Genomic DNA, 72,089 nt, shown 5'->3' on the forward strand with positions numbered 1-72,089 from the left:
GATTCCAAGGCCTTTAATATAAAAAAGCTTAAACTTGAGAAATGGAACACTTTCTGCAGAGGACTGAGGGGACATTCAGCCAATATCACGTTGCTGCCTGTGGGATCTTACTGTGTGACCAATATTGCAGCCTCAGTTTGTACATTAAAACAAGAAATACACACACACAGAAAACAATCATAAACTTTGAACTGAATTTTGAAACTGCCTCAGTGCTTTGGATCTTCCTGTGCACAAGTTACATCAGAAATCTCTAAATTAACAGCAGTGAGGTCAGAATAACAATTAATCTCATCACTGTAAATAATTATTGATGGCCTGAAATGAAAGTTCTTTAACTAGAAGCGGGTGTAATTGTGGAATAAAAAATGTGCCTGAGGCAGAGCGATAAACGTGAGGGTGAAATGAAATGCACAGGATTCAATTTGAATGCAGTTTGCTGTGGTGGTGATTGTCGGCGCACTCGCTCAATCCCTGTTGTTGTGAAGCTCAGTTTGTGAAGTGTGATCCCTTTTAAAGCTGATTTTGTGTCCCTTTAAAGTTGGACTTATGTCAAGGCTTGGAGGCTTAAAATGTAGGTACAGACAGAGTACTAAGATTGCAAGATTTGTAGCAAAGACCAAGCATCAAAGTTGCCTCTGTAACAGGCTTTGCAGGCTTTTGAATTTTGAGTTCAGCCTATCAGTTCAAAGAAGGCACTCAGCTATCAGGAAGCGATCAAATGTTAATTTATTGTTGTGGACAAGATCAGATCAATCCTGGTGCAGGAAAATTCAGAGGTCATCACAGTTATAAAAACATGAGATCAACTGACTGCCTGCAGTTCAACTGAAGGGCTGCCGCCTCTCAAAGCCGAGAGAGGGAAATAGCAGCTCTCTCCAGCTTTGAATATCACTTAATAGACCTCTCCATCTATCTGTCTGAATCAGAAATAATTTGCAGACAGTGAAATAGAAAGATGAACGCCAAAACTTTTCCAAAGCCAGAAAAACAAGTTGCATACATTTTTGCGAGTGACTGAATTATGTTCTTTTGTTTCTGTTAATGAACGTCCTTGTATTTAGTTGAACAGCATTCCAGTAGAATCTTACTTTAATCACAATGCTACTTCATTAACTAAAGTTCCCTGTTGGTTAAATAATTAAATTGTTAATTGTTCACTGAAAGTGAGTGTCAGATATTTCTGCTCGTCAGAACATAGAACATAGAACAGTACCACAGTGAACAGACCCTTCGGCCCACGATGTTGTGCCGAGCTTTATCTGAAACCAAGATCAAGCTATTCCTCTCCCTATCATCCCAGTGTGCTCCATGTGCCTATCCAATATTCGCTTAAATGATCTTAAAGTGTCTGACTCCACCATTACTGCAGGCAGTCCACTCTACACCCCAACCACTCCCTGAGTAAAGAACCTACCTTGGACATCCTTCCTATATCTCCCACCTTGAACCCTATATTTATGCCCCCTTGTAATAGCTCCATCCACCCGAGGAAATAATCTTTGAACGTTCATTCTATCTATCCCCATCATCATTTTATAAACCTCTATTAAGTCACCCCTCAACCTCTTCCGCTCCAGAGAGAACAGCCCTAGCTCCCTCAACCTTTCCTCAGAAGACCTACCCTCCAAACCAGGCAACATCCTGGTAAATCTCCTCTGCACTCTTTCCAGCGCTTCCACATCCTTCTTATAGTGAGGTGACCAGAACTGCACACAATATTCCAAATGTGGTCTCACCAAGGTCCTGTACAGTTGCAGCATAACGCCACGGCTCTTAAACTCCAACCCCCTGTTAATAAAAGCTAACACACTATAGGCCTTCTTCACAGCTCTATCCACTTGAGTGGCAACCTTTAGAGATCTGTGGATATGGACCCCAAGATCTCTCTATTCCTCCACAGTCTTCAGAACCCTACCTTTGACCCTGTAATCCACATTTAAATTAGTCCTACCAAAATGAATCACCTCACATTTATCAGGGTTAAACTCCATTTGCCATTTTTCAGCCCAGCTTTGCATCCTATCTATGTCTCTTTGCAGCCTACAACAGCCCTCCACCTCATCCACTACTCCTCCAATCTTGGTGTCATCAGCAAATGTACTGATCCACCATTCAGCCCCCTCCTCCAAGTCATTTATAAAAATTAAAAATAGCAGAGGACCAAGCACTGATCCCTGTGGCACTCCACTAGCAACCTGCCTCCAGTCCGAAAATTTCCATCCACCACCACCCTCTGTCTTCGATCAGATAGCCAGTTACCTATCTAATCGGCCAACTTTCCCTCCATCCCACACCTCCTTACTTTCATCATAAGCCGACCATGGGGGACCTTATCAAACGCCTTACTAAAATCCATGTATATGACATCAACTGCCCTACCTTCATCAATACACTTAGTTACGTCCTCAAACCAATTCTATCAAATTTGTGAGGCACGACTTGCCCTTCACGAATCCTTGCTGACTATCCTCGATTAATCTGCATCTTTCTAAATGTTCATAAATCACATCCCGAAGGATCTTTTCCATCAACTTACCAACCACCGAAGTAAGATTAACCGGCAGATAATTACCAGGGTCATTTCTATTCCCTTTCTTAAACGGAGGAACAAAATTCGCCATTCTCCAGTCCTCTGGCACCATCCCCGTGGACAGTGAGGACCCAAAGATCAAAGCCAAAGGCTCTGCAATCTCATCCCTTGCCTCTCAAAGAATCCTAGGATATATTTCATCAGGCCCAGGGGACTTATCGAACTTCAGTTTATTCAAAACTGCCAAGACATCCTCCCTCCGAACATCTACTTCCTCCAGCCTATTAGCCTGTAACACCTTCTCTTCCTCAAAAACATGGCCCCTCTCCTTGGTGAACACTGAAGAAAAGTATTAATTCATCACCTCTCCTATCTCTACTGACTGCATACACAAGTTCCCACTACTGTCCTTGACTGGCCCTCACCTCATCCTGGTCATTCTTTTTTTCCTCACATAAGAGTAAAAAGCTTTGGGGTTTTCCTTGATCCGACCCGCCAACGGCTTCTCGTGTCCCCTCCTTGCTCTCATAAGCCCCTTTTTCAACTCATTCCTTGCTAACGTGTAACCCTCAATCGAGCCATCTGAACCTTGTTTCCTCATCAGTACATAAGCTTCCCTCTTCCTTTTTACAAGACATTACACCTCTTTTGTTAACCATGGTTCCCTCACTCGGCCATTTCCTCCCTGCCTGACAGGGACATACATTTCAAGGACACACAGTATTTGTTTCTTGGGTAGAAGAAGGACAGGAATGGTTGTTGGACGTTCCGGAGTATAGATGTTTTAGTAAGTGGAGGGAAGATGGTAAAAGAGGTGGAGGAGTAGCATTGTTAATCAAGGATAGTTTAACGGCTGCGGAAAGGCACTTCGAGGGGGATTTGCATACTGAGGTAATATGGGCAGAAGTTAGAAATAGGAAAGGAGCGGTCACGTTGTTAGGAGTTTACCATAGGGATAGGTAATTATGATGCGATTAGGCAAAAATTAAGGGGCATAAGATGGGAAGAGAAACTGTTAGGGAAAGGCACTCATGAAAAGTGGAACTAACGAGTCCCCATTAACTATTGCCCTCCTGCTCTCCCCCTAACCCTCCCGAGCCACAGGGACGGACTCAGTCATAGAATCATAGAAACCCTACAGTGCAGAAGGAGGCCATTCGGCCCATCGAGTCTGCACCGACCACAATCCCACCCAGGCCCCACCCCCACATTTTTACCCACTAATCCACGCATCTCAGGACTCTAAGGGGCAATTTTTAACCTGGCCAATCAACCTAACCCGCACATCTTTGGACTGTGGGAGGAAACCGGAGCACCCGGAGGAAACCCATGCAGACACGAGGAGAATGTGCAAACTCCACACAGACAGTGACCCGAGACGGGAATCGAACCCGGGACCCTGGAGCTGTGAAGCAGCAGTGCTAACCACTGTGCTACCGTGCCGCTGGAGATCCGCTCACTGCGGCTCACCACTGGTATGTCGTCCCCCTCAACTGTCTCCAAAGCGGAATACTTGTTGATAAGGGGAACGACCACAGGGGATCCCTGCACTGACTGCTTCCTCCCAGCCCCTCTCACTGTCACCCATTTAGTGAAAAAAGGGGGTGAGCTCAGAGTTTGGATCGATGCCTGGAAATGTGATGTGGTGGCCATTACGGAGACATGAATGTCTCAGGGACAGGGCTGGACACTCCAGGTGCCGGGATTCAGATGTTTCAGGAAGGACAGGGAGGGAGGCAAGAGAGGGGCTGGAGTGGAACTGCTGATCAGGGATAGTGTCTCAGCTGTAGAGAGGGTGCATGCTGTGGAGGGATTGTCCACAGAGTCTGTGTAGGAGGACGTTCGGAGTGGGAAGGGGTCGATCACTTTGCTGGGAGTTTGCTGTAGGCCGCCCAGTAGTAACAGGGAGGTGGAGGAGCAGATAGGGAAACAGATCCTGGAGAGATGCAATAATAGCAGAGTTGTTGTGATGGAAAACTTTAATTTCCCAAACATAGATTGGAATGTCCCTAGGGTAAGGGGATTGGATGGGGAGGAGTTCGTTAGGTGTGTTCAGGAGGGTTTCCTGACACACCATGTGGGCAAGCCTACGAGAGGACAGGAGAGGCTGTACTTGATCTGTTACTGCATGTGGGAAGCCTACGAGAGGAGAGGTTGTACTTGATCTGTTACTGACTAATGAACCTGGACAGGTGTCACATCTCTCAGTGGCAGAGCACCTTGGGGATAGCGATCATGACTCTATCTCCTTTATGCTTGCATTGGAAAAAGAGAGGATGAGGCAAGCTAGGAAAGCGTTTATATGGAGTAAGGTGAAATATGAAGACATAAGGCAGCAAATTAGAGGAGTAAATTGGAAGGAGGTATTCTCGGGGACATGTACTGAAGAGAGGTGGCAGTTTTTCATGGAATGTCTTTCTCGAGTTCTACAGGACAACGTTCCGAGCAGACAGGGAGGTGTTGTCGTGGTGCATGAAAGCTGTGCGGGACCTAGTCGAGAAGAAAAGGAAAACATACAAAAGTTTCAGAGAGCTTGGCGAAGATAGGAATCTAGATGAGTATACAGTTGTAGGAAGGCACGAAGGAAGGAATTTAGGAGAACTAGAAGGGGTCACGAGAAGGCCTTGGCAGGTAGGCTTAAGGAGAACCCTAAGGCGTTCTATAAATATGTGAAGAGTAAAAGGATGAGACGTGAAGGAATAGGGCCCATAACAGATGAAGGCGGGAAAGTCTGTACGGAACCAGTAGAAATGCCAGAGGTGCTTAATGAGTATTTTGCCTCGGTTTTCACAGAGGAGAAGGACCTGGGTGGATGTACTGCGGGCCTGCGGTGGACTGAAAAGTTTGAGTACGTGGACTTTAAGAAAGAGGTTGTGCTGGAATCTTTGAATGGCATCCAGATCGATAAGTCACCGGGTCCGGATGGGATGTACCCCAGGTTACTGTGGGAGGAGAGGGAAGAGATTTCAGAGCCTCTGGCGATAATCGTTGCGTCGTCGATCGAGACGGGAGAGGTGCCAGAGGATTGGAGGATTGCGGAATGGGACAGCCCAGGAAATTACCAAACGGTGAGTCTAACCTCAGTGGTTGGTAAGCTGATGGAGGAGATCATGAGGGACAAGATTTATGAGCATTTAGTGAGGTTTGGTATGCTCAAGAGTACTCAGCATGGCTTTGTCAAACGCACATCGTGCCTTACGAGCCTGGTGGAGTTCTTCGAAAATGCGACTAAACACATTGACGAAGGGAGAGTGGTAGATGTGGTTTATATGGATTTTAGCAAGGCATTCAAAAAGGTCGCCCATCCAAGGCTTCTAGCAAAAGTGAGAGGGCATGAGATCCAAGGGGCTGCTGCCCGGTGGATCCAGAACTGGCTTGCCCAAAGGAGGCAGAGAGTGGGTACAGATGGGTCTTTTTCTAAATGGAGGTCTGTCACCAAAGGTGTGCCGCAGGGATCTGTTCTGGGATCCTTGCTGTTTGTCATTTTCATAAATGACCTGGATGAGGAAGTGGAGGGATGGGTTGGTAAGTTTCCCGATGACATTAAGGTTGGTGGGGTTGTGGATAGTCTGGAGGGATGTCAGAAGTTTCAGAGGGACATGGATAGGATGCAAGACTGGGCGCAGAAGTGGCAGATGGACTTCAACCCAGATAAATGCGTAGGGAAAGACTGTTAGTACTGTAGAGGATCAGAAGGACCTTGGGGTCCAGGTCCATAGGATTCTAAAATCGGCCCCGCAGGTGGTGTTTTGGCCGTTACCAATCGAGGGATTGAGTTTAGGAGTCTGGGGATAATGATGCAGCTATATAAGACCCTCGTCAGACCCCACTTGGAGTAATGTGCTCAATTCTGGTCGCCTCATTACAGGAAGGATGTGGAAAAGATTGAAAGGGTGCAGAGAAGATTTACAATGATGTTGCCTGGATTGAGTGGCATGACTTATGAGGATAGGCTGAGGGAGCTGGGTCTTTTCTCCTTGGAGAGACGTAGGATGAGAAGAGACCTAATAGAGGTATATAATGTGTTGAGAGGCATAGATCGGGTGGACTCTCAGAGGCTTTTTCCCAGGGTGGAATTGGCTGCTGCGAGAGATCATAGGTTTAAGGTGCTGGGGGGTAGGTAGAGGGGAAATGTTGGGGGGAAGTATTTCACACAGAGTGTGGTGGGCGAGTGGAATCGGCTGCCATCAGTGGTGGTGGAGGCAAACATAATATGGTCTTTTAAGAGACTCCTGGATGAGTACATGGGACTTAATAGGATGGAGGGTTATAGGTAGGCCGAGAAGTTAGGGATATGTTCGCACAACTTGTGGCGCCGAAGGGCCTGTTTTGTGCTGTAGTTTTTCTATGTTTCTATGTTTCAATCTATTTTCCTTTCCTGGAGTAACTATATCCATGAAGCCTCTGTCTTTGGCCACCTCTGCCTCCCTAATGATCCTACGTTCATCCAACTCCAGCTCTAGTTCCCTAACACGGTTTTGGAGGAGCTGCAGATGGGCTCACTTCCCACAGGTGAAATCAGCAGTGACACTGACGGCGTCCCTCACCTCAAACATACTGCAAGAGGAACATTGCACTGCCTTCACACATATCCCCTCCAGATACCTTGCCAATACCACTCGCAGTTGACCTCTAAATGTTAATGAAGAACAGTTCACACCTTCCCACACACCTTTCACAGATGACAAAGCAAGGTATTCCTCTTTGGGGAATTTGAGATGGCTCTCGATCTGTGTCCCTGTTTCTCCATTGTGTGGCTTATGAGAGGGGACGTGAGAGATTTGGGAGACAGGCTGGGGAAGGGCTGATGTTACGGAGTGAGAGAGAAAAGGGAGGATAAGGTCAAACAGGGGGATAGACAGCTGAACATTGTGGAATTGGGGTGGAGGGAAAATGGCACATGATTTGGGGGTAGAGGTTTTCCTGTGTGCAGTCACTGCTGATGTCCCTGTCACATCTTTCCAGAAGTTGTGATGTTCAAACACTCCAATCCTGAGACAGCCTGTTTTGAAATGTAACCTGAACAGCGTCTTCCCGATTGAGGTTTTAGCCACTTGCCGACTCGGTTGGGCGGTGTGGAAACATTGCTGCACGTGGTATCCTGCTGTGCATCAATGACATGCAGCATATACAAAACTGCAAATGGTAACCTCACAACTTAAAAGGCAAATTAGCTCACTGACGATAAAGCACATGGGATGGAGGAGGGGATAAAAATCAAACCCCTGGCCTTGGTAAAGGCCTGTTCTCAATCCCTGTGTCCTGTTTGCGTTTTTAGACAGGGTGGTGCGATTTGGAGGGTTTATTATTTTTTGAGGAGGTTGGTTAGGGAAGGGGGTTCAATATCTTGGCCTCTGTCACCACAACGTTTCCTCTCTCCCTCCATCCATTTGCTTCAATGTTGCATCCTGTAATTAATGTAATTAATGCGTTTTGTTTTATTGTTGTGGGATGCATGAGGAGTTTGTGGACGGGACAGATGGTGGGGAACAGTGCTTCTCTGTTCCCTCTTGCCCCTTCCATCCGTGTGTGGGATGTTTTGGGGCTGGAACTGATAAATTTGTTTCACTGGGATGGGGAGAATCCTGTTCTTTGTCCCCAAGGTTTATTGCATCCTCTGTGGCTAGACCTCAATTCAAGATTTAATCTCAGGGGTCTCAGGGTGCTTTTTCCATTAGCTTCATTCCATACAGTTACTGTGTTTAATTTTATGACAGCAATCGTTAAATAAAACTGCAGCAGCCGCATCGATTCATTTCACTCAGGATGCAATTGTCGGTTTTCCAACTCTCTCACCCAACGTTCTCGTTAGATTGTGTTATCAGTGAGTGAGAGAGAGAGAAAGGAAGAGGAGGGTGTAAGGGAGAGAAAGAGAGAAGCCCGATAGGACGGGAGAGGTGAGGAGGTGAGATAATAAATTGTCGTAGGGCGAGGGGGGTGGGGGGGGGGGGGTGGGAGGGGCGGAGGGGACGTGGTTAGGTTTTGTCGGTTTTCCAACTCTCTCACCCAACGTTCTCGTTAGATTGTGTTATCAGTGAGGGAGAGAGAGAAAAAGAGGAAGATGCAAGAGAGAGAAAGAAAGAGTGAGAGAGAAGCCCGAGAGGAAGGGAGAGGTGAGAAGTTGAATTGTCGTAGGGGGTGGGGGGGGGGCGGCGTCAAAGAACAAAACAACAAAGAACAAAGAACAGTACAGCACAGGAAACAGGCCCTTCGGCCCTCCAAGCCTGTGCCGCTCCTTGGTCCAACTAGACCAATCGTTTGTATCCCTCCATTCCCAGGCTGCTCATGTGACTATCCAGGTCAGTCTTAAACGATGTCAGCGTGCCTGCCTCCACCACCCTACTTGGCAGCGCATTCCAGGCCCCCACCACCCTCTGTGTAAAAAACGTCCCTCTGATGTCTGAGTTATACTTCGCCCCTCTCAGCTTGAGCCCGTGACCCCTCGTGATCGTCACCTCCGACCTGGGAAAAAGCTTCCCACTGTTCACCCTATCTATACCCTTCATAATCTTGTACACCTCTATTAGATCTCCCCTCATTCTCCGTCTTTCCAAGGAGAACAACCCCAGTCTACCCAATCTCTCCTCATAGCTAAGACCCTCCATACCAGGCAACATCCTGGTAAACCTTCTCTGCACTCTCCAATGCCTCCACGTCCTTCTGGTAGTGCGGCGACCAGAACTGGACGCAGTACTCCAAATGCGGCCAAACCAGCGTTCTATACAGCTGCATCATCAGACTCCAGCTTTTATACTCTATACCCCGTCCTATAAAGGCAAGCATACCATATGCCTTCTTCACCACCTTCTCCACCTGTTTTGCCACCTTCAAGGATTTGTGGACTTGCACACCTAGGTCCCTCTGTGTTTCTATACTCCTGATGACTCTGCCATTTATTGCATAACTCCTCCCTACATTATTTCTTCCAAAATGCATCACTTCGCATTTATCCGGATTAAATTCCATCTGCCACCTCTCCGCCCAATTTTCCAGCCTATCTATATCCTGCTGTATTGCCCGACAATGCTCTTCGCTATCCGCAATTCCAGCCATCTTTGTGTCATCCGCAAACTTGCTGATTACACCAGTTACACCTTCTTCCAAATCATTTATATATATCACAAATAGCGTCGGGGGGGGGGGGGGGTGGGGGGAGAGAGGGGACGTGGTTAGTGCGTCCTCCACTGTTTTATTCCAGCCGAGCACCCCAGTCATTGAAACATGTAAACTAGAAGCATGAGTAGGAGTAGGTGCCGTCATTGATGTTTATTTTGGCTGATCATCAAATTTAAGATCTTGATTCACCCTTACCCCATATCCTTTGATCCCAATAGCCCCTGGAGCTATATCTAATTTATTTTTGAAATCACAGAACGCCTGTCAATTCCACACATTCAGCACCCTCTGACTGAAGAATTTTCTCCTCCCCTCAGTTCTAAAAAGGTTTTTCCTTATCATCAAACTAAGACAGCTAGTTGTGGACTCCCCCACCATTGGTAACATTCTTTCTGAATCGACCCTGTCTAATCCAGTTTGATGTTTATTAGTTTCTCTGAGATTCCCTCTCACTATTCTGAATGCATTTGCCTTAACAGCATTCGGTGGTAGTGAATTCCACACATTCACCACACTCTGAATAAATTTCTCCTCACCTCAGCTCCAAAAGGTTTGTCCCTAATCCTAAAACTATAACCCCTAGTTCTCGACTCCCCCACCATCGGTAACATTCTTTCCGAATCGACCCTGCCTCATTCTGTTAGAATTTAACATGTTTCTACGAGGTCCCCTCTCACTCTACAAGTTTCCTTTGAATATAATCCTAACCAATCTAATCTCTCCTCATATGACAGACCTGCCGTCCCAGGAATCAGCTCGGTAAACCGTCGCTGTACTTCCTCTATAGCAAGGACATACTACCTCAGATAAGTACACCGAAATTGTACAAAAATGTCCAGGTGTGGACTCACCAATGCTCTATAAATTGCAGCAAATCGTCCCTATCTCGAAATAGGAATCATCTCGCTATGAAAGCTTCCAGACCATTTGGCTCCATTACTGACTATTGTACCTGCCTGGTTCCTTGCAGTGAATGATGCACGAGGAGACCAAGGTTTTGATGAGTATCCACCTCCCTCAATTTACATCCATTCAAGTAATAACTTGTCCTCCTAATATTCCTCCCAGAGTCGATATCCTCACCTTGATCCACATTAAACTGCATCTGCCATGCGTATGACCACACCCTCAGCCTGTCCAAATCATGCTGAATATTCTCTGCATCCTCCTTACAGTTCACGCTCCCACCCAGCTTTGTACCATCTGCAAATTTGGAGATGATGCGTTCAGTAACCTTCTGGAAGACTAAATAAACCACATCCACTGGTTCCCCTTGGACAACTCTACTATTTCCACCCTCAAACAATTGCAAGATATTCCAATCATGATTTCCCTTTAGTAAATCCATGCTGACTTTGTCTGATTATGGCACTGCCTTCCAAATGCCGAGTTATGAAATCCTTGAAATTTGACTCTTGCAACTTCCCCAGCACCGACGTTAGACTCACTGGTCTATAGTTCACTATTTTTTTCTCTACGTCCATGTCTGAATACCGGGCTTGCATGAGCTACCCTCCAATCCGTGGGAACCAGCCCAGAGTACAATCAAATTGTAAAATAACCACCATTGGATATGCTATTCTCAGGAAGACTTCCTTAAGTACTCTGGGATGAAGATTATCAGGACCTCGAGATTGATCCACCTTCAAACCCATCATTTTCCCCAAAACCATTTCTCTACAAATTCAGATTTCCTCCAGCTTCTCTCTAAAACGTGTTCCTCTCAGAAGTTTTGCCACGTTATTCATGTCTTCCTTTCTGAAGATCGAAGCAATGTACAATTTAATTCCTCAGCTATTACTTTGTTCCCCCTTATGGGAGCTCCCATTTCTGACTGCAAAGTTCCTAGTTTGTCAATCTGTTTCTCTTTACATACCGATAGATATTTTTTTAAAAGTCAGTTGTCATGTTCCACGGTAGATTACTTTCCTCCTCTATTTTTCTGTCCTTAATCAATCCCTTGTTCCTCCCAAGAGGCTGGATTGTTAAACAGCGATTTTTGTGAGGGTGAATCTGTGATGACGTGTTTTAGCTTTTCACCAATTCACACCTATACTTGTGATTTAAACCTGGCTGCTCCCACATTGCAGTGCGATTGTGGGATCTTGCTGTGCATGATGACCAGCAGCATTTCTGAAATGACACAGGAACATTTTATTTTCCTCACAGCCCCGCTAACCCTCCTGCTGCTGACCTTAATCTACACACCTTGGACATTGAGACATCTGCTCAGGGGATAAAGTTTCTTCTCAACTATCCGATCTACGTTCCTCTTACTTTTGTACACGTCCGTGGCGACCACGCTCAGTGTTCACTGTGTTAAGGAAAGCAACCCTCACCTCACCAGACTGTCTTCACTGCAGAAAAACTACGGCCCAGGTAACATCCTGGTGAATCTCCTTTGCATTCCTTCCGGAGCAATCACATCCTCCGTCTAGTGAGGCTACCAGAACTCCTCACAGTATTCGCGCTGAAGACAACTGAGCCTTTCATACATCTCCATCATGACCTCCCTGCTTCTGCCTTCGACACATCGGCTAATAAAGAAAATTGTCATGTCTGCGTTCTTAAGCATGTGATCATCAGAAGTTACCAACTGGAATGGAAAACAATAGAAGGTTTATGCTTTTTCTTGAGTTTAAACAGAAACTAAATTTTAAAAAATCTAAAGAGCAGTTGTCCAGTCACAACCTCAACATTAAAAAAAATGAACTAACTCCCAAAGAGTAAAAAAATGCGTCAAGTAACACAGGCTGTGATAAAGGGCATTCAGCACATATTCCAAAATGAAGATCATTCTTGACAGATTTCGTTGAATAATTTTAGCAATTATCAGGAATGTTGATGTCCGACACATGACGTTTCTAGATGCCTTCAGTAAGTTAATACTGAACAGGCTCATGAGTAATCTCAGTGCAAGTGGAGTTAGAGGAACAGCAGCAGAATGACTCGAAGCTGGCTACAAAGACGCAACACAGGGAATTAAAGGGGTTTTCTCTGATTGCTGGAAGGTGGGAAGTGGTTTTCCACAAGGATCAGCGCTGGGATCACTGTCCTTCACCATTTACATCAACAATATGGAATCAGGAAGCAAAATTATAGATTCAAAATTTACAAACCAATCCAAAATGAGAATGAGAATGCGCAGAGTGGAAGAATACACCTAAATACAATAACATATTAATAATAAATTATTAACTTGCAAATTGGTTATTAGAATTGGAAATTAATTTCACCACAGCTCAGTGTCAGGATCTGCATTCTGATCAAAACAATATGTTTCCCAATCACTCTATATGAATCAAGTATCTGAATGCTTTCGAGGAGTTTAGGGCTTCAGGTGACCAGATTCACAAATCGCTTTCAGAAGCAACACAGTTTAGACAGAACCACAACAATCCAGAAAAAAAACATTGGACTTCATTTATAGATTAATGGAAATGTGAACAAACCACAAAATATTTGACAATCACTAAATACTGCACGGTTTGTAATTCGTTTGTTTAAATATCAGGAACCAGCTGAAACATCTTTCTTTTCAACACAAAGCCGAGGTATGAAGAAATTTCACATCACACACTGACCATCAATCAAAGCCAAACTCTTCCTGTTTTCAACATATTCCAAAGATAAAAGACTGAGGCAAGCTCCACAGAATGGACATCTCACTCACCAAATTAAAATAGTATGTATTTAAAATTGAACCAACTTATTTCATTCCAATTCTTTTCCTGAACGCAATACAATTCTACATGGACAGGTAGTGCCAGATAATAATGGAGACTTCGATCAGATATTCCACTCAGGTGAAAGAACCACAATCAGTACAAATTTATACTGACAAATATACCCTGCAATATTTGTTCACTGGTGTCAGGTATTCGATTCTGGTTCGTGACCCACATTCAAATTTATATGACATTCTTACTCCCACTAAACATTATTTCAGAGAGATCACCTTCACTGAGGTCCAATCTTACAATAGGTAGGATTGAGTAGTTCACTCCTCAATACATTAACTTCATTGAGTCGTGAGCCCGTGAATAACATACAGAGGCTCATTGCCAGTTGATGAAAAGGATTAAAAACACAGAGATATTTCAAGCCATTTGATTTCTGTAAATTACATCGTTGACCTGGTGTCTTTTTCACAGTGACCACGAGATCAGCATGGAGCATTTTCACTCAGAGTTTAGAATCAGAGAGCCGTTCACACACAGATTTACACAACCTCTATGGTTAGAGTCACTCACCAGGAACACCAATAATGGCAATGATTGGGTAGATTATTTTCTCAGCTCTCTCAACTGGATCCAGCATTTCCAGTGTGAAGTGATGTGTCCCTTCGAGCTGCTGCAGTCTCTCTCACTTTAGCATCTGAGGTTATATATTCCCAAAGCCTTTAATTTATACACTGTGAAGTCACCTTAGGGACATTGTGGCAGCAACCTGGTTTGAAGTTTTTAAAAAAAATATATGAACAAATAGATTACGACATTGAGTTCAGTGGTGGAAAATATTTATTTTTAGTATTGACTTACTTCTTTCCAGACACTGGATTCTGTTGATCATATTTATCAACTAATAACAAGTGGAAAGATGCTGTCCACTCAAACACCATCAGTCCCACCTCGAGATCTCAGATAGTTTCAGTGATATCTATCACTGGACTGTGACATTTCAGAAATTGAGTTTCAATTGTGACCGTGTCTCTCTGTGTGGTATTTAACTGTTGATATTCTGTGATGTGATTTAAGTGGGCGAGAGTTTAGCATAAATTGTACAATTCTGTTGATCAATAATTTGGAACTATTTAGCCTGCAAATAAATTTGTCTTTTATCCCGAAATCTAATGCAGCTTCTCAAACTGAGAAAATATTCAGAAACAATGGGACATCTCAGAAAATTCAGGCCCTGCAGCAGATACAAACACATCACCTCTTAGAGCAGTAAAATAACAGATTTAACTGTGACAAGCAATGCACAGGCTCCAAATGACACTGGACTCGCATCTGATACAGTGTTCAGAAACGTGCTCAGATGTGGAAGGAGAGAGATTGTTCCACTGGAGCAAGCTGAGAGGGAGTGATTGGAGGCAGCAGTGCTGGTGAGAGATTAATTGAATTGTTTATTTATTTAATTAGTCAGCTCGTGTATGTTTTATTTTGGCCTTTACTTTTGCAGTAGTATTTTAAGTTTAAAGTGAAAACTGGAAGTGGGCTGCTAAGGAGTCTGGGAAGGGTTTTTTAAGCGCGTGAAGTATAAAAGGTAGGCTGCAGTATACAGCGGGCAGCGTCGGGAGCGGGCAGGGGAGTGCTTGGGAAGCAGAGTGTGAGCTATAAGGCTTTGGCTCACAGGGCTTTGGTAGAAAGGGCGAGCAGAGGTGAGTTTAAATTCATTTCTGCACTTTCTACCTGGTACTGGCAAGGTATCTAGAGGGGATGGGTGTGCAGGCAGTGCTATGTTCCTCTTGCACTATGTTTGAGGTGAGGGACGACGACAGTGTCCCTGCTGATTACACCTGTGGGAAGTGCACCCATCTGCAGCTCCTCCAAAATCGTGTTAGGGAACTGGAGCTGGAGTTGGATGAACGTAGGATCTTTAGGGACGCAGAGGTGGCCATAGACAGAAGCTTTAGGGATACAGTTACTCCGAGGAATGAAAACAGATGGGTGACGGTGAAAGGGGCTGGGAGGAAGCAGTCCGTGCAGGGATCCCCGGTGGTCGTTCCCCTTAGCAACAAGTATTCCGCTTTGGATACGGTTGAGGGGGATGAAATACCAGTGATGAGCGGCAGTGAGAGGATCTCCAGCACTGTGTCCGTCTCTGTGGCTCGGGAGGGTAAGGGGCAGAGCGGGAGGGCAATAGTTATTGGGGACTCGTTAGTTAGAGGGATAGATAGGAGGTTCTGTGGCAGCAAAAGAGACTCACGGATGGAATGTTGCCTACCGGATGCGAAGGTCCGTGACGTCTCAGACCGTGTTTTCTGGATTCTGAAGGGGGAGGGGAAACAGTCACAAGTCGTGGTACACATTGGTACCAATGACATAGGTAAGAGAAGGGACGGGGATTTAAAGCAGGAATTTCTGGAGCTGGGCTGGAAGCTGAGAGCCAAGACAAAACATGTGGTCATCTCTGGTACGTTGCCGGTGCCACGTGATAGCGAGTTGTGGAACAGGGAGAGAGTGCAGTTAAACATGTGGTTGCAGGGATGGTGTAGGAGGGAGGGATTCAGATACGTGGATCATTGGAACACATTCTGGGGAAGGTGGGATCTGTACAAACAGGATGGGGTGCACCTGAACCAGAGGGGCACCAATATCCTAGGAGGGAAATTTGTTACGGCTCTTCAGGGGGGTTTAAACTAATTTGTCAGGGGAGTGGGAAAAGGAGTTGTAGTCCAGAAGTCAGTGAGGGTGGTGAGGTATTGGGGAAGGTATCAGGGTCAAGGGTCGGTACCGGTAGACAGGAAGGTGGGTTGAAGTGTGTCTACTTCAATGCAAGGAGCATCCGGAACAAGGTAGATGAACTTGGGGCGTGGATTGGTACTTGGGACTACGATGTTGTGGCCATTACGGCGACGTGGGTAGAACAAGGACAGGAATGGTTGTTGGACGTTCCGGGGTATAGATGTTTCACTAAGTGTAGGGAAGCTGATAAAAGAGGTGGAGGAGTGGCATTGTTAATCAAAGATAGTTTAACGGCTGCGGAAAGGCACTTCGAGGGGGATCTGCACACTGAGGTAATATGGGCTGAGGTTAGAAATAGGAAAGGAGCGGTCACGTTGTTAGGAGTTTACTATAGGCCCCCAAATAGTAATAGAGATGTGGAGGAAGAAATTGCTAAGCAGATTATGGATATGTGTGGGGGGCACAGGGTAGTTGTTTTTCAAGTTTAAAGTGAAAACTAGAAGTGGGCAGCAAAGGAGTCTGGGAAGGGTTTTTATTTTAACTTTAAAAGTCAGTTACCTGGGAGGTTCCCCCTCATTGATCCACTGGAGCAAGCTGAGAGGGGTGATTGAAGGCAGCAGTGCTGGTGAGAGATTAATTGAATTGTTTATTTATTTAATTAGTCAGCTAGTGTGTGTATTGTTTTGGCCTTTACTTGAACAGCAGTTTTTCAAGTTTAAAGTGAAAACTAGAAGTGGGCAGCAAAGGAGTCTGGGAAGGGATTTTTAAGCGCGTGAAGTATAAAAGGTAGGCTGCAGTATACAGCGGGCAGCGTCGGGAGCGGGCAGTGGAGTGTGTGGGAAGCAGAGTGTGAGCTATAAGACTTTGGCTCACAGGGCTTAGGCTGAAAGGGCGAGCAGGGGTGAGTTGAATTCATTTTTGCACTTTCTACCTGGTACTGGCAAGGTATCTAGAGGGGATGGGTGTGCAGGCAGTGCAATGTTCCTCTTGCACTATGTTTGAGGTGAGGGACGACGACAGTGTCCCTACTGATTACACCTGTGGGAAGTGCACCCATCTGCAGCTCCTCCAAAACCGTGTGAGGGAACTGGAGCTGGAGTTGGATGAACTTAGGATCATTAGGGACGCAGAGATGGCCATAGACACAAGCTTTAGGAATACAGTTACTCCGAGGATTGAAAACAGATGGGTGACGGTGAGAGGGGCTGGGAGGAAGCAGTCCGTGCAGGGATCCCCGGTGGTCGTTCCCCTTAGCAACAAGTATTCCGCTTTGGATACGGTTGAGGGGGATGACATACCAGTGGGGAGCCGCAGTGAGAGGATCTCCAGCACTGTGTCCGTCTCTGTGGCTCGGGAGGGTAAGGGGGAGAGCGGGAGGGCGATAGTTATTGGGGACTCGTTAGTTAGAGGGATAGATAGGAGGTTCTGTGGCAGCAAAAGAGACTCACGGATGGTATGTTGCCTACCGGATGCCAAGGTCCGTGATGTCTCAGACCGTGTTTTCCAGATTCTGAAGGGGGAGGGGAAACAGTCACAAGTCGTGGTGCACATTGGTACCAATGACATAGGTAAGAGAAGGGACGGGGATTTAAAGCAGGAATTTCTGGAGCTGGGCTGGAAGCTGAGAGCCAAGACGAAACATGTGGTCATCTCTGGTACGTTGCTGGTACCACGTGATAGCGAGTTGAGGAACAGGGAGAGAGTGCAGTTAAATATGTGGTTGCAGGGATGGTGTAGGAGGGAGGGTTTCAGATACATGGATAATTGGAACACGTTCTGGGGAAGGTGGGACCTGTACAAACAGGACGGGGTGCACCTGAACCAGAGGGGCACCAATATCCTCGGAGGGAAATTTGTTACGGCTCTTCAGGGGGGTTTAAACTAATTTGTCAGGGGAGTGGGAAAGGGAGTTGTAGTCCAGAAGTCAGTGAGGGTGGTGAGATATTGGGGAAGGTATCAGGGTCAAGGGTGGGCACTGGTAGACAGGAAGGTGGGTTGAAGTGTGTCTACTTCAATGCAAGGAGCATCCGGAACAAGGTAGATGAACTTGGGGCGTGGATTGGTACTTGGGACTACGATGTTGTGGCCATTACGGAGACGTGGGTAGAACAAGGACAGGAATGGTTGTTGGACGTTCCGGGGTATAGATGTTTCACTAAGTGTAGGGAAGCTGGTAAAAGAGGTGGAGGAGTGGCATTGTTAATCAAGGATAGTTTAACGGCTGCGGAAAGGCACTTCGGGGGGGATCTGCACACTGAGGTAATATGGGCTGAAGTTAGAAATAGGAAAGGAGCGGTCACGTTGCTAGGAGTTTACTATAGGCCCCCAAATAGTAATAGAGATGTGGAGGAAGAAATTGCTAAGCAGATTATGGATATGTGTGGGGGTCACAGGGTAGTTGTCATGGGGGACTTTAACTTTCCAAATATTGATTGGAACCTTTGTAGGTCAAATAGTTTGGATGGGGCAGTTTTTGTGCAGTGTGTGCGGGAGGGTTTCCTGACACAATATGTGGATGGGCCGACTAGAGGTGAGGCCACATTGGATTTGGTACTGGGAAATGAACCGGGCCAAGTGTTAGATTTGGTTGTGGGAGAGCAATTTGGAGATAGTGACCACAATTCGGTGTCTTTTGTTATTGCAATGGAGAGGGATAGGGCCGTACGGCAGGGCAAGGTTTACAATTGGGGGAGGGGTAATTATGATGCGATTAGGCAAGAATTAGGGGGCATAAGTTGGGAACAGAAACTGTCAGAGAAAGGAACTAATGAAAAGTGGAACTTTTTCAAGGAACAAATACTGGATGTCCTTGATAGGTATGTCCCTGTCAGGCAGGGAGGAAATGGCCGAGTGAGGGAACCATGGTTCACAAAAGAGGTGGAATGTCTTGTGAAAAGGAAGAGGGAAGCTTATGTAGGGATGAGGAAACAAGGTTCAGATGGCTCGATTGAGGGTTACAAGTTAGCAAGGAATGAGCTGAAAAAGGGGCTTAGGAGAGCTAGGAGGGGACATGAGAAGTCCTTGGCGGGTCGGATCAAGGAAAACCCCAAGGCTTTTTACTGTTATGTGAGGAATAAAAGAATGACCAGGGTGAGGTTAGGGCCGGTCAAGGACAGTAGTGGGAACTTGTGTATGGAGTCAGTAGAGATAGGCGAGGTGATGAATGAATACTTTTCTTCAGTGTTCACCAAGGAGAGGGGCCATGTTTTTGAGGAAGAGAAGGTGTTACAGGATAATAGGCTGGAGGAAATAGATGTTCGGAGGGAGGATGTCTTGGCAGTTTTGAATAAACTGAAGGTCGATAAGTCCCCTGGGCCTGATGAAATGTATCCTAGGATACTTTGGGAGGCAAGGGATGAGATTGCAGAGCCTTTGGCGTTGATCTTTGGGTCCTCGCTGTCCACGGGGATGGTGCCAGAGGACTGGAGAATGGCGAATGTTGTTCCTCTGTTTAAGAAAGGGAATAGAAATGACCCTGGTAATTATAGACCGGTTAGTCTTACTTCGGTGGTTGGTAAATTGATGGAAAGGGTCCTTACGGATGGGATTTACGACCATTTAGAAAGATGCGGATTAATCCGAGATAGTCAGCACGGATTCGTGAAGGGCAAGTCGTGCCTCACAAATTTGATAGAATTTATTAAGGAGGTAACTAAGTGTGTTGATGAAGGTAGGGCAGTTGATGTCATATACATGGATTTCAGTAAGGCGTTTGATAAGGTCCCCCATGGTCGGCTTATGATGAAAGTGAGGAGGTGTGGGATAGAGGGGAAGTTAGCCAATTGGATAGGTAACTGGCTGTCTGATCGAAGACAGAGGGTGGTGGTGGATGGAAAATTTTCGGATTGGAGGCAGGTTGCTAGCGGAGTGCCGCAGGGATCAGTGCTTGGTCCTCTGCTCTTTGTGATTTTTATTAATGACTTAGAGGAGGGGGCTGAAGGGTGGATCAGTAAATTTGCTGATGACACCAAGATTGGTGGAGTAGTGGATGAGGTGGAGGGCTGTTGTAGACTGCAAAGAGACATAGATAGGGTACAAAGCTGGGCTAAAAAATGGAAAATGGAGTTTAACTCTGATAAATGTGAGGTGATTCATTTTGGGAGGCCTAATTTAAATGTGGATTACAGCGTCAAAGGTAGGGTTCTGAAGACTGTGGAGGAACAGAGAGATCTTAGGGTTCATATCCACAGATCTCGAAAGGTTGCCACTCAATTGGAGAGAGCTGTGAAGAAGGCCTATAGTGTGTTAGCTTTTATTAACAGGGGATTGGAGTTTAAGAGCCGTGGGGTTATGCTGCAACTGTACAGGACCTTGGTGAGACCACATTTGGAATATTGTGTGCAGTTCTGGTCACCTCACTATAAGAAGGATGTGGAAGCGCTGGGAAGAGTGCAGAGGAGATTTACCAGTATGCTGCCTGGTTTGGAGGGTAGGTCTTATGAGGAAAGGTTGAGGGAGCTAGGGCTGTTCTCTCTGGAGCGGAGGAGACTGAGGGGAGACTTAATAGAGGTTTATAAAATGATGAAGGGGATAGATAGAGTGAATGTTCAAAGACTATTTCCTCGGGTGGATGGAGCTATGGCAAGGGGGCATAACTATAGGGTTCGTGGTGGGAGATATAGGAAGGATATCAGAGGTAGGTTCTTTACGCAGAGAGTGGTTAGGGTGTGGAATGGACTGCCTGCAGTGATAGTGGAGTCAGACACTTTAGTAACATTTAAGCGGTTATTGGATAGGCACATGGAGCACACCAGGATGATAGGGAGTGGGAGAGCTTGATCTTGCTTTCAGATAAAGCTCGGCACAACATCGTGGGCCGAAGGGCCTGTTCTGTGCTGTACTGTTCTATGTTCTATGTTCTAAACAAGTACAGAGTCAAGGAAAATAGAGAGGAAGAGGAGGAAAGAACAAGCGGTCTTTTGATCGGATGGAAGGCTGGAGTGATTGAATTACAGTGAAGCTGATTATTGTTCCCACTGACACAATCTCGCTGATCTGGGTTTAAATCTCATAATAAATGAGATCAAAACCTCTCGCTGAGTTCAGGGCGAAACTCCCCGCCTTCCAGTGAACTGGAGGCAGTTTTCAGTCAGAAACCCACAACTGTGAGATAAACAACGCAGAAAGGAGAAAGATTCAGTTTGAGCGGTGACACTTCTGGAGGAACGGAGATCTGGAATTCACCCAGGAATGAGGCAAAGTTTAAAAACAGTGCTGCCCAACGTGGAGCTCGAACCCACGACCCTAAGATTAAGAGTCTCATGCTCTACCGACTGAGCTAGCCGGGCACATGCAGTCAAATCATTTCCATAACCTAAAATGCATGGAGACAAATACGGGTTTTCCATCTGGTGTCTTCAGCATGTTCTGATTTCAAAGTTTACAATGAATCCACCGACAGAATCCCCAAATTTCCTATCCATTCCTCTGAATCATTAATTACATTATTCACATCTTCCAATTCTTAGCTTCACCTCTCCCAAATATTCCAAACTCCTCTTACATCATTCTCCTTATTTTTCTTTGTTCTTAATAATTTAGCCGGGGTGGAGGGAACCCAACATTTGCACTGTCAAACTGTTTCCCAGCTTCAGACTTTTCAATAAGATCACCTCTGATTATTCTTAACTCCAGAGCGAACAGACTAATCCCACTGATTCTCTCCTCGCAAGAGAAACGCAGAAATCAATCCAGTGAACCTCGGTTACACACAGACAGCGAAATAATGGACAGAGCAAGGAGCAAAAGATGTCAACGTAATAAAAACATCGTCAGTGAGTCTGAGGGAAAGATATAGAGACAATGAAAAACAGAAATAGCGAGTGGGGTAGACATCCACAACCCACGAATGAATAACAATAATCACACAGCCAGCTGTCTCTACCAACAAACATGGGGTCCTCTAAACTGGTGAACAGAGATAAAGTGAATGGCCACAAGCATATTCACCTTTTAATGTCTTGATTTTCTTGTGTGAGTGTTGTGTTGATAGATTGCCTGCACTGTGTGCTCAGGTTCTCAAACCAAATCCCACGTAAACTAATCCCAACGTTTGCACTGAAAATACATTTATAAAACCTATGACTTGTCCAATACGAAACAACAGCTGATTGAGGGATCGAGTCCGGCATGTGAACCCGAGAACGCTCACACGTTTGTAGATGCTTACTCCCCAGGCCCGAGTCATGCCCCTCGTCCAACGAGCCGCTGCTGAGGATGTTGTTCAATGAAAATATTTCCATTGACATCCAAAGCTGCTCAGACTTCTGCAGTGAAAGGTGAAAATGCTGGAAAAACTCAGAAAGCCAGACAGCTTGTGTGCACAGGAAAACAAATCTGATATTTTAGCTCCATAACCTTTCATTGGGAACAACTGGGAATTTTTAGAAATGTAGGAAGTTTTAAACAAGTGTTATCCAGCCGCATAACAGGAGGGTTTGAGGCCTCTTGCCGGGTGTAAATCAGGAGAGATTAAATGAGGGAAACAAAGAAATTTAAAGTAATTAAACCACAGAGTGGGGCCATTCCTCAGCCCCTTACAGGACTCAGTTGTGGTGTGGATGAAGGGGAAACCTGTGGATGTAATGTATGTAGATTACATTGGAGCCACATTGATGAGTTGGTGGGTTTGAAAAATTGAAATTTACACTTAGGAACATAGAATTAGGAGCAGAAGTGGGCAAATTCAGCGCTTCGAGCCTGAACCATCATGCAATCAGTTCATGACTGATCTCTCCCTGTTCTCAAATCCACCTCCCTACCTGTTCCAATATCCCCTCATCCCTTTAATTATCAGGAATATATCTGTCTCTTTCTTGAAATCATTTAATGATTCAGACTCAACCGTGCTATACTGCAATGCATTCCACAAATTCACGACCCTCAGTGAGAAGCTCCTCATCTCAGTTTTAAATCTACCACCTCTCAACATATACATTTGACATGGTGTTCCCGATTCCGCATAAGAAAAAGATTTCACTTTCTTCAATCCTATTTAGAATTTTATATACCACGATCACTTCAGCATCTTGTGGGACTATTTGACCTCACTGTCGATTTCATGTCCCAGCAAGCACAATTGGTGTTGTCATTAGATGAAGCAGTCACTTATGTTCCACCCAAACTGGGCACATTAAGGGATATATGGTAAGTCATTTTGAAAAACACAGTTCACCCGTGGCCCTGGGAGTCCAGTGGGTTGTATTCAGTACTCCCCAGTGTTGTTTGTTTTCAATTCCCGCTGAGAGAACGATTATTTATAGCTGTCAGCAAACTATTGAAAAATAACGTGATTTACTATCTGATCGAAAGTAGATCTACTAATATCAGCCGAGTGAGTTTTGCAAGTCTACATCACAGCTGGAAACGTCACATGTGCAACAGGTCAAGAACAAACACAGTAGCAGAAAGATAGTGATAGGCTGCAAAGCGCTGACAATTGAGTTGGTGATGTTAGGTAACATCTGGATGGTAAAAAGGTCAGATTTTGGCATTCACACTGAATTATTCAACTTTTCCCTCACTCTGCAACGAAAATATTTGGAAAAGGTTCTCTCTCGTTTCAAACAGTCGGAAGTGGAATTAATAACTGTAAGTGGAATGTCTGTTGTATGTTGTCACTGATTGAATGTATCACTGGGATGGAAACAGAAGGTTCCATATTGCAACAGAGACTTGCTTGTGGTGAATGTAGTCTGGCCTGGCGCGAAAAATAAAGCAACACATGCAGTGTGTGTAAAGCAAGTTGTAAAACAGGCTACAAGCAGCTGGTCTGGTGGTCAGAGTTTGACACTTTCACTGCTGTTTCGATTGGTGGTCAGGTAATGGAGATTTGTTGCTCTTATCCAAACCGTAAAAACAGATGTCAGTTATTGCCTTGTGGAACATATAAAACACAATCTCGCTTCGTGTCCTGAAGTGAAGACTGAGCAAATTCAACAGGAGGTTTTTTCTTGTCATTTCTGGCAGGATAGTGGGAACCAGACAAGGTTAAGGGCAGTTTAAATGATGTGGTCCTTCACTGCAGCTCATTCTGTTTCTGACTGGATGTGATTCCTGCTTGTTACAGAGTTCAGGATCAATTGATTCAGTAAAGGAGCAGGCTCAAGCCGACTGATGGACTGTCGCAGCTCCATTGCTGCTAATTTCAATAACGATACCAGTAAAGGACACAGCTGCTTACGTGGTAACGTAGCCGAGTAATCTAAGCCAGTGGCTGAAGGTCCAGTCTCTACGGAGTTGTTGTGTTCGACTGCAGCCACTGCCAGAATGGGTTTGAGTTTTGGTCCCTGCAGTTGAAGTCCAGCATTTCAGATTGAATGCAAGAGTTTGTGCCGTGTCGTTTTTGGCATGAAGAAAGAGGAGCGACAGAGCAATGTGAACAGGTGTTGAGGTAAAGGAACGATTGTGGAAGGACTGGAGCAAATTATCGTGGATTCTGGAATCGGAAACAAAAAGAGAAAATGCTGGAAAATCTCACCAGGTCTGGCAGCATCTGTAAGGAGTGAAGAAAGCTGACATTTCGAGACCAGATGACCCTTTGTCAAAGCTGGGAGGAGTGGAGCTGCTCCGATGGAGAATATAAACGGGAACACCGGTTGAATGGCTGTCTGTCGAAATAAACAGCAGGATTGCAAACATTGAGACTGCAGTCCCGGCCCAGGGGATGGATTGGGATTTTCTAACTGAGGTTCAAATCCTATCATGTGCGCTTCCCGTCATTCCTCATTGTGACTTTTTTTTAATTGAAAGTTATTGGAAATGAAGCAATGGGTGCAGAGATGATCAACTCACTCCATATTTGTCACATCAGCGTCACTGAGTGTCTAGTGATCAGCGTCGGCGCCGTGACGCGGTTTCGATTCCCAGTCTCGGAGTGAATAAATTTTTGTTCATTTCTTCATTCAATAAAAACAGCGTCCGTGAAGGGAACAACAAGCTAAATCTTCCAGCTGGATGAACTTGTATCAGAGCTGGAAAAATCAGAGATGTTACATTAACGATAAACTCTGAAGAAGAACCACATGTCACACACAACATACATGTCAAGTACATACACAATACACATGTCAAATCATGTCACTTTCAACTTCTGTCTTTTAACTTCCGGCTCTCCACCTCAGACATTTCCACATTCATCAAAAATCTCCGTCCTCGAACCCCATCCTGGTCCTCAATCCACGGATAATGCTGCACTTAGTGACAGCTCCTTGTAGCATTTGGCTCCATAGCTCAGTGGGTAGAGCACTGGTCTTGTAAACCAGGGGTCGCGAGTTCAATTCTCGCTGGAGCCTACGGGCAAAGTTTAGCTGATAGAAGCTGTCGGAAAAGGGAAGGGAGTCTAAAAGTGAAGAGATAAGTCGAGGTTCAGATCGGGTGTGATTTTGGAAAGCGAAAAGATATGTCCTTCTTCGTAAAAAAAATCGAAAGAGCAGGACATATTTGAAGAGCTAAAAAAGGTTAGTGTCGATATTGAGAATAGAATAGATGCGTTTGGACAAGGACTGCATAAAGCTGGCATGTAGGTGCAGGCAATGATTGGAAGGAAACTTGCAATTTAGTCTTTATTGACGGCAGACTGGAGTCCAAGTATAACGAGGTGTTGCTGCAGTTGCACAGAGTTTTGTTGAGACCACGTGTTGAATATTCTGTGCCGATATGATATTCACATTTAATAAAGGGTTTATTTGCATTGGAAACGGTGCAGATAAGGTTCAGCAGATGATCCCTGGGATGAGGGAGTTGTCGTATGATGAGAGGCTGAGTAAATTGGGCTGAAAGTCTCTGGAGTTTGGAGGAATGAGAGGCGATTTCATTAAACCTACACAAGTCTGATTGGGTTTGACAGGGTGGAGGCTGAGAGATTTCTTCTGCTTGTCGGGAAATCTAACCCACGGCAGTACAGTCTCAGGAAAATGGGCTGATCATTTCGGCCTATGATAAGGCGAAATTACTTCACTGAAATGGTTGTGAATCTTTGAAATTCCCTATGCCAGACAGTTATGGAAGCTCCATCATCGAATATATTTAAGGTTGGGATAGACAGGTTTCTGGCCTCTCGGGGAATTCAGGGATATGGGGAGCTGGTGAAAAACTGAGTTGTACTCCAAGATCAGCCATAAGAAGCTATTTTATTCAAATAACCAAGAACTTTAAGGAAACAAGTAAAACATGTTAATTAAGGTACTGCCCTTCATTGACTGGAAAGTGCTTTGTGACGTCCGCTGGTCGGGATAGGTTCTATATAAATGCAAATATTTCATGATCTTCAATCCTCGTCCTCTGTTACTGAGCCCAGTCAGTGGGAACAGTCTGTCCCTCCCTGCTCTATCAAACGGTCGTTTTCCATGTTAGAAGGGATGAACCATTACACCACAACAACACTGTGGGGTAAAATAATAAAATATACATGTTTAGATTTGTAAACGATGCCACCATTTGGTCTTTCTGTGTCAGGTTTGGTGAAAATTGAATTGGCGTCTAACTTGCAGCCAACACGCTGTCACCCTGATTTAGGATGCCATGTAAGCGTCATTTTCGTCAGTCTCTGTGGCGCAATTGGTTAGCGCGTTCGGCTGTTAACTGAAAGGTTGATGGTTCGAGACCATCCAGGGACGGGGCTTTCACTTTTTTTTCCTCTCCATCTGCTTTCATTGTCTCTCGGTTTTTGAGTGTCACTGAGTCCTTGGGCAACACTAAAAAAAAACTTATCGTGTGTTTCTGCCTCTACTGTTAGCCGACGTTAGTTTATTGAACATTTATCTCCAACATATTATTTGTAACAATTTATATATTTCAAATATTATTAAACTCAATAACTGAACTCGAAACTTTAACCCATGTTTGATCTTGGGTTTCCATTTTCCTGCACACTCCCCTTCTTTCTCAGATTTCTCAGGAATCTGTCTGTCGCAACCTGAAATGTGTTCAATAAGGAAAATACACAGCAAGTCGGCAAAGATCAGTGTAATGAGGACTGAGTTAAACTTTCACCAGAATGCTGTTTTTATAATTGCAAAGTCCTGAGATTGAGAGCAGATAGTTCACATGGGAAAGGGCTGTTTGATAGAGCAGATAGGGACACACTGTTTCCACTGACGAGGGTCAGTAACCAAAGGATTGGGATTAAAGATAATTAATGAAAGACCGACTTGTATTTATGTCGCGCCTTTCCCGGTTGCTGGACGTCACAAAGCGCTGTGCAGCCAATGGAAGACAGTTCCAATTGAAAAAATAGTATCAGCTCGACAAGGAAGGAGGCATTCGGATTTGAACCGAGGACCTCTTGATCTGCAGTCAAATGCGCTACCGCTGAGCTACACCCCCTCAATCGCAAGCTGGTTCACGGGATCCAGCATATTCTTATTAAGTGTGGAGGGGGATCGAGTGGTCAGACTGCATCCCGCTTTGTCTCAGAGTTACTGGTTTCTGAGTGAAGTCGGAAAGCTTAGTGTTTAAGTTAGCGAGATGTTTTCTTGTGATTTGGCTGAGATTTGGATCCAGGTCGAGGAGATATTTGTGTCAACCTAATCGATAAAATCTACCCCATTGTCATACAGATTTGTATCCCCATCTCTATTGGCAGCGCTTTGCAGCCTATCACGGCCTTTCACTATCTGTGTTTATTCTTAAACTGTTGCCCGTGTGACATTTCCAATTCAGACACAGAATTATAGATCTAACTGCACTGCTTCTGACAGAGCTGTTTTCGATCAGGAAGCAATTCAGGTTTGTTGAACGGATTATGAAAAACTTTAAATCTTAGCATATCGAAGCCGATCTATGACTCTGAAAGCGCCGAATCCTAACCACTGGAACACCAGAATTTCATCTTCCTGATTCTCCCAGAAACTGAGTACAGGATTATGCACAGTGCCAATTACTCACGGTTGCACTCACCTTCCAATCTTGTGCACGTTGTTCAGCTTTGAAATTGTTCATATTTTCACATTAGCTTCCAGTGTGATGAAAGCGGAGCTGTGATAAGCTGAATCTTTTCAACAGATTTACTGCAATAAGGTTTATAACAAACATTACTCTTTGAATGTGGTGAGCTGCAGTGAAATTTAATGCAGCAGAAGGTAGCTCACTCATTTTGACAGGAGGTGCCAGCAATTGCAATGTAAATATGATGTCGAGATACGGGCGTTGGACTGGGATGGGCAGAATAAGAAGACTCAGAGCATCATGTTAAAGTCTAACTGGTTCAATTGCTCCAATAATAAAATAAATTTGCTTTATTTTATCAGCGCCCCGAAAGCTCTTGATTCCAAATTGATCGCGTGTTGTGAGACTTCGTAATGTAAATATTAATTGTTGTGGGTAATTGACAGGATTGTGGATTGTGGCAAATTTGTCCTCCCTGCTGTTCAACCTGCCACAAGTATCGCTCCCGTTTTGAATCAGGAAGCAATACCCACTCTCCTTAATTCATGTGTTGCACGAGAGAATGAATCATCATTCCCTAACCGGGAATCGAACCCAGACCATGGCATTGAAGGCGGCGAATTCTAACGACTAGACCAACAAGGAAATTGAAGTGTCCTGAGCATTATTGAGCAAGTGTGCGTGTGCGTGCGGCTGGGTGCGTGCGTGCGTGGGTGCGTGCGGGTGGGCGGGCAGGCGGGTGTGTGCGTGCGTGTGTGGTTTAGGAGAAAGGTCTCGTGCTCTACGGTAATCCTTGATGAATGAAGCAAGTGTGCTTGCTGCTATCCCTCTTTGCATCAGCTCTTGTCTATCGAGTCTGTGTAACTACATCTTTATCGCTGAGCTTTTTGTGTTCTTGAGCAATCGTCCTCTGGAGCTGATGCAATGAGGCCAGGAGAGGAACTCACTGCACCGTCTGCAATGTGATTGCAGTGCGATTTGATGAAAGCTGTTAATTTTATAAAAATCATCTTTTTGCGAATTGTAAATCAAATGCCCTTCAGTGCCCAGTAAGAATTCTCACCAGCTAAAAGTGCAACAGGTTTATTTGGAATCTCTAGCTTTCGGATCGCAGCTCCTTCATCACTCACACTGAGGATTCACCACATTTTTCTGCCTTTGAATGAACGCAATCGATATCTCATCAATTCCCAGGTATCCTGAGTCTCTGACGCCGATTTCTACAGTACACTGCTTTAAATCTTTGTTTTCAATGTGAAATTAAGCGGTTTGTTCCATGTGAAGGATTTACACTTATACCCTTCGGGGATGATGGTGACGTAGTGGTAAAATCAGTGGAGCATGAATCCCGTGGCTCAGGCTCACAGGTCCCGATCCCACCACAGTCTAGAACTGAAACGGAAGTGAAAGTTAGTCTCAGTAATGCAGCTTGTTTTCTGATTGTCATGAAAACTCATCTGGACCTTTTGCAGAAGGAAATCTGCCATTCTTCCCCATTTCTGGTATCCATTGGACTCCAAACCCAAGGCAATGTGATTGACTCTTAACTGCCCTCTGAAATGGCCCAGCAAAATACGCAGTTCAGTGGGAAATAGGGGTGGACAACAAATGCTGGCATTGATAATGAAATATATATTGCATTCGCAGCATTTTATGAAATGATTAATTCTCATTTTGTTTCATTTCATGTGAAATAGGGTGACATATTCTGCTGTCTCATTATTTAAAACCTCAGCCCTTTAACTGTTCAAACAGGTAAGGTTCAGTCAGAGAAAAGTGATCCACTGTGATCCCAAGCAAGGTATTGTAGTTGCTGCAAATCCCACCTCAAAACAGGAAATGTTAGAAGCACACAACTTCTGTGGGGAGGGAAAGAGAGTGAATGATTCAGGTTGCTGATCTTTGACCCTCACTGGAAGAAATTGGTGATTTAATGGTTTACAAACACGTACAGAATCAAGGAAAATAGAGAGGGAGAGGAGGAAAGAACAGACGGTCTTTTGATCGGATGGAAGGCTGGAGTGATTGAATTACAATGGAGATGATTATTGTTCCCACTGACACAATCGCGCCGATCTGGGTTTGAATCTCACAATAAATGAGAACAAAACCTCTCGCTGAGTTCAGCGCTGAAGTCCCGCCTTCCAGTGAACTGCAGGCAGTTTTCAGTCACAAACCCACAACTCTGAGATAAACAACGCAGAAAGGAGAAAGACTCAGTTTGAGCGGTGATGCTTCTCGAGGAACAGAGATCGGGAATTCACCCAAGAATGGGGCAAAGTTTAAAACGATGACGCCCAACGTGGGGCTCGAACCCACGGAGCTGTGATTAAGAGTCTTATGCTCTACCGACTGAGCTCGCCAGGCACATGGATCAGGTTGGTTTCCATAACCTAAAATGCATGGAGACAAATATTGTTTTTCCAACTGGTGTCTATGCTTGCTCTGATTTCAAAGTTTACAATGAATCGACCTGCAGAATCCCCAAGGTTCCTATCCCTTCCTCTCAATCATCAATTACATCATTCACATCTTCCAATGCTCAGCTTCACCTCTCCCAAACATTCCAAACTCCTCTTACAAAATTCACATTTTTTTGTTCATAATAAACTAGCCAGGGGTGGGGGGAACAGCCTCTCAGCATGTACACTGTCAAACTGTTTCCTACTTTCAGACTTTTCAATAAGATCACCTCTGATTATTCTAAACTCCAGAGCGAACAGACTCATCCCACTGAATCTCTCCTCCCAGGAGAAACGCAGAAATTAATTCAGTGAACCTCGGATGCACAGAGACAGCGAATGAATGAAGACAGCAAGGATCAAAATCGGTCAACGTAATAAAAACACAGTCAGAGACACTGACAGATTCTGAAGGAGATATATAGAGACAATGAAAAACAGAAATAGCGAGTGAGGTACACATCAACAACCCATGAATGAATAACAATATACACACAGCCAGCTGCCTGAACCAACAAACATGGGGTCCTCTAAACTGATGACCAGAGATCAAGTGAGTGGCCACAAGCATATTCACCTTTTAATGTCTTGATTTCCTTGTGTGGGTGTTGTGTTGATAGATTGCCTGCACTGTGTGCTCAGGTTCTCAAACCAAATCCCACGAAAACCAATCCCACCGTTTGCACTGCAAATGCATTTACAAAACCTTTGACTTGTCCAATACGAAACGACAGCTGATTGAGAACTCTCGCTCGGCCTTTGAACCCGGGATATCTCGCATGTTGGTGATGTTAACACCCTCAGCCCGAATCATACCCCTCGTCCAACGAGCCGCTGCTGGGGAAGTTGTTCAATGAAAATATTTCCATTGCCATTCAAAGCTGCACAGATTTCTGCAGTGAAAGGTGAAAATGCTCGAAAAACTCAGAAAGTCAGACAGCTTGAGTACATAGGAAAACAAATCTCATATTTTAGCTCCATAATCTATGATTACTACGGGGCATGGTAAGAAATTAGGAGGTTTTAAACAAGTGTTATCCAGCAGCATAACAAGAGGGGAGACCTCTGGCCGGGTGTAAATCAGGAGAGCTTAAATGAGGGAAAAAAAGAATTTTAAAGTAATTACACCACAGAATGGGGCCATTCCCAAGTCATTTACAGGACGCAGTTGCGTTGTGGATGAAGGGGAACCTGTGGATGTAATGTACGTAGATTACATTGGAGCCACAGTGATGAGTTGGTGGGTTTTGAAAATTGAAAGTTGCACTTAGGAAATAGAATTAGGAGCAGAAGTGGGCAAATTCAGTGCTTCGAGCCTGAACCGTCATGCAATCAGTTCATGACTGATCTCTCCCTGTTCTCAAGTCCACCTCCCTACCTGTTCCAATATCCCCTCGTCCCTGTTATTATTAGGAATATATCTGTCGCTTTCTTGAAATCATTTAATGATTCAGACTCCACCGCGCTATGGGGCAATGAATTCAACAAATTCACGACCCTCTGCGAGAAGCAGTTCCTCCTCATCTCAGTTTTAAATCTACCGCCTCTCAACCTACATATTTGACCTGTTGTTCTCCATTGCCCCATGAGAAGAAACATTTCGTCAACGTTCAATCTATCAATTATTTTAGAATTTTATATACCCCGATCACTTCAGCATGTTGTGGGACTATTTTACCTCACTGTCGAATTCATGTCCCAGCGAACTCAATCGGTGTTATCATTAGCTGAAGCAGTCCATGTTCCATCCAAACTGGACATATTAAGAGATGTTTCGTAAGTCAATTTGAAAAACACATTTCACCCGTGACCCTGGATGTCCAGTGGGTTGTGTTCAGTACCACCCCAGTGTTGTTTGGTTTCAATTCCCGCTCAGGAAACGATTATATTTTGCTCTCGGCAAACTATTAAAAATAAAAGCAGATCTCCTAAAATCAACCGAGTGAGCTTTGCATGTCTACATCACAGCTGGAAAGGTCACATTTGCAACAGGTCAAGAACAAATATAGTAGCAGAAAGATAGTGATGCGCTGCAAAGCGCTGACGATAGAGATGGTGATGTAAGCTAACATCTGGATAGTAAATCGGTCAGATTTTAGCGTTCACACTGAATTATTAAACCTTTCCCTCACTCTGCAACGACAATATTTGAAAAGGTTTCTGTCCAGTTTTGAACCGTCGGAAGCGAAAGTAATAACTGTGCGTGGAATGCCTGTTGCCTGTTGTAATGGACTGAATATATCAATGTGGTGCAAACAGAAGGTGCCATTTTGCGGCAGAGTCTTGCTTGTGGTGAATGTGATCTGGCGCGAAAATTAAAATAACAAAAGCAGCGTGGATAAGAAAAAACTGTAAAATAGGTTGGTCTGATGTTTAGAGTTTGACACTTTCACTGCTTTTCAGATTACAGGTCAGGAAATGAAGATTTGTTGCTCTCATCCAAACCATAAAAACAAATGTCAGGTATTGCCTGGTGGAACATATAAAACACAATCTTTCCTCGTGTCCTGAGGTGAAGACTGAGCAAATTCAACAGGAGGTTTTCATGTCATATCTGGCAGGATATTGGGAATCAGACAAGGTTAAGGCAGTTTAAATGGTGCCGGTCCTTCACTGCAGCTGATTCTGTTTCTGACTGGATGTGATTTCTGTTTGTTCCACAGTTCAGGATGAATTGATTCAGTGAAGGAGCAGGCTCAAACCGACTGATGGCCTTTCTCAGCTCCTTTGCTGCTACTGAATTTCAGTAACGCTTTCAGTAAAGAGCAGGATCGTTACGGGGTAGCGTGGCGGAGCAGTTTAAACCCGTAGTTAGGTCCAGTTTCTGTATAAGCTGTGGGTTCAAATCCCGCCATTGCTCGAGTGGGCTTGAGTTTTGGTCCCTGCAGCTGAAATCCAGCAGTTCAGATTGAATGCAGGAGTTTGTGCCGTGTCGTTTTTGGCAGGAAGAAAGCGGAGACACTGACCAATGTAAACAGTTGTTGAGGTAAAGAAGCGCATGTGGAAGGAGTGGAGCAAATTATTGTCGATGCTGGAATCGGAAACAAAACGGGAAAATGCTGGAAAATGTCAGCAAGTCTGGCAGCATCAGTTATGAGAGAAGAAAGCTGACGTTTCTAGTCCAGATCACCCTTTGTCAAAACTGGAAGGAATTGAGTTGCTCCGACAGAGAATACAAACGGGAACACAGGCTGAATGGCTATCTGCTGATATAACCACAGGGTTGCAAACATTGAGACTGCAGTCCCGGCCCAGGGGTAGATTGGGATTTTCTAACTGAGGCTCAAATCCTGTCATGGACGCCTCCCGTCATTCCGTATTTTTAATGAAAGTTATTGGAAATGAAGCATTGGGTACAGAGATGATCAACTCATTGCAAATCTCTCACATCAGCGTCTCTGAGGGTCTAGTGACCAGAATCGGCGCCGTGACGTCGTTTCAATTCCCAGTCACAGAGTGAATAACTTTTTGTCCAATCTTCATTTAATGAAAACCCGCCTCATAGCGTTTGTGAAGGGAGCAATATCTAAATCTTCCAGCTGGATGAACTTGCATCGGAGTTGGAAAAGTCAGAGATGCAAGTCCAGGATGCTACCGGGACTTGATGGATTAAGTTATAAGGAGAGGCTGGATAGACTGCGACTTTTTTCTCTGGAGCATAGGAGGCTGAGGGGTGATCTTATAGAGGTCTATAAAATAATGAGGGGCACAGATCAACTAGATAGTCAATATATTTTCCCAAAGGTAGGGGAGTCTAAAACTAGAGGGCATAGGTTTAAGGTGAAAGGGGAGAGATACAAAAGCCTCCAGTGGGCCAATTTTTTCATACAGAGGGTGGTGAGTGTCTGGAACAAGCTGCCAGATGCAGTAGGAGAGGCGGGTACAATTTTGTATTTTAAAAGGCATTTAGATGGTCACATGCGTACGATTGGTATCGAGGGATATGGGCCAAATGCGGGCAATTGGGATTAGGTTAGGGGTTTAAAAAAAAGGCGGCAAGGACAAGTTGGGCCGAAGGGTCTATTTACATGCTGTAAACCTCTATGACTCTATGAATCCATGTAACACTAACGATAAACTCTGAAGAAGAATCACATAACAAGCACAACATACATGTCAGATACACACAGAGCACACATGTCAAATCATGTCATTTTCAAGTTGCCTCTTTTAATTTCCTGCTCTCCACCAAATCAAAATCTCCACCAGATTAAAAATCTCCGACCTCAATCCCTATGCTGCTCCTCAATCCACTGATAATACTACACGCAATGTATAAAACTTGCAGCGCTTGGCTCCGTAGCTGAGTGGATAGAGCCCTGGTCTTGGTCAACCAGGGATCGTGCCTTCAACTCTCGCTGTCGACCAAGCTTAGTTGATAGAAGCTGTGGGGTGGAATCCAACAGACTGCGAGATGAAACAGAGAGCTTTTCTGAGTGAAGGAGCAGATCAGGTGCAAACTTGAAAAACGAGAAGTTATTCTTCTTCATAAAAAAATAGAAAGAGCAGGATATATTTGATGAGTTGAAAATGTAAATGTTGATATTAAGAATAGAATAGATTCGTTGGTACAAGGAATGCATTCAGCTCGCATGTAGGTGCAGCAGGTAATTGGAAGTGGAATTACATTTTGGTCTTTATTGCCGGCAGACTGGAGTCCAAGAATAACGAGGTGTTTCTGCTGTTGCACAGGGCTGGTTGGGACCACATGTTGAATATTCTGTGCAGGTGTGATAGTCAAAGGGACGTGCTTGCATTGGAAACGGTAAAGAGAAGATTCACCAGATTGCTCCCTGGGGTGAGGGAGTTGTCCTGTGATGAAATTCTCTGGAGTTTAGAAGAATAAGAGGCGATCTCATTAAACCGACACAGCTCTGAGTAGGTTTGATGGGAGATTGTTTTTTTTCTGCTGGTCGGGGAATCTAACCCACTGTGGAACAGATAAGGGGCTGATCATTTCGGGCTAAGATAAGGAGAAATTACTTTACTCAAAGGGCTGAGAATCTTTGGCATTCTCTGTACCTGACAGTTATGTACGCCCCATCATCGAGTACATTTAAGGTTGGATGAACAAGTTTCTGGTCTCTTGGGGAATTCAGCGATAAGGGGAGATGGTGGAAAAACTGAGTTGTAGCCCAAGATCGATTAAGATGGTATTGAATAGCGGAACAATCCCGATGGACTGAGTGGTCTGCTTCTTCTCCTATTATTCATTTTATAATAAAAGCAGAAAGTGCTGTAAGTTCTCAACAGGGCTTGCAACAAATGTGGAGCAAGATATAGAATTAAGTTTCCGAGTCCAATATGACTCTTTGCAAACCAGTAACTGATTGCGAGTTACAGCAATTAGCACAGCATCGAGAATGGGAATTGAATGGGATCCAGGCAGTGAAACGCTGAATTTAAACTGCCGCAGGATTTCTGTTGGAAAATTGTTCAGGAAAGTTGCTGCCAACTGAAAGGGAGGAGGTTTGAGAGCATCCTGCGCCAAATAGACCTCCTCTAACAGACGAGACTGTTTGACAGTGTACATGCTGAGAGCTTGTTTCCACCGACCCTCTCCCCGCCCTGCCCCCAAATAGACCCCCTCTACCCCCTCATGCTGTTGTATATTTCCAATCGATTAGAAATATGGGATTCACAGTAACTGGTAGAAATTGATGCTGTAGTTGTAGATATAGAACTGGAATGCAACATCACACCGAGTGAATCCACTGTCTGTTTAAATGCTGATCAGTGAAAATTTCAATCATCCTCTGCTGTGCAACACACGGCGACTGAGTCAATAAGCAATAGCCAGTCAAAAAAAGCCTGTACCAGTCAATCTTTCTCGCAACTTTCAAACATGTTGTTATTCTCTACCATTTGCCACTGACGTATATCAATAAGTGAACGCAGTTTGTGATGTTAAAAAATGTCTTCACCCCCTCTGGGAACTGAATCACATTGATGCACAGAGGAACACACACAGACACCGAGAGTGACAGAGGGCTGACAAGACACAAACACCCATAGATCAATGATGTCACCAACTGGGTTCAGTTTTGTTCCATTTCTGGCTGGGGTTTTGGTGATTTCTAGCTGATGAACAGAAATGAAGGAATGCGAAGTGAAGCAGGAAAAACAGATGGGAATATTTGAAAGATTTTGATTCCATTGAAAGAATAATAATTCTGCAGTCATCGAAAGGAATGAATGCTGAGCAGCGCATTGGGTGAGGTTCAAATCTCCGTGAGAAAACAATAATTTCAAATCCACCGCCTGAGCCGCTTGGCCACCACTGCAACCGGTGTCAATGTGTTCGTGTCACTCATATTAAATCATTGAATAGTGACAGCAACAAAAGTTGCTGTAGAGAACCTTCTGTTCTAGAAGGTCACGCTGCACCTTTCATCCCTCCTTTTTCGTTCTTACAGAATGCCATTCGCTGAAAAGACAAACGAGCTGCACTTTTCGGCAGTGGTGGGATTTGAATCCACAGCAATTCAGATATTGAAACTTAAATTTAGTAATTAAGACCATGCGGCTCCGCTAACAGTCGAAGGTAACTATTGCTCAGAATAATACCGGCAATGGGTTAGAATATGATTGAGATTTTGGATAGAACATTTAGCCCCTCAAGCCCCTCACAATATTTTGGAATCACAGCCAAGCAGTTGTTTTCCATCTGTTACATTTCCGACTTTTCCAGCTTTGATGAAAGATCCAGCTGGAAGATTAACTTTGTTTCTCTCTCCACGGACGCTGCCAGATCTGGTTTCATTCAATGCGGAATTCCTTTTCATGGTGTCAGTTCACACAGCAATACAAACGAGTTACCCTCTGGCTGGGGATTGAATCCAGTCCATAGTGATGAACGTGCCGATTCCAAACCACTTGACCAGCAGTGAAGCTGACAATGACTTCCCCAATCAGCGGATCATCGTCATTTTAGCCATTCTCTTCCTCCTCTTCCGTCACATTATCGACAGGTTTCTCATTTTAAAAAAATACTCAACTTATTTCCACATTTGTCACCTGCCATCGAGACCATGGCCGTGAAAACGATGACTTTGCACCATTGGAACACCCGAGTTCCCCCATCACCAGCTCAATGTTGCCTTGTCTATCATTCCTTGTGTCAAATAATACATCCTCCCTCGTTTTCTGTGCCGAACCTTACCTTCTGCCCTTTTCAATGAGTGACCCTGACTTCACAACTAGAAAATGCACGAGAAGCCCTTCAGACTAATTAAAATTTGCAAATGCATGAATAATAGAACTGTTCCCTCAGTCTGCAGTGAAAATGATTTGGAAAAAAAATTCTACCAGTTTCATGCCGTGGGAGGTGAACGCGATAACTGTCGTGGAAGTATTCCTGTAATTGGCTGAACACTTCTCTGGTGTTGAAACAGAAGGTGCCATTTTGCAGAAGTTCGTGGTGCAAGTGGTCTGGCGTGGAAACTAAAATAACAAAAGGATCGTGGGCAGAGCAAATTGTAAAACAAGCTGTAATCTGTTGGTTTGTGGTTAGAGTTTGAAACTTTCACTGCTGTTTTGATTGCAGGTCAGGAAATGAAGATTTATTGCTCTCTTCCAATGCGTGAGAACAAATATCAGTTATTTCCCGGCAGAACGCACAAATCCCAGTCTCGCCTTGTGTCCTGTCCTTTCTCAAGTGAAGACCCTGAGCAAATTCAACAGGAAGCCATATTGTCCTTTCTGGGAGACAGACGAGGTTAAGGACAGTTTAAATGGAGCCGGCCCTTCGCTGCAGCTCATTGTGTTTCTGACTGGAGATGATTTTTGTTTGCTACACATTTCAGGATCATCTGATTCGGTTACGATTTCGTCATGGCCCATCCCAACTCCACAGGTTTTGATATATTTCAGTATTAATGCAATGGAACGACATGATTAGCACACCTTCCTGTGTGGTAGCGTGGCCGAGCGGTCTAAGGCGCTGGATTTAGGCTCCAGTCTCTCTCGAGGCGTGGGTTCGAGTCCCACCGCTGCCAGAGTTGATGCAAGTTTTTGTCCTTGGAGCTGAAGTCCAACAGCTCGGGTTGAACGTCGGAATCTGTGCGGTGTCGTTTTTGACAGACGCCCTTGTGAGAACAGGATATTGCGCTTGACTAATCGATCGACAGTTCCGACACGCCACAGCAAAAACACGCACCGACCTCCTCAGAAGACAAGTACGGGACACAGCCCTCAGAGTGCCCTTCCTCCTCCAGTACGTCCCCAGAGTGCAGAAGCCAAGACATCTTAGGAGTGGAGAAGCTATGACATCTTCTTCGGAGCCGTCAGCGTACAATCGATGAAGACGAATATCACGCGAAGGCCTTCCCCACGCCCCCTACTTGCCTTCAAAAAACAGAGCAACCTTAAACAGACCATTGTTCGCAGAAAACTACCCAGCCTTCAAGAGAACAGCGACCACGACACCACACAACCCTGCCACAGCAACCTCTGCAAGATGTGTTGGATCATCGACCCGGATGCCACCATCACACGTGAGAACAGAATCCACCAGCTGGACGATACATACACATGCAACTCGGCCAACGTTGTCTACCTCATACGCTGCAGGAAAGGATATCCTGAAGCATGGTACATCGCCGAGACCATGCAGACGCTACGACAACAGATGAATGGACACCGCTCGACAATCACCCGGTAAGAGTATTCCCTTCCTGTCGGGGAACACTTAAGCAGTCAAGGACATTCAACCACCGATCTTCGGGTAAGCGGTCTCCAAGGCGGCCTTCAAGACGCACGACAACGCAGAATCGCTGAGCAGAAACTGACAGCCAAATTCCATACATGAGAACGGCCTCAACCGGGACCTTGCGTTCATGTCACACGACTTGTAACCCCCACCATTTGACCTGGTCTTGCAATACCCTACCAACTGGCCTGGCGTGAGCCAATTCACACTGCTTTAACCTTTCATTGTCCCCCTCTCCACTCGCATTGTCTGTACCTGTAAAGACTTGATTCGCTGTTAAGACACGCATTCCAACCATTATCTTGCAATTGAGTCTGTGTCTTTCTATGCCCTGTTTCTAAACCCAACTCTCCACTCACCTGATGAAGGAGCAGTACTCCGAAAGCTCATGCGACCACGTAAACTGATTGGACTTTAACCTAGTGTTTCTACACCCTCTATATTCTTCAAGGATCCATTTGATCCCAGCTGCCGGTGTATGACATTTATCTCATTCTTCTTCTTGACCAGGGCCTCAATATCGCCAGTTATCCAGCATTCCCTCGTTCTACCAGCCTTGCCCTTCACGCTAAGAGGAATGTGCTTGTCCTGATACCTGGTTAACAGACTGTTGAAAGCCTCCCACTTACCAGACGCCTCTTTGCCTGCCAGCAAATTCCCCACTTAACTTTTGAAAGTTCCTGTCTGATAACATTAATATTGGCCTTGTCCCAATTTAGAATTTTAACTTTTGGGCCAGACCTATTGTTCTCCATAGCTCTCTTAAAACTAATGGAATTATGGTCACTCGTCCCAAAGTGACCCCTAACTCTCCTTGTGTCACCTGCTCTTCCTTTTTTCCCAAGAGGAGATCAAGTTTCTCCCCCTCTTTCGTCGGAACATTCACATACTGAATGAGATGTTCCTCCTGAATAAACTCGAAATGAAGGCAACATCGCCAAATTTGCAGATGACTCAAAAATAGGCGGGACAGTAAGTTGCAAGGAGGAAATAAGAAACTTACTAATGAAAAAAGTAGGTTAGGAGAGTGGGTGAAAATGTGGCAGCTGGAGTTTAAGGTGAATAAGTGTGAAATCATGCATTTTGATCAGAAAAATGGGAAGACGACTTATTATCTAAATGGAGAGAGACTTTGGGATACTCCGGTGCAGAGGGATCTGGGTGTCTTCGTTCATGAGTCACAGGAATCTGCCATGCTGACAGCAGACAAATAAAGCGAGAGGAATGTTGGCAGTTGTAGCTAAAGGCATAGAATATAAAGACAAGGAAGTATTGCTGCAACTACACAAGGTATTGGTGAGGCCGCGCCTGAAGTATTGTACGCAGTTTTGTTCCGCTTATTTGAGGAAAGATGTCGTGGCATTGGAGGCAGTTCAGAGGAGGTTCACAAGATTGATTCCAGAGATGAAGTGTTTGTCGCATGCAGAGAGATTGAACAGTTTAGGCCTATACTCTCTGGAATTGAGAAGAATGAGGGGAGATCAAATTGAGGTGTACAAGATGATAAAAGGCATGGATAAGGTAGACGTGGAACGAATGCTTCGGCTGTTGGGGCATTCTAAGACGAGATGTCATGGACTTAGGATGAGGGGTAGCAAATTTAAACTGAGTTGAGGAGGAACTACTTCTCCCAAAGGGTTTTGAACCTGTGGACTTCGCTAACCCAAAGTGCAGTGGATGCTGGGACAGTGAGTAAATTTAAGGAGGAATGAGACAGATGTTTAATTGGTTGAAGGGTTCTGGGGAGAAGGCAGGAAAATGCGGATGAGGACCATATCCTCCATGATTGAATGGCGGAGTGGATTCGATGGGCCGAATGGCCTAATTCTGCTCCGATATCTTGTGACCTCTTATGGCAGGGAGCAGACGGTGATGGTTGTGACAGGTTTTCAGAGTGGAAGAGTATGTCTCCTGAGGGCCCCAAGGGATCAGTGTTCTTGCATCTGCGGTTTGCATGAGTGATTTCGATTTGAATGTTCGAGGCTTGAGCAATAAATTAGCATTTGATACAAACATTTGCGAGGTGGTAGATAGGGCGCAGGTAATCTTGGTTCACAGAAGGATATCGATGACCTGGTCAGATAGGCTGGTCTATTGCCAATGGAATTCGATCCGGATCAGTGTGAGGTGATGTGCTCCGGCAGGGCAAACAAGGCAAGGGAATATATGATAAACGCAGGACCCTGGGAATCTCAGAGGGGCATTGGTGAGCATGTATAGCGGTCCCTGAATGTCGCACGACAGGTGGATAAAACGGGTAATTGAATGAAAGAGGTCAAACTATGTGTGTGTCCTCATTTGGAGCTGGTGGCCATGTTCCTGGATCGATGTTGTAATGGTGAGCACTCTGAATGCGTTGATCCGAGCTTAAATCTCGATGGAACCTTGCCTTCCTTTACCGAAGCCGATAATGATTTTGCTGAAGGGACTTTTATTTAAAATTCCCAGAAAGTCGGAATCTAAACACAGGTAATTTCGGCAAATTCCACAGCAATCACTTTGCAGATGATACAACGAATGACGTCATTGCATCAGGCCCAGAGGACGGTTGCTCCAGAATAAAAAGCGCTGAGAGGCAGAAAAGCCACAGCGGACAGGGGTCCACCTACGGGTGCCATTCAGTCACCCACCTGTCCCAATTTAAACAATTGTCCGGATGGCGAATGTCCAGAGTGTGAAACGTTACACCATGGAACCGACAGCACTCTGATATAAGACACTCTGGTCTCCCAAAACGCACCTATGCACAGGCACACAAACACAAACACACACACACACACACGCACACACACACAGAGAGAGAGAGAAACTCACACAATTGATCAATAATTGCCGGACTCCAGCCCAATGGTTGTGGTTGTGTGACACCAACTGCCCCTTTCTTTCAACAAAAGAATTAAAGAGTCGCGAAAAGATGAAAAAAAAACACTGATGTTGCAGGCATCTGTCGCCAGAGGCTCAGCAGTGTGCATTGTAATAGCAGCTGAACAGGCTGACAAAATTGTCGTCCGCATTCCTGCTTTGTGAGAAATTTAAACGAAATGTCCATCAACAAATGGGGCGGCACGGTAGCACAGTGGTTAGCAATGCTGCTTCACAGCTCCAGAGACCTGGGTTCGATTCCCGGCTTGGGTCACTGTCTGTGTGGAGTTTACACATTCTCCTCGTGTCTGCGTGGATTTCCTACGGGTAGTCTGGTTTCCTCCCACATTCCAAAGATATGCGGGTTAGGTTGATTGGCAATGCTAAAATTGCCCTTAGTGTCGCGCGATGCGTAGGATAGAGGGATTAGTGGGTAAATATGTAGGGATGTGGGGGTAGGGCCTGGGTGGGATTGTGGTCGGTGCAGACTCGATAGGCCAAATGGCCTCTTTCTGTGCTTGTTGGGTTTCTAAGATTCAAATCAATCCTCAGCAACGTCAAAGAAAAGCAAGGATCAGTCTGGTTCAGAGTGCTCACCATTGGACCAGAGAACCTCCAACATTGGAGCCGGCTGCAAATGGCCGCTTAAAGGATTTGACCTTCCTGCTGTTGCTGCCACATTGAATGAAAGGGGTCACGTGCTTTGAGTGACCACTTGCAGCTGGCTTCTGGGTTCTGTGTTGTAATGGCCAGAACTCTGGACTCTGAATCCAGCGATTCAAGTTTAGATCTTGGTGGGATCTTGCTTTTCTTTGCTGAAGCCGCTGATTGTTTTTACTCAAGGGCATTTTAATCAAAATCCTCAGAACGTGGTACACTGAGAGAAATTCACCAAATTCCACCATAATCACGTTGCAGACGATGCAGCGAATAACTCTCCTGGCGTCATTGCATCAGCCCCAGAGGACGATTGCTCAGAATACCAAGAGCTCAGTGGCAGAAACATAGATAGCCTTACAGTACAGAAGGAAGCTATTCGGCCCATCAAGTCTGCACCAACAACAATCCCACACAGGCCCTATCCCCGTAACTCCACATATGTTCCCTGTTTGCTCCCTGCCACTGCGGGCAATGCAACATGGTCAATCAACCTAACCCGCACACCTTTGCATTGTGCGCTGGGAGCTCGGTTTCTCTCCACACACGCAGACACGGGGGGAATGTGCAAACTCCACACAGACAGTGACCCGTATTGAATTCTGCACCAATGCGCTGTGAGCCAGCAATGCTACCTAATGTGCCACAGTGTCAGAAAAGACACAGAGGGCAGGGAGTCTCCCTACCGATGTCACCCACTGAGTTATCGTTCACAATTTAAACAAATATTAGGGCGATGAGAGTCGTGGTTCCTGTGGATTGAAGGAAACCATCGGTTAGGTTTTTGGAGTCGGACAGAGAAAGGACATGTCCCCTTTTCTTTGTTTTTTGCCATTTTGCTTTCAGCCCACGTCCAATCCTTGATGCCCCTTGTGATCCCTTGCCCTTATATTTTGGCTTATTGTATTCTTGTCTCCTGGACCTTTTCCTTTTTTAAAAATGAATATGATTACTCTTGTTAGTTGTGAATGGCGACGCCGACAAAGTGTTTAAAATAACGCAGTCAAATGCAATTAAAATCTCGTGTGACTGGAATTAAGATGGGGTTGTGGGGGGAGAGGAGGAAGACAGAGTGATGGTCGAGTTCTGCCGTATTTTAGGTGGTTGGGGGGAGGTAGTTGTTGAGGTCGTGTGTGTTGGGGGAGGGGACGGTGAGTTTGGGGTTTCTGTGTTTCTGTGGGTTTGGCGTAAATCTTAAGGTAATGTGTGCGCTGGAGAGTTTTTTGTGGCTTTCCTGGCTGGGGAGGTTTTGTGTCTGTTGCTGAGTGAGACTCTGCTTTTTGCTTTCTGGGCAGACGGACGGGGGGGGGGTGGGGGGGGGTGGTTTGGTGGTAGCAGCTGGGCTTCTGAGGGCAGCTCAGGAGGTTGTGGGGGGAATTCTTGGGGCTTTCCTGATCAGAAAATTGGTGGTTATGTTGTGGTTTGAAGGGTGGTTTGTTGTCTTCCCATGCCTTGACACTTTCGCCTCCCGTGTGTGTCTCCAAGGGTGGACGGGGTGAGGGGGCTCCCGGACCACTTGGGATGGAGTGACCTTTTATTTCTGAGTGTTTTATGTTGTGGTGGGCAGGATGGTGTTGTGTGGATTCGGGTGGTATGTGTCGGATTGGTGTGGAGGCATTGGTTGGCGGAGCGAGGGAGTCTAGGGGCATCCTCGTTTATTTGGGTGGTTTATGGGTTTGTCATGAGGCAAGAACGTTTGGCAGTCCAAAAATTACTTCTGTGACCGTTTATTTATTTTAATTAGTGTCCCAATAGGCTTACATTAACGATGCAATTAAGTTACTGTGAACGGGTACACTGAGGGAGAATTTATCACGGACAATCCACATAACATACACATCTTTGGAGTGTGGGAGGAAACCGGAGCACCTGGAGGAAACTCACGCAGACACGGGGAGAACGTGCAAACTCTGCTTAATGGTCCAAGTCAAGCCGGGTCTCTGACGCCGTGAGACAGCACTGCTTACCACTGTGCCACCGTCCGGGCCCATAAATTAATGATTTCACATGTATTTTATTATTTTAAAGTCTCAGAGGGATGTTTTTTACACAGAGGGTGGTGGGGGCCTGGAATGCGCTGCCAAGTAGGGTGGTGGAGGCAGGCACGCTGACATCGTTCAAGACTTACCTGGATAGTCACATGAGCAGCCTGGGAATGGAGGGATACAAACGATTGGTCCAGTTGGACCAGGGAGCGGCGCAGGCTTGGAGGGCCGAGGGGCCTGTTTCCTGTGCTGTACTGTTCTTTGTACTTTGTTCTTTGTTCTTTGATCCAGTGGGTTAGTTGTTGCCCTTCTTCGGAGACTTTCATTTGTCAGTTATTGTCTGTTACTCTGTGACCAGGGTTCGTTCCATTGTTCAAGGTGATTCAAAGAATATAGACATTCGCATGTTTAAGGGAGAGCCCGTTTGTTAGTTGGGACAAGCTATCCTGTGTCCAGGTTTGTCCTATTGATTCGGGTGATTGAATACTTAATGATTGATATTTTTCCGAGATCTGCCCGTGGATTGTACAGAGTCGCCATGTGGCCATTGTGTCCTGCATTTTATATCTTACTGGAAAGAAATACAGATTTATATTTTGTTTTAGTGGTTTACACTTCGCCGAGTCGATTATTTCTACCGTTCTTTTAGGTCCCTATGTGTTTTGGATTAGCCCCATTGATTAAGGTGAACGTATGTCAATCCGCGGACCGTGTCCAGGGCACGATCCGAGAGTCTTTATTTTTGTGTGGATGTGGAAAGTTCACTCACCCGAGGGCTGTAGGGTGTCAAGACCAGGTCCAGCTGAGGTCCATTTAGCTCCCATTCGTCCCACTTCCAAGGCTGGCTGTGGATGGTGTCTGGCCATTCTTACCTTTCCTCCCCAGTAGAGACCCAACTGGGGTTTAATCTTGCTTATTTAGCTTGCATCCCGACCGGTTTCGCAGCTTCCTTACGCTTCATCAAGGGAAGGGAGAGTTGTTCTCACTGTCCTTCGTGTGCTTTTCGTGGCCTTTTGGGATAGTGTGTCGTCCAGCAATTTTGGGGCGAGTGAGTGTTCTGTGTTCAGCTCGTGTTCCGTGCTACCTTTGCGGGTAATGGAAGTTTCCCCTCTCTACCTGTCCTGCATATGGGCTTAAATAGCGCCAATTCTTGTCCTGGAGTGACAGGAAGCTGTTGAAACGCATTGGTTCTCTGTGGGTTTTGAATTCACCCCCTCCCAATCATTGACTGACAGGGAAACGGTGTGCTGTGTTCTCAGTTTTGTGTTCCCTCAATCTATGGTTCTGTGGTTAGGGCGGGTTGAGGATGTTTTTTTTGCTTGGATGGGCGGGTGTTTGTTTTTTTGGTTCTGCTTTCGAATCTCTGTTGTCCCCTTATGCCCTGTGTGGTAACCTCTTTTAATGTTTTGGTTCCTGGTTCAGTCCTTGCGTTGCATTCCTGGTATTTGTGGGGGAGGGATATTCCTTTTTTCCCCTGTGATATTTTGTGCCAGTGGTGGGCTCTTGGTCTCTTTTTGGAGGCTTTGGCAGTGTCTGACAATCAATAAGTCTTCAAGTGTGGCTGCCTCTCGTCCTTGTATATGGTCTGGTCAGGAGCGTGGAGGGTAAGGGAGAGAAGCTTCTTCCTGGTTTTTCTTATTGATTCGTGAGGGGGAAAGTGGGAGGGTCGAGGTGAACCAAGCAGAGGGTTGGTGGGACATCTTTTGTAATGGTGTTGGGCTTGGGTAGTGGGGTTTTATTTGTGGGGCAAGGAGTCTTTTTGATGGTTTTGGGTACGTGTAGTGTTGTGGGGGGGGGGCGTGGGGTGGGTGCTTCGTATCATCTGGGTGGTGTTGTGTTCTGGGGGATGCAATGAATCTTTTTGTCTGTAGCTTAGGGAGAGATTATTCTCTGTCGACGAGACTATTTGCTTTTTAAGTGGTGGAATATTTTCTTTGTTTCATTTTGGATTCTTTCCTTTCCCCTTTTTAAAGTCCGTATTCTTGTTTTTTTTATTGGCTTTATGTCACCGAGGGTTAGGGTTAATGTTAGGTTTCGGGTTAGTTAGTTATTTCGGGTTGGGGTTAGTTTTAGTGTCAAGGTTAGAGTTAGGGTTCGGGTTACAATGTGCAAACTCCACACAGACAGTGACCGGAGACCAGAATTGGACCCGGGTCCCTGGCGCTGTGAGGCAACAGGGCTAACCATTGTGTCACCTTGCCGTTGTTGCAATAATCTCTTTGTTCTTTTAAATTTAATTAATGCGAAAGATCAAGCAACCTAATTATCTCCCTGGAGCATGACATCGCGTATAAATGTGACAATTTTTCAATGTAGTGCAGACCGCGATCAGCGCTTCTGGGAGAAATGCATGGAATACCAGAAGGTCTGGTGTTTGCCATTTATTATCCAGTCATAGCAGCTATCGGAGTTTCAGGTAAAATATCTCAGTTATTTAGTTGCTGCCGAAAAATATTGTTTGGTTGCATTAATTCCTCCACTTTATTACCACCTTATCTCAACAGCACCAAGTTCCTCCTCTCATTGAAAGGGATATAGGTTTGCCCGTCAAAGTTCTGTTTTCTGCCCTTTAACGTATTCCTCGAAAATGTCCCGTTTCTACTTCAGTAGACAATTCCTTATTTGGCATTATAATTTAGCTATTCCCTGACATAATTTTTCGATGTTCATTCCATAAATTCAACAAATTTAACGGTATAATTTTACGTCTTTCCCACCGTAGTTCCTTCACATTAAATACATGGTTTCACCGTGTTAACCTTATACAACCGTGCTGTGACAGGTACCATTTCATCAATTGGTAATATAACCTGTCCCATTCACCAGTAACATCTGACAGTCGAGGTTTTATTGTGTTACTCACTCTGATTTACATTTCCGTTCTGTTATAATGGTTAAACACAATTCAATGTTGTTATTTATGTTTTGTTATTTATGTTTGTTGTTTATAAAGTTATTATGATTGTTGTGTTGACGTTGACAATATTCCTCTGGGCGAATTCTCAAACTGAGCAGCAGAGGTACACTGTGGTTGGCACTGCTGCCTCATAGCACAATAAACAGGGGGTCAATTCCAGAGATGTGTTGTCTGAGTGGAGTTTGCATATTCTTCGCATGTGTGCGTGAGGGTTTTCTCCAGGTGCCCAGAATACAAAACTGCGCAAGTTATGTAGATTTGCCGCGTAAAGAAGCACCTTAATGCCCATGGACGTGTATGTTAGTTGGATTAGCAATGGTAAATGCGCGGGATTACAGGGACAGGGCAGACAGAAGGGCATGGATGGGATGTTCTGACCGAACGTCAGGGATGGATATGTAGAAGGCTGAAATAATGCAAACAGTTATCCTTGATGAATGATTGTTATTAATCCCGAACTCACAACAATTTGTGCCTTCTCCCAGTGCCAAACACTCATTGGCTCCGCCCGGGAATCCTATTTCACATTTGCTGCTCCTGATTGTTTGATTCCTTTCTGTCCCAGATCCCAGTATCGTTTCAAATTGTTCTGTTCTCTGCAAAGAGTCAAGCAAAATAACTCGTTAAATCTTTCGTTTCATATTTCACCGGATATTTCAGATGATTATCAGGGATACAATTCAGTCTTGGCGCTGCTTCCTAAATCTGCAAGTTCCGACAACTGCTCACAATTGTCCTTTTATTTGCCTTTGTTTGAGGATTTATTCGAGAAAATTCACTGCAAACGTTTCCAAAAGTAAATAATTTTGCTGTCATTCATGGATCCATATTTAATACCCATTGAAATATAATCCGTGACCATATTAACTTCCGCACTTATTATTGGATATTTTCCAATTTATCTTCTCCAATATGTTTTAATTAGTTGTTTACATGTCATTGTATTGTGCATTTAATTATTCAGTTTTGGTTTTGATATGCTTTCCATTTCGCATTATTCCTCTCTCAGTTCTCATTAAAAATGCAATCACTTTCGTTAACATTCCTTATTATTAATAAAGATATTGTTATTAAGCAGAAACAAGTGTCCCTGAGATCAGGTATAAATGTTGCACCTATCACACAGAATTCAACATCATGGATTGTTTTGTTGCGATGAATGTTCCACTTCCCATGCTTCGTCATGCACAAATTCTCACAATCTCTTTCCCTCTATTACAGCTAACACAGCAGTGATTCTGGTCCTCGCAAGAAAAAGTTGTGGTCTCTCCAGATGTATCACGTATTACCTTGTTTCCATAGCGGTGGTGGATCTCCTGCACATAATATCTGCTGTAATATTAAACCGGATTGCGGGAATCTTTTTTCCATTGAGCTTCTTGTCTGTCACACCAGTTTGCAGCGTCCGTACAGTCCTACATTCTACCGCCATGGACAACTCTGTCTGGTTAACCGTCGCTTTCACGTTTGATAGATTTGTGGCTATTTGTTGCCAGAAGCTCAAAGTTAAATATTGTAATGAAAATGTGGCCACGTGGGTCATTGGAATCGTGTCCACACTCGCCTGTGTAAAAAATGTCTTTGTGTACTTTGTTTATGAACCCCTGTACATAATTGACGATGTACCCTGGTTCTGCAATGTAAAGTTAATATTTTACACATCCCCTTTCTGGGCTGCTTATGACTTGATGCGTTGTATTGTAACTCCTATCCTTCCATTCATTTTGATTTTGCTGCTGAATGCTCTTACTGTAAGACACATTCTAGCGGCCAATAGAGCCCGCAGGAGACTCCGGGCCCAGAACAATGGAAAGAATCAGAGTGACCCAGAGGTGGAGAAGCGGAAAAAGTCCATTGTTTTACTCTTCACCATTTCGGGAAATTTCATCCTGTTATACTTGTTATTTTTTATAACTATCATCTATGTCCGAATTGCGAAAGTTACTTATTTCTCAGGTTCTGGTTTCAGTAATACATTTAATCTTGAGGAAACTGGATATATGCTTCTGTTTTTGTGTTCCTGCATCAACCCATTGATTTATGCTGGGACCCAGAGTAAAATCAGAGCCGAGTTAAAGAATTTGGTGAAATATCCACTCAAACAATTTGTTAATTTTTTAAAATTTTGCGCATAGGCTGAACTAAGGTGAATGTTACTTATTCTCAGTCAGTGAAATGTTCCTTTCCGTCCGTTCATTCCTCCGTCCGTCATTCTCCCTCTCCTCATCCATCCATCCGTCCGTCCGTTGGCCCGTCCATCCGCCCATCCATTCATCCGTCCATCCATCCGCCCATCCGTCCGTCCGTCCGTCCATCCGTCCGTCCATCCGTCCGTCCGTCCATCCATCCGCCCATCCGTCTGTCCATCCGTCCGTCCATCCGTCCGTCCATCCATCCATCCATCCGTCCGTCCGTCCGTCCGTCCGTCCGTCCTTCCGTCCGTCCGTCCGTCCGTCCGTCCATCCATCTCTCTTACCATCTATCTATTCATCTCTCTCTCTCTCTTCTCTCTCTCTCTCTCTCTACCTCGCTATCTATCTATTTGTCTGTCACATTTCACCATCATCGAGTGAGAGTGTGCAACCTTTTAAGAGGAGAGATTGCCTTTGAAAGCAACGCAGTGCTTTGGATAGTGGTGCAGCGTGCTTCTGGGTGTGGAACATCTCTTGTGAATTAAGACTGCAAAGTACGAACGATTGAGATGTTGTTGCAAGGTAAAATCTGTCTGGTAATAGGTCAGATTTTACCGTTTACACTGCCACTGAATTACGAAACTTTTCCCTCACTCCGAATTGTAAAATATTTGGAAATATTTCTTTCCTGTTTCGAACCATCGGAAGCGAAAGTGATAATTGTACTGCAACGTTCGTTGTTTGAAAATGATCCACAGGTCAGTTTCGTGACAAATGTGCGAAAAATTCTGAAAGCCCAATCACTCTGAAATTGATAACATTTGGAAATGTTTTTGTAAAAATAAAGTACTAGTGATGCTGGAACCTGAAACACAAACAGAAAATAATGGAAAATCTCAGCAGGTCTGCCAGCACTTGTGATGAGAGAATCGAGCCATTGTGTCGAATCAAGAAGTCTGACGAAGGGTCATCCAGACTTGAAATGTTGGTTCCACTCTCTCCCCACAGATGCTATCATACCGGCTGAGTTTTTCCAGAAATTTCTGTTTTTCTGGTAAATATTCCTGCCCCAGATCCAACAGGAACCCTTTTGCGTGTAAAGCGACCGTGATACCCACTACACTACAGCAACGCTGCGATGCACTGATATTCGGAAACTGACGCCACAAACACGTCAATTGCCCACAGCAACTGTGATTTACATTGTGTCTGCTGGTATCTCAAATTAATCAGGTAACGGGGAAGTGGTGGAAAGGATATTGAAAGAAGGAACATTGAATTAAAATTGTATCGAAATTAAAGACCAGTACACCATTCCTATGTTACTGACTCTGAAATACAAATGGATGCCATCATTTAAAGACTTCATTAAGGAATGGAACTAATTTGGAATTACCCTGTATTATTGCAGTGCTGTTAATAAAGTCAGTAATAGACTAGTTTCGGGAGCTGTTCGGAGGAGGAGGAGCAGTCTCTGGGTGAGTATAAAAACCTAACGGTAACTTCCTGTTTTCCACTTTTTCTTTCTTCAAAAGTGACGTCAGAGGGAAGCTGTGATCTGATTGGTTGATAGCAAATCTGCCCCAAATTTAAAAAAAACACAGCTAAACTCGTAAACTTAAATTAAACTAATTAATTAATTAGAGATGGCTGGTCAGGTGATGTGCTTGAGCTGCTTGATGTGGGAGCTGGCAGATCCCATTGCGAGCTACAGCGACCACATCTGCAGTAAGTGTTGGCTGCTTGAAAAACTCCGGCTCAGAGTTGATGAGCTGGAGTCTGAGCTTCAAACACTGAGGCACATCCGGGAGGGGGAGACTTACCTGGACACTGTGTTTCAGGAGGCAGTCACACCTGTCAGAGTAAATAGTTTAAATCCTGCCAGTGGCCAGGGACAGCAGGGTGTGACTGCAAGTCAGGCAGGTAAAGGGAACCAGCAGTCAGGAACTCAGGAGCCTCAGCCCTTGACCCTGTCCAACAGGTACGAGGCACTTGCTCCCTGTGTGGATGGCAAACAGGGCTGCAGGAAGGATGAGTCAGCTGACCAAGGCACCATGGTTCAGCAGGCCATTCAAGGGGAGGAAGTAAATAGGCAAGTTGTAGTTGGAGGGGATTCTATTATCAGGGGGATAGATAGTATCCTTTGTGAGCAGGATAGAGTGTCCCGCATGGTATGTTGCCTGCCCGGTGCTAGGGTGCGGGACATCTCTGACCGGCTTGAAAGGATACTGGAGAGGGAGGGGGAGGATCCAGTTGTTGTGGTCCATGTTGGTACCAACAACATAGGCAAGTCTAGGAAAGAGGATCTGTTTAGAGATTATAAAGAGCTAGGATTCAAATTAAAAAACAGGTCCTCAAGGGTCATAATCTCCGGATTACTGCCCGAGCCACGTGCTAATTGGCATAGGGAGACAAGAATAAGGGAAGTTAACACGTGGCTGAAAGAGTGGTGTGGGAAAGAGGGGTTCTTTTTCATGGGACACTGGCATCAGTTTTGGGGCAGGGGGGACCTATACCGTTGGGATGGTCTCCACCTGGACCGAGCTGGGATCAGTGTTCTGGCGAAGAGAGTAAATAGGGTGGTCAATAGGACTTTAAACTAGAGATTGGGGGGGAAGGGAAAGTCAGGGAACCAAGAGGTGAAGGAATCAGTGGGAAGCGTAGCTGCTTAGGATTACAAAAAATCACGAAAAGACAGCGCTCAGGAGAGGTTACGATAGTCCCCATCTCACAAAATATGACACAGTGTCTGGAAAGGCTCAGTAAACCAAGGTCCACCACACTACGAAAACAAAAAGGGACGGTCAATAGTGAATTAAAGGTGCTATATTTAAATGCCCGCAGTGTCCGGAACAAGGTAGATGAGCTTGTGGCCCAGATTGTGACTGGCAGGTATGATGTGGTAGGCATCACAGAGACGTGGTTGCAGGGGGTTCAGGACTGGCAGTTAAACATCCAGGGATTCACAACCTATCGAAAAGACAGAGAGGTGGGTAGAGGGGGCGGGGTTGCCTTGTTAATTAGAAATGAAATTAAATCAATAGCACTAAACGACATAGGGTCAGACGATGTGGAGTCTGTGTGGGTAGAGTTGAGGAACCACAAAGGCAAAAAAACCATAATGGGAGTTATGTACAGGCCTCCTGACAGTGGTCAGGACCAGGGGCACAAAATGCACCACGAAATAGAAAGGGCATGTCAGAAAGGCAAGGTCACAGTGATCATGGGGGATTTCAATATGCAGGTGGACTGGGTAAATAATGTTGCCAGTGGATCCAAAGAAAGGGAATTCATTGAATGTTTACAGGATGGCTTTTTGGAACAGCTTGTATTGGAGCCCACGAGGGAACAGGCTATTCTGGACTTAGTGTTATATAATGAGCCAGACGTGATAAAAAATCTTAAAGTAAGGGAACACTTAGGAAGCAGTGATCATAATATGGTAGAATTCAGTCTGAAATTTGAAAGAAGGAAGGCAGAATCAGATGTGAAGGTTCTACAGTTAAATAAAGGTAATTACAGGCGCATGAGGGAAGAACTGACAAAGATCGACTGGAAGCAGAGCCTAGTGGGAAAGACAGTAGAACAGCAATGGCAGGAGTTTCTGGGAGTAATTGAGGACACAGTGCAGAGGTTCATCCCAAACAAAAGAAAGGTTATCAGAGGGGGGATTAGGCAGCCATGGCTGACAAAGGAAGTCAGGGAATGCATCAAGGCAAAAGAGAGAGCCTATAATGTGGCAAAGAGTAGTGGGAAGTCAGAAGATTGGGAAGGCTATAAAAACAAACAGAGGATAACAAAGAGAGAAATAATGAAGGAGAGGATCAAATATGAAGGTAGGCTAGCCAGTAACATTAGGAATGATAGTAAAAGTTTCTTTAAATACATTAAAAACAAACGGGAGGCAAAAGTAGACATTGGGCCGCTCCAAAATGACGCTGGTAATCTAGTGATGGGAGACAAGGAAATAGCTGAGGAACTTAATAAGTACTTTGCGTCAGTCTTCACAGTAGAAGACATGAGTAATATCCCAACAATTCAGGAAAGTCAGGGGGCAGAGTTGAATATGGTTGCCATCACAAAGGAGAAAGTGCTAGAGAAACTAAAAGGTCTGAAAATTGATAAATCTCCGGGCCCAGATGGGCTACATCCTAGAGTTCTAAAGGAGATAGCTGAAGAAATAGTGGAGGCGTTGGTTATGATCTTTCAAAAGTCACTGGAGTCAGGGAAAGTCCCAGAGGATTGGAAAATCGCTGTTGTAACCCCACTGTTCAAGAAGGGAACAAGAAAAAAGATGGGAAATTATAGGCCAATTAGCCTAACCTCAGTTGTTGGCAAAATTCTAGAATCCATCGTTAAGGATGAGATTTCTAAATTCTTGGAAGTGCAGGGTCGGATTAGGACAAGCCAGCATGGATTTAGTAAGGGGAGGTCGTGCCTGACAAACCTGTTAGAGTTCTTTGAAGAGATAACAAATAGGTTAGACCAAGGAGAGCCAATGGATGTTATCTATCTTGACTTCCAAAAGGCCTTTGACAAGGTGCCTCACGGGAGACTGATAAGTAAAATAAGGGCCCATGGTATTCGAGGCAAGGTACTAACATGGATTGACGATTGGCTGTCAGACAGAAGGCAGAGAGTTGGGATAAAAGGTTCTTTCTCAGAATGGCAACCGGTGACAAGTGGTGTCCCGCAGGGTTCAGTGTTGGGGCCACAGCTGTTCTCTTTATATATTAACGATCTAGATGACGGGACTGGGGGCATTCTGGCCAAGTTTGCCGATGATACAAAGATAGGTGGAGGGGCAGGTAGTATTGAGGAGGTGGGGAGGCTGCAGAAAGATTTAGACAGTTTAGGAGAGTGGTCCAAGAAGTGGCTGATGAAATTCAACGTGGGCAAGTGCGAGGTCTTGCACTTTGGAAAAAAGAATAGAGGCATGGACTATTTTCTAAACGGTGACAAAATTCATAATGCTAAAGTGCAAAGGGACTTGGGAGTCCTAGTCCAGGATTCTCTAAAGGTAAACTTGCAGGTTGAGTCCGTAATTAAGAAAGCAAATGTAATGTTGTCATTTATCTCAAGAGGCTTGGAATACAAAAGCAGGGATGTACTTCTGAGGCTTTATAAAGCACTGGTTCGGCCCCATTTGGAGTACTGTGAGCAATTTTGGGCCCCGCACCTCAGGAAGGACATACTGGCACTGGAGCGGGTCCAACGGAGATTCACACGGATGATCCCAGGAATGGTAGGCCTGACATACGATGAACGTCTGAGGATCGTGGGATTATATTCATTGGAGTTTAGGAGGTTGAGGGGAGATCTAATAGAAACTTACAAGATAATGAACGGCTTAGATAGGATGGACGTAGGGAAGTTGTTTCCATTAGCAGGGGAGACTAGGACGCGGGGGCACAGCCTTAGAATAAATGGGAGTCACTTTAGAACAGAGATGAGGAGAAATTTCTGCAGCCAGAGAGTGGTAGGTCTGTGGAATTCATTGCCACAGAGGGCTGTGGAGGCCGAGACGTTGAGCGTCTTCAAGACAGAAATTGATAAATTCTTGATTTCTCGAGGAATTAAGGGCTATGGGGAGAGAGCGGGTAAATGGAATTGAAATCAACCATGATTGAATGGTGGAGTGGACTCGATGGGCCGAATGGCCTTACTTCCGCTCCTATGTCTTATGGTCTTATTGCTGGGAGTTTGATTATCTGCTGTCTGAAACCAAAATATTCAATATTTCGAGTGAAAAAGATGAACAAGGAAACACATCAGTGCCGAATATTCCAGCTGGATATTCACAGGAGAAAGTATGTTTTCTAACGCTACCAGTAGAAAGAACAGAGAAAGATCCATCTGGAAGAAACCCTCCAATCATTTGTAAATATATTTCAAATGTTGACAGGTTCCAACAGTCAGTTTCCATCACATTGAAGTCAATTGAAGGTGGGAGAAAGAGTCATAGAGTCATAGAACATGGAAACAGGCCCTTGGGCCCAACTTGTCCACGCCGCCATTTTTTTAAAACCCTAAGCTAATCCAAATTGCCGGCATTTGGCCCATATCGCTTTATACCCATCTTATTTTCAACATTTTCAACAAAATATTTTCAACCAAAACAGAATGGTTCAAAGTTCCAGAGTGAAATGTAACTTGATGTTACTTACATTAGTAGATTCAGGAAAGTCACACAAACATTTTCAGTCTGGAAACTTAAACCTGCCATTTCACTCTCAGGAACAGCCCAATTTTACAACAACCTCTGATTTTACAGCACGTTTGCAGTATTCAACATTGCTCTCCTGACTCCGAACACAATTGCAAAGGAGCTTCTCTTCCGTGTCTCGGAGCTCTGAACCATGGAAGAGAGCGGCTCGCACACATTCCTTACACACATCAGGATTAACCTCCAAGTTCAGTCCTGGGCGTGAGTCACTGCAGCAATGTAAGAAGTCTCACAACACCAGGTTAAGATCCAACAGGTTTATTTGGAATCACGGGCTTTCGGAGCGCTGCTCCTTCATCAGGTGCGTGAAGGTTAGTTCGCAAGCACAGAATATATAATCAAAGACACAACTGCAAGATAGTTACAGATTGGTATGTGAAGAGTGATTTAATATGAGTCTTTATAGGTAACTATAAAGTAAATAATCAAGTTTTTATAGGTGCGAAGTGTGAGTGGAGCGAGGGACAATTACAATTTAAAGGGGTGTGAATTGTCTCAAACCAGGTCAGTTCGTAGGATTTTGCAAACCCAGGCAGTATGGTAAGGGTTACAAGTAGTGCGACATTCACCCAAGATCCCGGTTAAGGCCGTCCTCATGCATGTTGAACTTGGCTATCAGTTTCTGCTCGGCGATTCTGCGGTGCCATATGTCTTGAAGGCCGCGTTGGAGAACGCTTACCCGAAAACTGGAGGCTGAATGTCCTGGACTGCTGAAGAGCTCCCCAACTGGAAGGGAACACTCCCGCCTGGCGATTGTTGTGCAGTGTCCGTTCAACCGTTGCCGTCATGTCTGCAATGTCCTCCGCTCATTTGTGTGTGCCAGGAAGTGGCTGGAATCCCTTCCCACACTCAGAGAAGGTGAACGGCCTCTCCTTGGTGTGACGTTGTTGGTGTGTGAGCAGATCGGATGACTGAATTAATCCTTTCCCACTTTCCGGGTAGATGAACCGTCTCACTCCAGTCTGAAGCTGTTGTTTTATTCACAGATAGTTCTTGTTTTAAAGCTCTTTTCACAATCAGAACATTTAAAAGGACTCTGATCACTGTGATCAAGTTTATGCTTAGTGAGCTGGGATGACTAAGCGAATCCTTTCCCACAAACAGAGCAGGTGACTGTATTCTCCTCAGTGTGAACTCATTCATGTGCCAGTAGGTCAGATGAGTAAGCAAATTCCTTCGCACATTTAAAACATCAGAACAGCTTCTCCCCAGTATGAACTTGCTGGTGTGTTGACAGAAGGGACAACTGATTAAATCCATCTCCACACTTCGAGACGGTGAATGACCTCTCCCCAGTTTGACTGCGTTGATCATTTCCCAGTTCAAGGAATAAAGAGTATAAATAGGGAAAATATTTTAATTTAATATATTTTCCTTGAAGTTCTGTCTTTTTATTACAATGCCGTTTTAAGAGGATTTCAACAAGTTTATCAGTTCATTTGTTTTACTAGTATATGAAAAATAGAAAACCGCTCTCAGACCTCACTGATTTCTATCCAAAGTGGAACCACAGGAAGAGGAGGCTCCACAAACATCCCCACTCTCAATGATGGGCTCCAGCACATCACGGCCGTGTTTTGTGTTTACTGACCCGGATGTGTTATCAATGGCTTCCCTGGTTCCCAAGGCTTGGAAAGACATTTTGGAAGGCATGAGTTCAAGAGAATAGCTGAAGGTCCAAGAAATGAAATGATCTGGACAGTTAGAAAGGAGAAAATAATAAAGATGAAGCATTGAGTGACAGTCAGTGACAGGTTAGCAATTAATCTGCTCCTATCCTGGAGAAATGAAGGAACTGACCCTGTGCCTGAAACAATATTAGTTCATTTGACACATATCGGAATATTCAAAAGCAGCAAGTTATGGAGATTATTAACGTCAGCATGAAGAAACTCCAGCTCTCAGATTGAACATTTTTCAGGTTTTGATGTGATTAATCTGGAATTAAAAGTGTAATGATGACCATGAAACCATTATCGACTGTTGCAAAACCCCATCCGGTTCACTAATGTCATGGGGGAAGGAGATCTGCCGTCCTTAGCTGGTTTGGCCGACATGTGACTCCAGAGCCAGAGTAATGTGGTTGATCCTTAAATGTCCTCTCAAATGGAGGGCAATTAAGGCTCCTCCGTCTGACGTCATGGATTGGTGAGCGAAGGCACTCTGAGCTGATTGGATGAAATGGAGGGTAATGAATCTGTGAGCTGATTGGGTGTCTCCCGCTGGCTCTGTCAGAAACGAGCCAATCGCTTGAGGCCGGATATTTCTCAACATTTTCTGAACCCTGAACTAAATATGGAGCTTGAACTCACTGAGTTCAGATCCAGCATCATCTCTATGAAGACTTTGTGTGTTAGTCTTTACCAGTTCCTCACAGCTTCAACTCTTTTAACTGTTCCCAAGTTGCACATTCTGCCGCTTGCTCGCGATACTGACATAGAAATCTTTCCATTGAACTGTTTTTCCATCTATTTGTAATATATTCAATTACCTAAATCCCGTTGTTTCTGACAAAGTGATAAGAAAAATTAAGTTTCGTATTTCTATTCTTTTTTGCAGGTGTGAGTGCTGCAGGTTTTGTCTCCCAGGGTCCGGTTACAGCGATGAGGTTTGAAGGAGAATCGGTGTGTATTGATTTCAGCTATTCGACCACAGCGGCTGCATATTCTTTTCAGTTTTACCACCAGGACCTGGATATAGTCCCCACATTCTTGATCTACATCCCCAGTTACGAAGATGTTGTCAGAGCAGAGGGCGTGGGGGCTCGATTTTCTGCATCTTTGAACACTTCGAAAAAGCAGGGAAATTTCACCACGTGAGCTGCAGCTGTCTGACAGCGCGGTTTATTACAGCGGACTGAGAGACACAGTGACCAGAAGCAGAGGAAGCCTCGTGCAGTGTGACAAAGGGAACAGCTGGGCAGAAGGGGAAAACCTGGAATTTCCAAACCTACCTGTAGATTGCTCTGATTTAAAATGAACCCAAATTATTAGCAAGTCGAGAGCAACAGGTACTGCCCTGGGAAACGTTTCCTCTGTCCCATTTTTGTCGAATACATGAACATAACGTGAAGATGAGTTTGAAATAATCATTGTTTTTAAAATTAAAGATATTGTTATAAAAGAGCTGTGGAAAATATTTGATATTTGACATGTCGCAAGGAGAAATACGACACAAGAATTGAAGCTAAGTAAATGGAAAGACAGTGAGTGAATCAAAAGCAGAGACCGTGGTAGATATAGGTACATAGATAGGGAGAGACTGATTGAGATTTGGGGAGGTAAAGAGGAAGCGGAATGATAGAAATGAGCGAGAAACAGAGATAAATAGTGGGACTGACACGGAGTGAAAAAGAGGCGGAGGCAGGAAGGGAATTCGATGAAGAAACGGTGAAGAAACAAAGAGAGACAAGAAGGCTGTGAACACGACAAACAGAAAGCTATACAGTGAGATAAACGCAATGTCCAAAATTGAATCAGGAATTCCAGATGGAGAAATAAAATAACATAATATAGAAACATAGAAACATAGAAAAACTACAGCACAATACAGGAAAGTTGTGTCGAACATGTCCCCACCTTAGCGATTACTAGGCTTACCTATAACCCTCTATCTTACTAAGTTCCATGGACTTATCTAAAAGTCTCTTAAAAGACCCTATTGAATCCGCCTCCACCACCGTTGCTGGCAGCCCATTCCACGCACCCACCACCCTCTGAGTGAAAAACTTACCCCTACATCTCCTCTGTACCTACTCCCCAGCACCTTAAACCTGTGTCCCCTAGTGGCAACCATTTCAGCCCTGGGAAAAAGCCTCTGACTATCCACTCGATCAATATCTCTCAACATCTTATACACCTCTATCAGGTCACCCCTCATCCATCGTCTCTCCAAGGAGAAAATGCCGAGCTCACTCAACCTGTCATCATAAGGCATGCTGCCCAACCCAGGCAACATCCTTGTAAATCTCCTCTGCACCCTTTCTATGGCTCCCACATCCTTCCTGCAATGAGGCGACCAGAACTGAGCACAGTGCTGCAAGTGTGGTCTGACCAGGGTCTTAAAGAGCTGCAAATAGTTATATAGTCTTATATAACATAACACGTGATAAGGAAAGGGTGATTTCGGACAGCCACTTGTCCCTCTGGAATACTAGACTAGCTGCAGAACCACAATATTATCGTTCCAGTACCCGCTGCAGTAAACAAACAAACATGGTGAGACACCGCCATCTGGTGGCTATGTGAGGCTAATTCCTGGAAAATCACCGAATTCTCAAGTTCCTGAAATATGTTGTTACAAGACTCTGCCGCATTATTCTTGCAAATATTGTTATTGTTGCAATGCAATGAACGTATACATGAGAGCCAATTCCACTTTTATCTTAAACACTGCCGATTTATTGTAATGCCTCAGCCACTCTGGATCACGAAGCTTGCTTTAGCGATATGAATCCGCCAAGGTCCCAATGAAATCCAGATTTTAAAACAACAACACATGCCAATTATGTAAATATACCCCCTGTTCACACATTCGTTCGAGATTTAAATGGTACTGTTTCAATTTTGGTTTCCTCGGTTGGCAGCAAACTAGGAAAATAATGTCGGAATTAATATTAAACAGTAAGCGTAACAAAAGTGAAATTATGAAAAAGGCATAAGCATCAGGAATAATAAAATAAAAACAATAACATCCGTAATAATCTGGCATGGTAATATTTTAGTATGCTGCAGTATTCGAGAATAATTGGGTTTACGCAGATCATTCCACTAGGTGGCGCTCCAGAAACTTTTATTTGACCGAAAGTACGTAAAACTGCAGTTCACCGCTCTCACATGTGACAGCTGTAAATTACAGGAAATAATGTTGTGGTGTGACACTTCACTGTGAACAGTGGTATATTTAGGACAAGCACCCGTCGATGAATTGTCAATGTTATGGCAAAGGAGACTTGGAGAGTGAACTTTGCCAGCCATTGCATTTCATGGTGCACGGTCACAGGGTTTACTGAAGGAAAAAATCAGCGCAATGTTTCTAATTAATAGCGTTGATCAGTGAGGAGGACAGCAAAAGAGAGAGAGGGAGGGTATGTCTGTGAGAGAGAGGTCGTGCGGGTTCCCATGCTTGTGATGTAAGATTTTGGTTACGATTGTTCACAAACACAAAGTATCCAGAAAATACAAGGACTTGAAAATCTCTTCATTTCGCTATGAGCGCCAGAGAGACAACTCTTTGTGGCGGTGATCCACAATGCCCCGTGTCCTCTGTATAAATAATGTTTCAAACAGCACACACAGCGGCTGCACTGGAAATAAACTTCCATCATTTGTAAAGTGCTTTCAGATGTCCAGAATCCATCAAGGGCGCGAGACCAGTAAAAAAAACTTTTATTTCCCTTGAAGAGTAATAGTTTATTCCAAAGGTTAAACATGTTATCCGGCCGCTTCCATCAGGACGCGCAAAGGTTGCTGCTTTAAATTTCCGTTTCTTTATTTTAATCCATGATTGGGTGGATGAACAGTCACTAACTCCCGGGATATCCAGGATTCAGTCTTCAGTCTATTCCGAGATTCTTTCCTCCCCACAAGACACACGGATTCTTTCAGGAAAAACAATGCCAGAAGGTACTTGGGTGACGCTGATGGAAAGTGACTGAGGCATCGAGAGGTTGCTCCTATCTATCTCTCAGTTATCAGGCTGATCACCTCGATTAACCGTTGCATCAATCCGGCATGTGTAAATATAAACTATATATAAATTGTCAAAACAGTGTAAATACCTCAGAATTAACAATATACGCGCTAATCTACACACAACGCTTGCCAGGCTAGGTTCCGTTGTTATTTTTACCGCCGATGAAGCAGAAGATTTGAGGAGACTCTAGTCACAGGATCCATTCAGATGCGGCCGTGCACTCCGCGGCGGATGGTGAATTGTCAAAGGTGCCGAATGAGATGTTAAATCGAGGGCACCGACTGCCTTCTCAGATGGACGTGATAGTGCGCAAGGACACTATTTCGAAGAAGAGCAGTAGAGTTGCTCTAGTCAATAACTACCCAAGAATAAACGTCCTGAAACAGGCTATGCATAATAATGTTGTTTGAAGGACCATGGTGGGGGCCAAATTGGCTTGTGTTTTTTTCATTCATCGTATGAGTGACATTAAACACATTGTGTGACATCCGGTAAGTCGGCATATAAATATTCTATAATGATTCACTCAACTGCCACATTGGAATGTTGAGTAATGCTCTGACAGTTTTTGTACAGGTTCAGCCCATTTCTGTGTCTCTGTGGGTCTCAGTGCGCAGTAATACACCCCGGAGTCTGCCAGCTCTATCTTAGACACATTCAGCGGAATGGTGCTCTTCATAAAGTCAAACTCTGCAGAGAAACGGTCCCCTCGGAATCTTTCTGTGTTCCCGCTGTACCTACTTTTCTGATACAGAAACTCCATGGACCCGCTGGGATACTGACGATACCAGAATAGAATACGTGAATTTTACCAGAAAGCCTAATGTCTGCAGTACAAATCTTGAGAAATACTTAGCTAGTCTGACAAACTCCGGTAAGATGTTACTTGAGATTTGCTGGCATTGTATTAAAATCAGAAGGGAAGATTAGATAATTTTTAAATGTTGACACTTTCTCTTATTTTCTGGCTCATCGCTGGGTCGTTGCTGGTTGCAGCTGTAAAGTTACAGAACAACTGACCGTCACGTCCTTCACTCACTGTGACTGCAGCTGGTGTCTGTGTAACAGAGTCTCCTCCACAATATCCTAAAGTATTCAGAGTAACAACAAATTAAACGATGTCAAACAACTACGTTTGTCACACCGAATCTGCATTTTGCCCTGCGCAACAGCCGGATAAATAACTTGGTGCAACGAAAGTGAAACATATTTCCAACATCTCTGGGATTATAACTTGATTATATTTGATTCGAATAATAAGATTTCTGGAATGCACATTTGGCGCCATCTATCGGGTTCAGTTCCCCTCTAGCGTTTCCTGCAATTAGGGGAAACTGACAACTGTCCATAGGTTTTCAAGTCCACTGTTTGTCACAGGGTGTGTGGCGGTAAAGTGGTGAGGGTTAATTTATGATCAATCCATTGTTACCGATGTGATGATGCCATGTGTGGTAAATATATGAAACACAGCTTTGTGAAACTTGTGAACTGACCGGTTAACAGAGCAGCCGCTGTGAGGAATAAACACAAAGTGACAGGAGACATGTTTTCAGAGACCTCATAGCACAGTCAACAGCAATGGGCTGAGGCTGAAAGTTTTCACTCAAGAATTGAGAAGCGGGTGAGCAACACCCACTACTCTTCTGATTGGTTCTTCGCCGCGTGCGTCATCAGTTGACATTGAATCATCTAAAACAAATATGCGAACGATTCAACCAATAATGTCAAACTCCTTGGATCTTCAATTCCTACCCTCCACGCGGAGTGAAAGGTGATTTTATTCATCTTAACCTGAGTACCCTCTGTGCAATAATTCCAGCGTTGGTCCTTTAGCTGCTCAATCTGTACAGCGGAGTCAGAGAAGGGAAACAATGAATGAAACAGTGAATGTATGGCCACATTCCCCTACAACTCAATTTTCAAGTTTGCTGATGACACCACCGTGGTGGGTCGGATTTCAAACAATGATGAGGCAGGAAAGAGATGGAGAATCTGGTGAACTGGTGCGAGGACAGTAGTCGCTCCCTGAATGTCAGTTAAACGAAAGAGATAGTCATCGACTTCATTAAGCGTAGTGGAGGACATGCACTATCGACATCAACGGGGATGAAGTGGGAATGGTCGAGAGCTTCAAGGTTTCTCGATGTCCAGATCACCAACAACTCGTCCTGATCCATCCACGCCGGCGCTATATATAAGAAAGCCCACCAACACCTCTCAAGAGGCGAAGGGCTAGAACTTAGAACTATAACGTTTTCCTTTCACTGTCTCTAGGTCGAAATGCGGAGCTCTCTCCCGAATGGTTTTGTGTATATACTTACAACACATGGACTGCAGCAGTCCAAGACGGCAGCTCACTATCACTTTTACAAAGGCAAGTGATGGGCAATCATAGAGTCATAGAGGTTTGCAGCATGGAAAAAAGGCCCTTCGACCCAAATTGTCCATGCCGCCCATTTTTTTAAACCTCTAAGCTAATCCCACTTGCCCGCATTTGGCACATATCCCTCTATACCCATCGTACCCATGTAACTATCTAAATGCTTTTTAAAAGGCAAAATTGTACTCGCCTCTACTACTACCTCTGGCAGCTTGTTCCAGACACCTACCATCCTCTGTGTGAAACAATTGCCCTTCTGAACACTTTTATATCTCTCCCCTCACACCTTAAACATATGCCCTCTAGTTTTAAAAAACACCTACCTTTGGGAAAAGATATTGACTATCTAGCTGATCTGTGCCCCTCATTTCATAGACCTCTATAAGATCACCCCTCAGCCTCCTACGCTCCAGAGGAAAAAGTCCCAGTTTATCCAGCCTCTCCTTCTAACCCAATCCATCAAGTCCCGGTAGCATCCTAGTAAATCTTTTCTGCACTTCTTCTAGTTTAATAATATCCTTTCTATAATAGGGTGACCAGAATTGCACACAGTATTCCAAGTGTGGCCTGACCAATGTCTTGTACAACTTCAACAAGACATTCCAACTCCTGTATTCAATGTTCTGACCGATGAAACCAAGCGTGCCAAATGTCTTCTTCACCACTCTGTCCACCTGTGACCCCACTTTCAAGGAGCTATGAACATGTACCCCAAGATCTCTCTGTAACTCTCCCCAACGCCCTACCATTAACTGAGTAAGTCCTGCCCTGGTTCAATCTACCAAAATGCATCACCTCGCATTTGTCTAAATTAAACTCCATCTGCCATTCATCAGCCCACTCGCCCAATTGATAAAGATCCCGTTGCAATTGGAGATAACTTTCTTCACTGTCCACTATGCCACCAATCTAAGTGTCATCTGCAAACTTAGTAACCATGCCCCCTATATTCTCATCCAAATCATTAATATAAATGACAATAACAGTGGACCCAGCACTGATCCTTGAGGCACACCGCTGGTCACATGCCTCCAGTTTGAAAAACAAGTCTCTACAACCACCCTCTGGTTTCTGTCAATGAGCCAATTTTGTATCCATTTAGATACCTCACCCTAAATCCCGTGAGATTTAACCTTATGCAACAATCTGCCATGCGGTACCTTGTCAAAGGCCCTGCTAAAGTCCGTGTAGACAACATCAACTGCACTGCCCTCATCTACCTTCTTGGTTACCCCTTCAAAAATACAGCTTTGACAATAACGTTCACTTTTACTAAAGATGAAAAGAACACAACCTCTTACCCATTACGTCAATCAAACCAACAACTGAACCAACCTCCTCATGCCCCCTTCGGCGAATGCGTTTAAATTTCATGAAATTTAATTCAGAATATGTGGGCGACTCGGGGTAACTTGCACCGACGAAAGACAGATAGAGATGAAATAGTAAATTACCGCAAACGACTGTCAGATTGTATGAATCTTTTTTTTTTCACACTTGGCACAGTGGTTAGCACTGCTGCCTCACAACTCCAGGGACTTGGGTCATTGTCTGTGTGAAGTTTGCACATTCTCCCTGTGTCTGCGTGGATTTCCTCCGGGTGCTCCGGTTTCCTCCCACAGTCTAAAGATGTGCGGGTTAGGTTGATTGGCCGTGCTAAATTGCCCCTTTGTGAATAGCCCGCACTGTAGGGATTCCATGATTCTATTTCACCGATGCTATAATGTACATTGGCAACTTCTGTCCTGCCAAGAGGCGAGGGTTTCTTGCCATGAATCTAACTTTTTATCACTGAATGCCTCAGGGAGCAGAAATAAATTGCAGTGCCTCTCAGTTACAGCCCAGAGATGGGGAAAGTGAATTTTCTTGTCAAGCTGTTAAATTGCCCAAAAGAAGTATTTGGCAAAACCTGTCTCATCGCTGAACCTCCCGCGTATTTTATCAGAATAAGCTCTGGCTTTGTTTCAGGAATGTTGCCGGTAGCAGTATAAATCATTGCTGTCGCTCGATGCAGGATTATAGATGGAGGTTAAAGTCACCGCTTCTCCTTCTGTCTTAACTCCTGAGAATAGCAGCTGCTGATAGCGTTTCCATGACTCAGATCTGGAAAAAAATGTTCCAATGGTGAAAGGTCAAACATGCGAGAATTTAAAAATCAGATTCGCAACATGTTGGAAGTAAAAGGACAAGTAAAATGTTTTGGATCCGCTAATGTCGTAATTGTCACCATTTTACAAATAAGAATACATTGTTTAGTGCGGTTAGGGGGAGAGTGGAGTATTACTCGGGAGGAAATACTAACTGAGATGTTACAGAGTTAGCAGGAAGGAAAGAGATAGTTCCGAATGTCGCTCCCGTTGTCTGTAACTCTGCAGACAATGAACCCCTCTGTCAAAGCAAGTGCTGGTCCCCAACCACAGAACTGCTCAGCCAACCGATGGCAGCCAGTGGATAGGTGCATCAATCTCCCCACTTCAGAGACAAGGGCAGGCAGGTTAAATGGAAACTGGGACAGGTCCGACAATTGGCGCTGTTATCCTCCTGGGGTCTGTGCTTAAGAAATGATCGCGCTGTTCTCACTTTCTATCTCGTGTTGAAGTATTTCTATCTGTGAAACAAATCAACCCAAAAGACAGATTCTGGCCGGTGTGACTCGCTACAGAGGGTCATGTGTTTCTCTCAATTAGGTCCCCACCCAAGTGTCTGACTGGTACCTACAACAATATTAGATACATCATGTAGTAAAAACATTTCCTGCAATTTTACTCCAATTTTAATTGTAGACAGGGACTCGGGGACACGGGTTCGAAGTGAAAAGTGCAATTCTGGGATAATATCGAAAAATGCTTCTCATTCACAGAAAGTGGTAAATGTGCGAAATAAGTTGCCGGTTTGAATGGAAGGTGGCTGGAACCCTAGATATTTAAGGAGATGTTTGCAGATATATTCGTACAGGGAGTTACTACATTTCCGTAAGTGGCTACATGACCTCCCTCAATCCCAGTGGTCACATGTACTGGAATGCACCAGGAACGTTATAGTGTCCAAAATGTCAACGCACAATTCTGAAGTTGCTCAGTTGAATGGGCGGCAGTTTTCAAGTTAGAAATAGAGGAACATTATGCTTATCAGAACTGGGGAAAATGTTACAGATGTAAAAGGTTTTAACATTTGCAGTGGTCGGTAAAGGCGGAAGAGCAGAAAGAGCGAAAGAGCAGGTCAGTAATTCAGTGAGAGTGGGCTTTATGGTGAGGAAATCATCCGCATTCTTTAATTTAAGGTTGATATTCCAATGTCTCGAATTAGACATTTGGTCTATGCTCAAATGCAGTAAGATCTGGACAATACACAGGTTTGGCCTGATAAGTGCAAGCAACATTCATGTCACACAAGTTCCAGGCAATGACCATCTCCAAAAGGAGAGGATTTAATCAACTTTCATTTATATTTAATGGAATTACCATCGCTGGATCATCCTTCCTGCTCCCCCACCCACCCCACCCCCATCAAAATCCTGGGAGTTGACCGAAAATGAACTGGACCCAGGAATGTAAATACAGTGGCTACCAGAGCTGATCAAAGGTAGGAATCCTGCGGCGAGTAACTCACCTCCTGACTCCCCAAAGTCTGTCCACCATCTATAAGGTACAAGTCAGGAGTGAGATGGAATACTCTCTAATTGCTTGGATGAGTTTAGCTCCAAGAACACTCAAGAGGCTCGACACGATACAGGAAACATCAGCCCGCTTGATTTCTACCCATTCCATGAACATCCATTCTTGCCACCACAGACGAACAGTGGCAGCCGTGTGCACCATCTATAAGATACACTGCAGCAACTCACCAAGACTTTTTTTTACGCAGCACAATCCAAACACACGAGTCTCTGTGCCCCGGATTTATAATAATAGTCGTGTTGTTAAGTGAGTCTATGTACCGGTTATTCGACATCTCATTTGTTATGAACTACAGCAGACTTTGATCCATTCTGCACTTAAGCATAGGAACGAATGCCGAGGAGTCGGTGTCCATGGGTTCATCTGAGTTAACAATTCTGGATGAACAGCCGGCAATTGTCTGCCATATTGCCTCCACTTTTGAAAGCATCCTTCAGCTGATAGCTAGATACTCCTGGTATCTCCTTACTATATAAATCGCGGCATGGAGCTTAGTCTCGAGATTTCCCAAAGTGCTTCTCTGATGATTTGAACAAGATGTGGAGATGCCGGCGTTGGACTGGGGTAAAAAGAGTAAGAGTTTTAACAACACCAGGTTAAAGTCCAACAGGTTTATTTGGTAGCAAATGCCATTCGCGTTCGGAGCCCTGCTCCTTCGTCAGATGGAGGGGAAATCTGCTCACATGTGTGCCTTGTTTGTTAACTTCATAGAGTTGTAAATACTCGCTGAGGTTTTTGTACGGGTTTTAGCTGTAATCTAATGCTGTGCCTCACTGCACAGTAATAGACCGCCACGTCCTCCAAACTGGGGGCGCTTATATTGAGGTGACCGTTCTATGTGGACTTGTCAGCAGCCGCCAGATATCATCCTGGAACTTCATTTTCTTTCACGACTAATGTTTTGGTAATAATCCCTCTCGGTGGCTGTGCAGGTTTCTGCTAATACCATTGCATGTATCTCATATACTCGTCTGTATAGTTACAATCGAGCTGCACCGAATCCCCTTGTGATGCGGTTATTGCCACCGGTGACTGAGTTACTGGATCTGCGTACAGTCCACCTGTGAAGGTAGAGGAAAGAAATATCAAGACCTCATGTAAATTTGTTTTCTATAGGCGATAGTTTGTGCAACCTCCCACCTACGCCGCACATGGATGTTTCTGATGGTTGATTAAATTGCCATCTGTGTGTATAAATATGTTCACGTGGCTTGATGAATGTTATCTGGTACTAACTGCATGAGCGCCACAAGAATGATCAGCAGAATGTCCGAGTGAATCTCTTTCAGTGAATGAGAATGGACGGAATCAGAGAGTGAGAAAGAGAGAGGGAACCCAGGCTCTGTTCAGTTGATTGCAGCGTGTGACTGAGTGTATGACAATTTGTCTGTGTGGATGTGATTGTGGGGAGGGGAAGGGGAGTCTATTGTGACCTCACTAGCCTACCATCCATACAGGCTCTAGTGATAATGTCACGTGAGATTGTATCACCACCCCCCTCCCCAACATCTCTCCCCTCTCCAAAACCGGGCTTGAAATTGGCGCCCTCTGCTGACAAATGTTGCTTAATGCAAGTTCGCATTTGGCTGTTGAGTGGATTCAGGGTTTACCCCAATCCATACCAAGACACAAATGCTGCCCAGAAATCCGAATTGGTGTCTTTGCTACGTTTCCTGCTTATATCGTAAAATGGTGCTGAACCTGCGGACATCATTCCTGGAATTCTCTGTTCAAATCCTGGGTACACCGAAGTCTAGAGCATACCAAGACTTTGGAAAAAGTGCCGGGTTGGGGAAGGTGTTTCCATGTAAGTAAAAGAGACGAGGATCCAAGGGAACAGCCTCAGAGTAAATGGACGAACGTTTAAATCAGAGATGAGGAGGAATTTCTTCAGCCAGTGGGTGGTGAAATGATGGAATTCATTGCCACAGAAGGGTCTGGAGGTCAGGTCATTGAGTAGATATGTTTTTGATTTGTAAGGGGATCAAAGTTTCCGGAAAAAGGCGGGAGAATGGGGATGGGAAACTTAGCAGACACGATTGAATGGCGGAACAGACTCCATGGGTCGACTGGTCTAATGCCACTGTTATAGCTTATCGTCTTAAGAGCTTATGTTTATAAATCAGAATAGTGCCAGTGATCAACAGACTAATTTGGTTTATTTTGCTTACAAACAGGAAGGTACAAAGGCGACTCAGTTGATATGTTTAGAATTTTCCCCTTTTCAGAGAGTAAAATTTAATATTATCGATACATTGTAAAGTCCCCGCTTCTCCTTCTGTCTTCAATGCTGAGGACAGCGGCTGAGTGACAGAATCTCAATGACCCATATCTGGAAAAGGGTTGTCTTTGGAGGAGTTGGACTCATGAGAAAAGATTCTCCACCTCTGTGCGGTCTAAAATTTGAAAAAGAATGCCATAAATAAAATCGCGGTAGAATTTATGATCGGGAATGTTTGAACAAACTTGAGTCCCGAAGGGTCACAGGAGGAAGAAAGCTTCACCTTGTAGTTCCATGCCGCCGCCACCAGAGGGCAGTTGGATACCGGATTGGGTTTCATGTCGGGGCGAATTCCAGACTCACAACCGCAGCCAGTAACAATATTGAGAAAATGTAACTAAAAGAACAAATGTCGAAACAGAAATATTATACTAGCATTGACAGCAAAAATATATTGCTTCACGGAATATAATATTATAACGTTCGTATAATTTGAACCAGTTTCAACCAGTTATATCCAGTATTTGTCGTTATACAACATATAATATCAATACATTTATTTAACGCAGGTGTCCTCATTCTGAATTGAATATCTCTGAAATATACAACATTTAATTGCAAACATGACTGACCAACAAAAGAAATCGAGTCACTGCGTAATACACATGCCATGCTGCTTATTTGAGATTGACCGCACTCATCATTGTTTAAACAAAATCAAGTACTTTTAAAAAGGAAGAGATTTAGGAGTGATCTATTAACTATGTCAATCTGCACCATTATATTTTGCTGTACACTGAACGAGATGCTAATATGTACACGTTGTCAAAATAGAAAATTGTATTTCCTGTCAGTGCTTCAAAAAAAATCATAATTTCTTATCTTACAGAAAGCATCTGAGGTCGGGGTCAGAGCAAAGGTACAATGGCTGCAACATCGAGATTCGGACAATGTTCAGCAACAAACTGAAATCATACAGATTTCTCTCACCGTACATGAGGAAGCTGAATGAACGCGTCTGTTCCGCTTTGTGCGAACTCGATAACCACTGCACTACCGAAACAAATGACAGTGTAACACGCCAATTGGCCTGACCATAATGCTCAACTCCTCTGTGTTGCTGCAGGTTCTCAAGGTTAGATTGAGAGGCCATGTCACTTAATAGATGAACACATCCGTTACTTTCAATCTGATATTTCAACTTATCTTGTACTTGAAAATTAAAAAGCGTCCGTCCGCAGCTGTCTAAGGGAGTCATCCAGACACGAAACGTTGGCTCCAGTCTCTCTCCAGTGATGCTGTCAGACTTGCTGATATTTTCCAGCATTTTCTGTTTTTGCTTGTTGAAACCCCGTGATGTTAAATGCGAGAGTATCGCAAAATCCAGGAGAAACCTCAAAAACAAAAGAAAATGGAAGCAGCCGTTGAAATAATAAAATCAAAGCAATAAAACCCATAATAAACGCCCATACTACTCAGGCAGCGAAATCACACAGTAATCCTGCATAATAAACTGAGAATCGCTGTTTCACAGACAATGTTCCGCTAGATGGCGCCCAGGACCTCATATTTAACTAAAACCTGCAAAGGGGTCAGTTCGTTGCTTGTTATAGCTGCCAGCAGAGTAGTAGGGGAAATATTCCTAGGCCGTTACACTTCCTTGCAATCGATAGCATGTTTAGGGCAAAAGATTGGATATGGCACAATTGCACCGCAGGAGTTTTCTGCCGCAGTGGTCGGATCCTCATTCAGGTTCAAGTGCCTTCATTGAATCGTAGAATCATAGAATCATACAGCGCAGAAGATGGGCTCTTCGGCCCATCGAGGCCACGTTGTTACATTAAATACCAGAACTCGCACCTAATCTCATCTGCCAGCGCTTGGACAATCGCCCTGAATGTTATGATGTACCAAGTGCTTATCCAGACACTTTTTTAAAGGACGTAAGGCAAACCGCCATCACCATTCTCCCAGGCAGCGTACTCTAGACTGTCACCACCCTCTGGCTAAAAAGGTTTTCCTCACATTCCCCTGAAACCTCCTGCCCCTCACCTTGAACCTATTTCGCCTCATGACTGACCCTTCAATTAAGGGGAATAACTGCTCTTTATCCACTCTGTCCATGTATCTCATAATCTTGTACACCTCGATCAGGTCGCCCCTCAGTTTTCTCTGCTCCAACGAAAACAAACCAAGCCTACCAAACTCGCTTCATAACTTA

General features: G+C 44.5%; 5 non-coding genes across 5 annotated transcripts; 3 read left to right on the forward strand and 2 right to left on the reverse strand.

Moving 5' to 3' along the window:
* Window positions 1-21,274: 21,274 nt before the first annotated feature.
* trnak-cuu (transfer RNA lysine (anticodon CUU)) lies at window positions 21,275-21,347 on the reverse strand. The gene has a single exon. It is a non-coding gene; the product is annotated as a tRNA-Lys (tRNA).
* A 3,932-nt stretch (window positions 21,348-25,279) lies between these two features.
* On the forward strand, window positions 25,280-25,352 carry trnat-ugu (transfer RNA threonine (anticodon UGU)). Its single transcript has one exon. It is a non-coding gene; the product is annotated as a tRNA-Thr (tRNA).
* Window positions 25,353-26,601: 1,249 nt separating this feature from the next.
* On the forward strand, window positions 26,602-26,675 carry trnan-guu (transfer RNA asparagine (anticodon GUU)). Its single transcript has one exon. It is a non-coding gene; the product is annotated as a tRNA-Asn (tRNA).
* A 637-nt stretch (window positions 26,676-27,312) lies between these two features.
* Window positions 27,313-27,384, reverse strand: trnac-gca (transfer RNA cysteine (anticodon GCA)). The gene has a single exon. It is a non-coding gene; the product is annotated as a tRNA-Cys (tRNA).
* Window positions 27,385-38,322: 10,938 nt separating this feature from the next.
* trnal-uag (transfer RNA leucine (anticodon UAG)) lies at window positions 38,323-38,404 on the forward strand. Its single transcript has one exon. It is a non-coding gene; the product is annotated as a tRNA-Leu (tRNA).
* The last annotated feature ends 33,685 nt before the right edge of the window (window positions 38,405-72,089 follow it).

Source organism: Mustelus asterias, unplaced genomic scaffold (genome assembly GCF_964213995.1).
Source record: "Mustelus asterias unplaced genomic scaffold, sMusAst1.hap1.1 HAP1_SCAFFOLD_85, whole genome shotgun sequence".
Classification (NCBI taxonomy): domain Eukaryota; kingdom Metazoa; phylum Chordata; class Chondrichthyes; order Carcharhiniformes; family Triakidae; genus Mustelus; species Mustelus asterias.